Consider the following 72,089-nt stretch of genomic DNA (forward strand, 5'->3'; position numbering starts at 1 on the left):
AGTTATAGTAGAACACCACCTGTTCTATTCCTCAGTATCTGCTGACAGGGATGAATGTCATAACATCCAGTTTGACATTCAATGAATCCTGTATTAGCTAATCCTGCAGTACACTACTCAGAATGTCATGACATCAGCCAAGACATCAGAGTACAGCTAGGTATTCTAACATACAATGCAGTCAAACAAACATCTCCGCAACATGTTATGACATCAGTCAAGAAATTAGAATCCAGCTAGTGTTTTACCATACAATGCAGCCAATCAAACATCTACAAACTCCCCCTTTGGCAAATTTTTGGCTAAAACACTTTGGCTTCACAACAGAGTCCATAGCAGCGGAAAACACACATCTAGCAGGAAATTAACCTAGCTAATACACTCAGAGTAGCAGCACACTCACACAGATGGAAGTTAAATCAAAACTTCACATAACAGCATACTCACAGAAGTTAAATCAAAACTTCTAATTGCAGCACACATACACATACTCACACTCATAGAAGTGGAACCTCAGCTGCAGCACTACCTCTGGATTAGAGGATCTTCAATATCTGTTTAGCAAAACACTCTGTTGTCCTGGGGCATCACAGGTGTTACTCCCCCTTTTTGTCAAAAATGTTGCCAGAGCAACACAGACCAACATAAACAGAATTACCCACAAATGACAGATACACAATCTTGATTTTACTTCACAGTTTCAATCAAGAATACCCCCTCTTAATCTTGCTTTACAGCTTTGATCAAGACACTACCCACTTGATCTTGCTTCACAACTTTGATCAAGTAGTCACACACTGTCTTCACAGCAGGTATATCAGGTGTCATACCTTGTTATCTGAGAACACATAGACCACAAGCTTGATGATTACTTGCAGCACAAAGACAGAACTCCCCCTGTCATGAACAACCAACTCTCCTCTTGAAACTTGGAGATCACACATGAACATATCCAACACCCCAAAGTTGGACCTTCACATACTTCCTGATTCAAAGAGAACCCAGACCACTTGATGGATGGAAAACATAAGACTCATCTTCATGTCTTCAAGAGCACACCCTCTGTTCAACCCTCTTGGCTGAACACATCCACACTCTGTGTCAATCTCTCTTCTAACCAGAACAAACGACCACTTCACAAAATGTTCTAACATTCGTTAGGACATCCTTCACAACATAACAAGGAACACCATCTGATAATCTTCAGATATCACTGAGTCACCAGCTTGATCTGAAAGAACCCAGACATAAATTGGGACATATACATTTTCATCCCATTACAAGAGATAATCTTCCATAGATGGCTCAGAACTCCTACCACAAGCTCCAAGGGATGAATAGAAAACACCTCCTGTTGTCTTCAACTTACTACTTTTCTGCTCAAAAGTAATTTGTCTCAGACTTTCCTCAAGAATAATCAGCTGCCATATGTTGATTATCTTGATTCTTCGAACTCACTTCTGAGATAGACCAAATGTCACTGGTTGATTACCTCCTTCATGAATCCTCATATGAAAAAGTCAAATGCCACTTTTTGACCTTTCCACGTTTATCAGACTTCTCCCAAAGATATTCTGACCTTCCAAGTGAGACTTGAACTTCAAGCTACATGCCAACCAAAACTTAGATTCTCTAAGACATGACCATGTAACATCCTCTCCATCCAGCAACTCCAAAGAACTGCAATGGGAACGATCCTTTTGAAGTACCCAATCTACAACTCTGTAGACCCTTCTATCTTACGTTGATGTGCCACTTCACCAACTAAGATTCTGATGTTGAACCAAATGTCATAACATTGAGTTTTAACATCTAGCTGTTGAATTCAGCTCCTTCTTCTGCCACTTGAAAGAACTTCCTCCTTTCACAGAACAAGAGTTCAATGTTCTCATGGACTTGATTGTGGAACCAAGTTTGAGCAAAAACCTCCACCCTGCAGGTTTGCAGTTAAGTCATCCAAGCTCACACCTTGATGAATCCCTGCTTCTTCTCCAAAGACATCAGACACTCTGACGTATGAGTCTTCAGACGGACCAGTTAGAAACTAACCCTTCAGCCATACCATGGATTCCACTTCCTAAAGCAAGGCTGTTTCCATGATGTCAAGAATGCCGCCACTTATTCTTAACCCCACAGTGTGCATTAGCCAATGCACTTCCTTACCTAGATCAGAAATAAACTGATCCAAGTAACCACCATCAAGACTATGATGTCTTCTTCTTCTTATACACACCAAGGTTGAACATGTTTCTTGCCAGGAAACCTTTTCAAATATCATACGCTTTTGCTGCAACCAAAGAGATAGACCATAAATCAATGTACTATCCTTCCTGTGTTCTGCACAGGGTCTTGAAGAAGAGATATTCCAACATCTTTAAGAACATCAGTTATCTTGAGCTCCAAGGATAATCAATTAAATACTTGTACTTGGCACAAGTAGACATTGATCTTAAATCCTTTCCCAATTTTCCTTTCAGATACTTCCACCATAAGAATACTTTGAAAATACTCTTCTAGTGTCAACATCTTCTGCTTGCAAGCACCTCCACAGTCTTGAGACTCTTTCCAGATTAGATTCACCCTTAGGAATGAGAGAGATGAATCCTTCCTTACAAATGTGTCACACAACAACCAGACCCCATGTGACACAGGTCAACAGCCAACCAGACCCTAGGCTGACCAAACTTGAGGAGGTTAACCAAAACTCCCCCTCAAATTAACAATCATGGAAACTCCACATCAATATCCATGCATTATACACAAATGTCTCAACATGACATACACTATCCCTACCAGTGGCAACTAACTCCTCCAATCACACCAATCAGACTCCAGCTGACCATAAGTACTAGTGAGACACACAGCACCAGTCAATAGTAGATATGCATTGCCAGAGCATACTACCTCAACCAACCTCTGAATCTTCATATTCTCACTCCTTGAAAGAACTGCCACTTCTGAACGTGGTGTTTGAATAACAAGATTCATGGTTCCAATCCTCTTAAATGATATAGCAATCAGGTTACCCCAATATTGACTTCTAACATTCAGGGGACTTGTCTTCCAACACAACATAGTACTTCAGGGAACAACTATCCAACCCTGATCAATCTACAGGAATATGCCAAACAGCAGGAGATTGCACAATGTCACATCTCAACCAGCTCAACTTCTAGAGATCAGACTTCTAAAGGTGGCCTTCTTGAGCACACACACAGTTGACCCTACCCTTGTCAACTTAGCACACACAGATGTCTCCTCTTCCAGGTCAGGAGTAGGTTCCAAACAGAAGTATCCCTTTGTTTGATACCTAAAAACATCTGCTCTTCAACCAGTAGCTGCATACTTGTTGAGCAACATGTTCTAACATCACATAGAACATTAGTTCCACCTCCTTGGAACAAACCTTCCTTGAAAGTCTTCAAGGTCTTCATATACACTACTCAAGAGAGTAACCGAATCAATGATTAAGTGATTCTTACCACCCTGAAGTGAGAACGTCATGATGAGTGGACTTGAGGAGACTCAAGTATCTTTGACATCTTCAGTGGATTATGATGAGAGCTTGAATACAGCAGCCTTTCATCGACATGAGGGGAAACTACATCAGAGTTTGAGTTTTGCCAGGTATTATGCAGCGGAAATCATAATACAACTCAACCTATGAACACACACTTCACCAGATCAGCCTCCAAGACCATACCAAGTTTGAATGTGATTCAATACTGGCACAGCTGTCCCACACAAAGGCCAATTGCCAACCACTAGAGACCGGTACCCATAGTTCCTGTCATGAATAGTCCATCCATCTACTTCAAGGGACCATTCAGGGAACTCACAGAACCTTCCACGGGTTCCAACATCAGTACTAATATAACTCCTTGCAAGATACCAGAAAGTATCACCCATGGATCTCATCCAGAAACAGAACAGGATGCCTGCTCTGATACCATTTGAAATTCTGGTGTAGTCAGATTTCAGATGTTCTACTCCAAGTTATGACATCTGATCCAACATTGCTACAAATACAGCAAGATAGTTATACAATTCAAACCCAGTACTGATATACACATATTCACATATGTCACGACATCTGCTACTATATCACCATAGTATGGAAGAACACCCAGTTTTGTCCATCTGGTACAAAGACACAGCAAAGATCAACCATAGCACTTACTTCTGTTGAGCCTGCACAGTTATCAGCATGATGTCTCAACATTGATTTGAACATCACCTGTTACAGCATTACAGGTTTACCTTATTTTATAATAGACAAAATTATAACATGCAGAAGGTAAAAACACAAGTAATTGTTAACCTAGTTTGGTGCAACATCACCTACGTCTGGGGGCATACCAAGCCAGGAAGAAGATCCACTATCAGCAGTATTAATTCAGAGCTAAACTCCCCCGTTTACAACTCTTCACTTAATCCCTACCCAATGCAATCTATACCTAGGAACTCCTAGATAGAAACCTCCAGTTTCCATTCCTATCACTACAATTACAATGTAATGCTAAACACCTTGAACTTGCTTCACAGCTTCGTTCAAGACCATAATCACTCTTGCCTACAGGCTTTGAGTTACAAATACTCTCAGCTTTGAACACTGAGAAACACATGGTAACCTTCCCACAGATTGGGAGGTTTACCTCACACACACCCCTAAATTTTCATTCTAAGAGGCTTACAAAAACTAGGTTACAATATGCTATTTATAACCTAATCACCCAACTGGATTTAGGCCTTCAGAAATCGCAGCAAACTTCTCCTTTGCTGTTACAACATCAGCAGAAACTTTCTGCTACAAATAAGGTCTTCAATCTTTTAGTTCCTAAATTATCTCCATATTTAGTTCCTAAAATATCTCAAGACCTCCACAAATAATGCCACATAGGATTCTATCTAATTTCCACATATTAGTGTGCTAACAAATAGGCTATTTGTTAGGTTCCTTAATTGTAGCTTGGATGTTGGTTTCCTGGATTTTAGCCTGAGAAAAATGCTGAAACAGAAAAACTAAACAACCTACAATATAGCATATGCTGTCAGGAATGAATGTCACAACATTCAGTTTGACTTCCAAATCATTAACCATATGCTAAGTCTGTTTTTCCTGAAAACAGACTGTACAATTTGTTGTACTGTACAGAACCAATCTGTCCATACTTCAGTATCAGCGTACATTAATAAATGTCAAAACATCCAATTTGACATTCACACATAGAGCCTTACATCAGGTCTGTTATCCTCTTGATAAGCAGACTGAGTTGCATACTGAAATGTAGCAGAAAACCAATCTGCTTATTGTTCAGTATATGTTGTCAATGATGAATGTCATAACATCCAGTTTGACATTCAGACAGTAGGCCTTATGCCAGGTCTGTTATTTCCTTGATAAGCAGACTGATAATAAATACTGAGTTATAGTAGAACACCACCTGTTCTATTCCTCAGTATCTGCTGACAGGGATGAATGTCATAACATCCAGTTTGACATTCAATGAATCCTGTATTAGCTAATCCTGCAGTACACTACTCAGAATGTCATGACATCAGCCAAGACATCAGAGTACAGCTAGGTATTCTAACATACAATGTAGTCAAACAAACATCTCCGCAACATGTTATGACATCAGTCAAGACATTAGAATCCAGCTAGTATTTTACCATACAATGCAGCCAATCAAACATCTACAAACTCCCCCTTTGGCAAATTTTTGGCTAAAACACTTTGGCTTCACAACAGAGTCCATAACAGCGGAAAACACACATCTAGCAGGAAATTAACCTAGCTAATACACTCAGAGTAGCAGCACACTCACACAGATGGAAGTTAAATCAAAACTTCACATAACAGCACACTCACAGAAGTTAAATCAAAACTTCTAATTGCAGCACACATACACATACTCACACTCATAGAAGTGGAACCTCAGCTGCAGCACTACCTCTGGATTAGAGGATCTTCAATATCTGTTTAGCAAAACACTCTGTTGTCCTGGGGCATCACAGGTGTTACTCCCCCTTTTTGTCAAAAATGTTGCCAAAGCAACACAGACCAACATAAACAGAATTACCCACAAATGACAGATACACAATCTTGATTTTACTTCACAGTTTCAATCAAGAATACCCCCTCTTGATCTTGCTTTACAGCTTTGATCAAGACACTACCCACTTGATCTTGCTTCACAACTTTGATCAAGTAGTCACACACTGTCTTCACAACAGGTATATCAGGTGTTGTCGCATCCGCGAAAAACAACCGGCGGGGTGAAACAAAACAACACAGAGCCGCCACCGTGCGTTATTTATCCCAAAAGAGGGAAAGGAAACGCTCAGAGTAAACCTGGAAAAAGCATGGTCTCGCGACCAAAGAGAATGGGATCGGGAGTCGGTTATGCGTAGGAAAGGTATTAGCACCCCTACGCATCCGTCGTACTCGACGGGATCCACGCTCAAAAGATAGGTTAAGGTTGCTAAAACAAACATCACACACACACACTGAAGACTACACAGGTGGGAGAAGAGGGGAGAGGGCTCGCTAGGATATCGCATCCTATGCCTACGTATCTCGTTTGGAACGAGAATCAGAGCTGCCGTAGTTCGGCTCACGCACGCCAAACAAAACAAAACACAAAAAGGCAAACATGGAACCCGAACGCCAATCGCTGGACTTACATCAGCTTCCGAACCAAACAGACCCACACTGGAAACCAGATGCCACTTGATGGACTTATACCGGACTCCAAGCACACAACAATAGGATACGGAATGCCAATGGCTGGGCTTACATCCATCTCCTACACACATAAGAAGAAACAAGCAACAAATTACTAAGGAGTCGGGAACTCAAGCCTAGCAACTGTCAAGCAAACACACACAAAAAAAAGAAAAGGGTGCCCGGAGAGATCTCGTACGACCTCCTGCCTACGTACCTCATCTGGTATGAGAATCAGGGCGACGTAGTTCCCCTGAACGGGAAAGAAATTCTAACCAGATACAAAGGGAGACACACTACTAGGGAGCTGGACTCGAGCCTAGATGTTATCATGCATCATTGCCCTATGTTATGGTTTCTATCCTAACCTGCACAGGCAGCAAGCTAATCCTAACCAGGAAAAAGCAAAGCATGCAAGCATAAACAAAACAAAGAAAACATTCGCAATTAGCACACTCTATATCCAGACAAGGTGGGCTCAATCAAGGGTTAAGTTGCAAAAGCAACACAACTGTGTCAGGGTGGCGTTGGCTCTTAACCCTGACATTGAGAGTCAGGGTGAAACCAGATGAAATGGAAGTGAGGGGTGTGCCTCACAGCTTTTATCCCTGGCCAGGGAGAGCTTCAGACAAAGGAGTGTGGGTTCAGAAAGTGGGAACCCTTCTACACTCATGACTCTGACTCAACTGTACAACTGTACATGGATCTTGGGTTAATATCCCAACGCATCAACACAGTGGTGTGAGCAGAGGGACGACTCAACAAGAATAGCAGGGGATGGATTGCACATCCATTGGGTTCTGCCAATTGCCTTAATCAAGGTCTTTTCCTGCTTGGGGACAAAGTTAAACAATCACAAACATCGCCTCTTAAGGAGGACTTCAGACAGTTGCCTGGCTAAATAACAAGCCAGGTCTTCCATACTACATGGAGACAAGAGAGTCTACCTCAATTGGTTTATACAACCAAGCAGCAGCACAGCAAGTTCTCAAAGAACTATTAGCAACTAATGTACCTTAATTTGAGGACAGTTGCTAAATCGCGCGTTCTAGGCCTTGAAATATGAAAACAGAACTTCTATGATGCTTGTAGAAGTGAATGGAACAAGTCTTGTTGCTCAATTATGCACGATCTTGATGAAATCTTGAATTGCCATTGTTGCACCTCACTTTAACAGTCCAAAATTTGGCTTGGAAATGAAGAAATCTCGCTTCAATTAGCTTCAATAATGCATGTAGATGGTGAATCAATGAAGATCTAAGCAAGGTTTTTGGAGATTTTTGGAAAAAAAGTGAGAGAGAAAGTGAAGAGGTTTTGTGATTTCTAGATCTAGAATGTTGAATTCTGTTATGGTTAAGATGAAAACAGTTATGATTAGGCTTTTATATGTTATGTTAATGATGTTTCTAATCAAGATTAGTGCTAATGAAATGGATTAGTGAAAATGCACTTTTATGCTAAATGGACAATTGGTAATTTCACCTCACTTATGCCAAACCAATGTAACAGTGAAAATTCTTTGTTGCAGCAAGTTACAAATGGTGTATGTGAGCTAGTGCAAAAGGAATCATGTGAAAACAATGAATATTTTGCAAAATCACTTTTTCCCTCCACTTTTTTAAAATTAAGTCCACTTGAAAATTGGCCATTTTATGTGATGAGTTTTGATGAAATGTAATGATGGATCATGATAGTACATGTCAAATGGAGTTTGCTCAAAGAAACCTCACTCAATTTGGCCCTGTGAATCAAAAGTTATGCCACTTTAAAAATCAACTTTTTTGGACAATGATCAATTCATATCTTGCCAACCACACATGAGAAATTCATGTTCTTGGACTTTTTGGAAAGGTGAGACAAGATCTACAACTTTCATGTTGAACAAAATTTCATTTGAAACATTTTTGGACACGTAATTTTGAGGAGAAAAACTTTCCATTTTTGGCAATTTTCAATTATAAGTCACTTTCTATTTTTGGAAAGTTTCCATCTGACTTTATTTTCTTCATTCTTGATGTTTGAAATGTCAAATGAAACTTGTTTAGACATGAATGAAGTGTCTCTAACCCTCTCCCTCCTCCAAATCCATCAATTCAGGCACAGTTGACCACAATTGACTTTTCTGACTGATAGATGAATTTCAGCTTGACTGATCAAATTGAGCTTCAAACTCCTGATGAAATGGCTCAATGATGAAAGCCTAGCTTCCATAAGCTCAATATAACCATATGATGATCCCCATATCCACTGAAAACCCCATCTCCTTGCCAAGCCCTGATTGGCCCAATACAACTGATTGGGGTTGACCAGTGGTCAAAACCCTAATCTCAAGGAATCTGATCAAGCATAAGGAATCTCTTGGTGATGACAAAACCATGATGATGAAGATGTATCATTTTATCCAAGATAAAGCTCAACCCTCCTTGAGGAACCATGAAACCCTGATTTGAATCACCAACCCTCAGATGATTAGTGATCAGTTCAATGAAACCCTAGCTTGAATATCTCAACCTCTTCATCTTCTGACCAAGACTTATGAGGATGACTTGCACAATGTTTCCACATGATATGCAAATATGTAATGCCTAATGACCTAAGAAATGCAATGCAATATGTTAAGCTAGTCTCAAGAGAGGAGGGCAAATTTTGAGGTGTTACAACTGTCCCTATTCAATCCACCGTGAACCTGTCGATATGAATAGCCTCGGCTTTCAGATGATCAGGATGAAGAGTGATTGAATACCAAGAACAGACGAACAATTTGCACTCTGATGGGAAATAATTAACAACGCCTGTCAGAATCGGCAAAGAACAATCTCTGAAAGAAGAATACGTCTGGAACGGAGCAAGTCGGCCTGATCACCGAAACAGAAATGTCGACCTGTATACCAAAATAAATGGTAACACAGGGATAACCATGGCCTGAACACCACATCCGCTGGGGATTATTATCATCTCTCTCTCTTTTTTTTTCCTTGAACCCCGAAAATTTTCTCTTTTTTTTCATTTTCTTGAACCCCGAAATTTTTCTTTTTTTTCATTTTCTTGAACCCCAAAATTTTCTTTCGCGCAAATGATCCCGGATCATTGCATTTGAACCCCGACATCTTGTTTGCCAAAATAATGAACCCCATTCTCCATTTGAACCCCAGTCGCCTGACGATAACTTATGATCGCCATTGTGAACCCCATTCTCCAGAAAATGCCTTAATATTTCCCTTTCTCCATTTGAACCCTGCTCTCCAGAAAATGCCTCAACATTTCTCTTTCTCCATTTGAACCCCGTTCTCCGCTTTCTTGTGATAATTCCGCTGGCAATGTCGGAAATAACACCAAACACCACTCTGATGGCGATATATCAAAGGGTACACCTTCACAAAAGGAAGGTAACATGTGCATCTTTTCCTCAGAAGACACCCATAACGACCTCTATTGGCCTCAGCCAAAGTCTAAGGTGACACATGAACAGAAGATAATCCTGAGGACCTCATCCCGGATTTAATCTTCAACTCCAATCTCCATTTGGACCCCGATCTCCAGAAAATGTCTCAACATTTCCCTTTCTCCAATTGAACCCCGATTGTCGCGCTGATCGCGTAACGTCCTTTGATTTTATTTCCATCTCCGTCCGACGGAAAAGTCTCCTCCAGTATCGCACTACTGGGGAACACTGCTGATCTGACGTCATGATGCTAAACTCCTCAGAGTAGCACCTTCAACCAGACACTGACTGATGACTGGGAAGAAACTCGACGTTTACTGGACATCAAACAATGATGTTTACTTGACACCAAAGAAAACTCGACCTGACATTAACTGATGACTGGGAGGAAACTCGACGTTTACTAGACATCGAACAATGATGTTTACCTGACACCAAAGAAAACTTGACCAGACATTAACTGATGACTGGGAGGAAACTCGACGTTTACTGGACATCGAACAATGATGTTTACTTGACATCAAAGAAAACTCGACCAAACATATACTGATGACTGGGAGGAAACTCGATGTTTACTAGACATCGAACAATGATGTTTACTGACACCAAAGAAAGCTCGACCAGACACTTACTGATGACTGGGAGGAAACTCGACGTTTACTGGACATCGAACAATGATGTTTACTGACATCAAAGAAAGCTCGACCAGACACTTACTGATGACTGGGAGGAAACTCGACGTTTACTGGACATCGAACAATGATGTTTACTTGACACCAAAGAAAACTCGACCAGACACTTACTGATGACTGGGAGGAAACTCGACGTTTACTGGACATCGAACAATGATGTTTACTGACACCAAAGAAAGCTCGACCAGACACTTACTGATGACTGGGAGGAAACTCGACGTTTACTGGACATCGAACAATGATGTTTACTTGACACCAAAGAAAACTCGACCAGACACTTACTGATGACTGGGAGGAAACTCGACGTTTACTGGAAATCGAACAATGATGTTTACTTGACACCAAAGAAAGGATATTACAGGGATCGACATGACACTTACTGGTGTCGCAGGGATGACATCGACGTATGTCAAAACCAGGCAGACTCTTGCCGGGGACTAACTGGGAAATACTGTTGCCCCAAAATCACGATGCTGAACTCCTCAGAGTAACACATTCCAACTTCCGGCAAAACCAACTCTCAAGCGGTAACCACGGCTCGAGTAGCGCTGATCGCGATCTTCATTTCCATCTCTGTCCAACGGAAAAGTTTCCTCCAGTATCGCACTACCGGGGAACTTTGCTGACCTGACGTCATGAGGCTAAACTCCTCAGAGTAACACCTCCAAATTTCTATCTCGCACGACAGAAATCTCCTCCAGTATCGCACTACTGGGGAATACCGTTGACCTGACGTCACGATGCCAAACTCCTCAGAGTATCAACTTCACTGACCGGCAAAACCCATTCTCGGCTGGTAACCACGGCTCGAGTCGCGCTGATCGCGATCTTTATTTCCATCTTTGTCCGACGGAAAAGTTTCCTCCAGTATCGCACTACTGGGGAACATTGCTGACCTGACGTCATGATGCTAAACTCCTCAGAGTAACATCTTCACCATCTGGCAAAGCCCATTCTCGGTTGGTAACCACGGCTTGAGTAGCACCTTCACCCACTGGCGAAACCAAATCTCAAACGGTAACCTCGACTTGAGACTAGCTCATGCTTGCAATATGATGCATGATTGATTTTTCTGCGTAATACTCCATAATTATGGAAATGCTACGCGATTCATTATGCAATATGCTATGCTTATCTACATGATGAATGCATAAAAAGGTATCCCCCTCAAGGGACTCTTTTGGGGAGCTCGAGACACTCTGCTGAGGAACTCGTCAACAATCCGATTCCACCCTGCTGGGGAATAGTGCTGCTGCTGGGAAAAGGCAACCCTTGCTGGGGAAACTCCTCTTCACCCGATCCGCTTGGGGAACTCGCTGGGGAAGAAATCACCAACGCATTATGTGGGGATACAACAGTCTTTGACTTGCTGGGGATATAAATCCCGACTCTGCTCGAGGAACCACCGCACACAGATACTTCCGCTGGGGAAATTGCAACCTTCAGGCCTGGCGACTGGGGAAGCATTGATCTACAAACCTGCTGGGCATAACCATCCTGACCCTGCTAGGGAATCCACAGACCTTGAGTCTGCTGGGGATTTAGTCATTCCGACTCTGCTTGGGGAGGAGGACAGTCTGGCACTGAACACCCGACGACTCGTCGAACCACGGTATTCATATCCAACTCCCATGTCTGCTTTCCAATTTTGAGAACTCCCAGACTCGTCTGGACCTTTTCTGCTCCATCATCTTGTATTCCAAACCGCTCCGCGCTCGACGGAGAGCGAACTCCTGGGATTTATACAGACTTTTCAATCTTCAGACTTTGAAGAGTCTTCTTGATTAATATCCAGGATCGTCGTACGTCCTTCCGTCGTCCTTTCACCATTTCTTCCTCCATTTGTCCCTGACTGGACTCCGCGGGGATTGCTTTGTCAAAAGCTTCCACGCCACAACCTACCAGTGAGTGAAAATATCTAACAGCACCTGCAAAAGAGATCGTTAGATAAAAACGTGCCCCAGGCGCGTCAAGATTTCAACACTTGGGTCACTCAACCTCCCGAATAAGATTTCAAGCTTTCAATCTTATAAACATGCATTGGAAGGGACCTGTATGTCTTAAAGTGCAAAATTCTTTATCACAAATAATGGGATGTTCTTGCAATCAAAGCGGTAATGAAAAACAAAAACAAAATTATTTGACTGAATACGCATTTTATTGATTGAAAAAGTGTGGCTCAAATTGAGCGATACAAAGGAAGCAATTCCTGAAAAGAGGTAATTGCGCACAAAAGGAAAAATATATCCTAATGGCAATGTGAAACCCGTAATCTCATCGAGTCCCAACTCAGTTACACCCCATATGTCCTCAGACTCTCCGTGCTTTCTGCCTTCTGAACAAGACGTTTCCGACTGATCCCTACCGGGTATTATCCATGTGCTCTAACCAAAGCAAACGATCATGCTAGACGCAATTGTTCGTTTCAATCCCTTTTTTGCCTGGACCGCCCTTTCGGGTTTTCAATCCACCAGGATACCCTTTTTTGCCCAAGTCGCCTTTTCAGGTTTTCGACTTGCCGGGTGTACATTTTTTTCTTTTATCCCTAATTTTTTCCCGAACCTTTCTTTCTGTTTTTGGTTCCCCGGGATGCCCCTTTTTTGCCTGGACTATTTTATTCTTTTCGTCCAGCGGGTCTCTTTCCACGAAGTATTTTTTAACTGCGTCCGCATTCACAGGGGATGGAAAATCTTCGTCATCCATGGTCGTTAACAACAAGGCTCCGCCAGAGAAGACCCTCTTGACCACGAATGGACCTTCATAATTAGGCGTCCATTTTCCCCTTCGATCGTTTTGAGGAGGAAGGATCCTTTTCAGCACCATATCACCTACGTGATACACCCGAGGTCGCACCTTTCTGTCAAAAGCACGCTTCATCCGCTGCTGGTACAACTGCCCGTGACAGATGGCTGTCAGCCTCTTTTCCCCAATTAGGCTTAACTTTTCATACCGGGTCTTTACCCATTCCACCTCTTGCAATTGCACGTCCATCAGGACTCTCAAGGAAGGAATCTGAACCTCGACCGGTAGCACGGCTTCCATCCCATATTCCAACGAGAAAGACTTTGCCCCCAGTAGATGTATGCACCGACTTTCGGTACCCAGGATACCAGCTTCCTACTCAATCACCCTTGCTGGTGCATTCAAATGCTAGTCGGGTAGCAAAAAGGAACGTGGGATCCTTTTGGTGCAACCAAAACGGCACTAACTCCTTCACATTAACCCCATCAGACATCAGAATCCGTTCGGATTCGGGGTCAGGCCCCTCCTCCGGGATCGGTTACTCTCAATCTTTCGATTTGAGCACCTCGAGATGTCCTCATCAGGGAACTCAAACCTCATCGGTTGATAATCCTCAATGGGTTGATGGGCGAGGTAATCAGACAATACACTCCCCTTGATTGCTTTCTGAGCGGTGTACTGAATATCGCATTCAATCAAAATCATTTGCCCTCTTGCAACCCGTCCGGTCACTGCTGGCTTCTCAGATATGTACTTGATCAGATCCATCTTGAAATCCACAAAGTGGTATGAACCAGCATACACTGTCTCAGTCGACGAGCAGCCTATGCCAAAGTACATCAAGTTTTCTCGAACAGTGAATGTATTGTTTCACAGTCGGTAAACTTTTTGCTAAGGTAAATTGCATGCTCTTTTCGACAAGACTCGTCATGCTGACCCAATACACACCTCATAGACCTTTTGAGGGCTGTCAAGTACAGATTAACAGTCTCTTTCCATAGGGAGGCATCGGAATCGGAGGTTCCTGCAACTTATTCTTTTATTTTTTCAATGCCCCTTGGCAATCATTATTCCACCTGACCGTTTGATTTTTTTTTCAACAGCTTGAATGGGTTCACACGTGGCTGTTAGGTGAGATGTGAACCATGACATGTAGTTCAATCTACCTAATAGACCACGAACCTCTTTTTTGTTCTCGGTTCAGGCACTTCTTGTTTTTCTTTTCTTTTCTTTTTTTTTTCTTTTTTTTTTGGCAGGATCAACCTCGATTCCTCTTTTACAATGAACCCCAACAACTTACCGGCCCGCACTCTGATAGTGCACTTATCTGAATTCAACCTCAGTTTGAATTGTCTCAACTGGTCCACTCAGCTTGGCCAGATCCATCAGATGCCCCTCTTATGTTTGGGACTTTGCTATCATGTCATCAACATAGCATTTGATTCCATGATGAATCATATCATGAAACAAAGTCACCATGGCCCTCTGATAAGTAGCACCGGCGTTCTTGAGACCAAATGGCATCACCTTGTAACAAAAGGTGCCCCACGGTGTGATGAACGTTGTTTTCTCCATATCATCTGGCGACATTTTGATTTTATTATAGCCAGAAAAGCCATCCATGAAGGAAAACACCGAGAATTGAGCCGTATTATCTACCAATACATCAATGTGAGGTAGTGGGAAATCATCTTTCGGACTAGCTCTGTTCAGATCTCGGTAGTCCACACACATTCTCACTTTCCCATCTTTCTTCGGGACTGGCACGATGTTCGCGACCCAAGGCGGATAATTAGTGACAGCAAGGAAGCCAGCATCCCACTGCTTCTGCACTTCCTCTTTGATTTTCATCGCCATGTCGGGTCGAGTTCTGCGCAACTTCTGCTTCACTGGAGGACAATCTGCTCTCAACGGTAGCTTGTGCATAACAATATCGGTATCCAACCCTGGCATATCTTGATAAGACCAGGAAAAGATGTCGACATACTCTTTCAACAATGCCACCATTCTGCTCTTAACACTCGCCTCCAAAGCAACCCCGATTTTCACTTCTTTCTTGACTTCATCGGTACCCAAGTTCACAACCTCAATCTGCTCTTCATGCGGCTGAATCACCTTCTCCTCTTGTTTTAACAACCTGGCTAATTCCCCTGGCAGTTCACAATCTTCTTCGCCTTCTTCTTCGGCTTGATAGATCGGATTGTCGAAGTCATATGAGGGTGTAACCAAATTGTCGTCAATGAGATCAGGAGGACTATTGTTTCGAAGTCGGAACGAGACAAAACACAAGGAAAGAAAATGAAAACAAACATTGCCATTTTTATTTGTTTTCAAACTGTAAAAATAAATGAAAAACAGGGAGCACCGCTTTTAATGTGAAAAACATCCGTTTATTTATGATGCAAAATGTTGCAAAATGAAACACATGAGGTGGCCCTTACAATGAACCATTACGTGTCGGGCAACACGTATGGCTTTCATGCAAATAAAACTGAAAACAAGAAATATTACTCTTCCGAATGAGTGACGGTGCTGATCTGTTAGGCCTTCCAGCTTCCTGGTACGCACGATTTTATCCACAACTCCAGCTCGCGGTCACTGTCAATCTCTTCACCCACTGTATAGGCGTGACCTGGATCTAGCATTCCAGCACTGACAAATGTGAACGGTGGACGACGTCCTCTGTTCTGCTCAGACGAGTCTTGGCCTTCCTGATAGCCAACCCCAAACATATCCGCCTTTACCACGATGTCTATGATTTTTCCCTAGCCTGGGATCCCTCCATTTCTCACCACTTCCACAGTTTGTTTATAAGAAGAAATGGACGGCTTTTTCTTTTTCTCAACCCCAATGGCATTCTCCGTCTGGACAGCCTCAACTGCCAGACTGGGTGCTTTACATCTCACATCGCCCATTTCTACTTTCATCATTCCCTGGATTGTTTTCCCCATCACTACACACCCCTTTGTGGCGACAGCCGCACAACAATCATCAACACGAGGGGAAGCTCCATTTTTCGTCAGACATTTTGGGACCACAGACATTGGCATTTTTAACTGATCCTTCTCAGTCACCTCTATCCCTTTCTTGTCCTTCGACATCATTTTCACTTCCATAGGGCCATGCATCGGCACAGGGTTAGTATTAACATCCGACATCAGCGCAAAATTGATGGCTTTAGAATCCACCAAGTCCTGGACCACATGCTTAAAAGCTTTGCAATCCTCAATGTGATGTCCGGGTGCCCCAGCATGGAACTCACACCTGACATTCTCATCGTAACTGGCAACCCTCTAATCCAGTTTCCCTGGAACCAATGCCCTTGGCTGCACCAACCCGAGATCCATCAACCTTTTAAACAGAGAGGCATAAGTCACGGGCGGCTTATTAAAATGACGATCTGTCGTCCTTCTTCTCACTTGGTTCCCAGCTCTCTGTGCTCTCTGTTGAGGTGGTGGTTGCTGCTGTTGTGCAGATTGATTACTAGTAGGGATCATTGTCGTATCAGCATATGGGTGGTAACGATCCTTACCGCGTTCTCTTCTGGCCTGCACATCACCTGCTTCAACTTCCTTCTTAAGCTGACCATTGCCAAAGGGCTTCTTTACTACGAAGGACGGAGCCTTTCCCTGAACTTTCTCCGCTAGCAACCATTTCTCAATCTTCTCCACCTTTTCAGCAATTACTTTCTGCCCCAAGGCGATCCCTTGCACGACTTTGAACAACTCTCTCATCATCTCTTTCAGCTCGAGAGTGTCAGCGTTGAGTGGATCCATCGGCCTGGGTTTGTTGAGTCTAGCAGGGTATCTGAGCGGAAAAGTTGTGCGCACTGGTTAGATACTGACACCTACAAAACAGCAAACAGGTTAATATGCATGAATGCAATGTCTATCCATGCGAGGAAGCTTCTGTCTTTCGATCCTGGTTTCATCGAGACAGATAATATTTTGACAATAACATTCTGACATCAAGATGTCTCTCAACCAGAATCTCAATCGAGAATATGCCCTGAGTATGGATAGACATGAGTTAAATGCCGATGAATGCAAAATGTGGATGATGCTGATGCGTGAATGCAATGCACTGTGCCATCCTCCAAGTCATTTGATCATCTGTTGTACTGAGCCCCGATCTCTGGATCGATCACAACCATCTGCAGTACTGAGCAATCACAAATCCGACTTGGGAGTTCCGAAATAAACGGAACTGAAAGATACATCACCATCATCACCAGACAATCTCTGAGCAGATAGCCACAATCCTCTGAATTGGCCCGGGGAATCCTGAAATAAACGGATCCCCACTGATAAATAACGCGAACAACACTCCGGCGTCTCAGAAATAAATGGCCATAAATCCGACTTATAAATAGGACTCTGATCAACGGAACCATCAGTCACCAACAAAGTCATCAACAGAACAATGCATCTGTAAGAATCACCCTCCCCTCACAGGTAAATTCTAATCAGGTCATCCTAAGGCGGATAATGGTTTCGACAATCGGGAAAAGATACTCAATGGGTTTGCCCTTTCGGGTGTGCCATTGTAGCTCCCTTAATATCGCCTAAACCAAAGATCCGGGAAAGATTGGTCACCGAAGTCAATAGCTCAAAAGAGGTAACCCAACCAAAGTGGAAAACCCCACTGAGGAAGAGTACTCTCAGATGAACCTCGTCCGGCTTGTGGTATGTCACGTTGCAACAACATGCCCAACCAACATGTGAGGAACGTGAGACCATGCTAATCCTAGGTGTATACTCGGGCCTGGGTTTTAGCCCCACTCAGAACACCCACCCCAAAACAGAGGAACCACCTGCACAGAGGACGGCCACATGATAGTATGATGCATGCAAATATTTATGCAAATATATACACAATCAGAATAATAAATGCAATAAATAAAGCACAAGCAACTTAAACTATCCTAGAGCGCTAGGAGAGACTCGCTTAGGGAAGATGGACCAGCAATAGGTCAACTTCTATAATCCCCAGCAGAGTCGCCAGCTGTCGCATCCGCGAAAAACAACCTGCGGGCTGAAACAAAACAACACAGAGCCGCCACCGTGCGTTATTTATCCCAAAAGAGGGAAAGGAAACGCTCAGAGTAAACCTGGAAAAAGCATGGTCTCGCGACCAAAGAGAATGGGATCGGGAGTCGGTTATGCGTAGGGAAGGTATTAGCACCCCTACGCATCCGTCGTACTCGACGGGATCCACGCTCAAAAGATAGGTTAAGGTTGCTAAAACAAACATCACACACACACACTGAAGATAACACAGGTGGGAGAAGAGGGGAGAGGGCTCGCTAGGATATCGCATCCTATGCCTACGTATCTCGTCTGGAACGAGAATCAGAGCTGCCGTAGTTCGGCTCACGCACGCCAAACAAAACAAAACACAAAAAGGCAAACATGGAACCCGAACGCCAATCGCTGGACTTACATCAGCTTCCGAACCAAACAGACCCACACTGGAAACCAGATGCCACTTGATGGACTTATACCGGACTCCAAGCACACAACAATAGGATACGGAATGCCAATGGCTGGGCTTACATTCATCTCCTACACACACAAGAAGAAACAAGCAACAAGTTACTAAGGAGTCGGGAACTCGAGCCTAGCAACTGTCAAGCAAACACACACAAAAAAAGAAAAGGGTGCCCGGAGAGATCTCGTACGACCTCCTGCCTACGTACCTCATCTGGTATGAGGATCAGGGCGACGTAGTTCCCCTGAACGAGAAAGAAATTCTAACCAGATACAAAGGGAGACACACTACTAGGGAGCTGGACTCGAGCCTAGATGTTATCATGCATCATTGCCCTATGTTATGGTTTCTATCCTAACTTGCACAGGCAGCAAGCTAATCCTAACCAGGAAAAAGCAAAGCATGCAAGCATAAACAAAACAAAGCAAACATTCGCAATTAGCACACTCTATATCCAGACAAGGTGGGCTCAATCAAGGGTTAAGTTGCAAAAGCAACACAACTGTGTCAGGGTGGCGTTGGCCCTTAACCCTGACATTGAGAGTCAGGGTGAAGCCAGATGAAATGGAAGTGAGGGGTGTGCCTCACAGCTCTTATCCCTGGCCAGGGAGAGCTTCAGAGAAAGGAGTGTGGGTTCAGAAAGTGGGAACCCTTCTACACTCATGACTCTGACTCAACTGTACAACTGTACATGGATCTTGGGTTAATATCCCAACGCATCAACACAGTGGTGTGAGCAGAGGGACGACTCGACAAGAATAGCAGGGGATAGATTGCACATCCCTTGGGTTCTGCCAATTGCCTTAATCAAGGTCTTTTCCTGCTTGGGGACAAAGTTAAACAATCACAAACATCGCCTCTTAAGGAGGACTTCAGACATTTGCATGGCTAAATAACAAGCCAGGTCTTCCAGACTACATGGAGACAAGAGAGTCTACCTCAATTGGTTTATACAACCAAGCAGCAGCACAACAAGTTCTCAAAGAACTATTAGCAACTAATGTACCTTAATTTGAGGACAATTGCTAAATCGCGCGTTCTAGGCCTTGAAATGTGAAAACAGAACTTCTATGATGTTTGTAGAAGTGAATGGAACAAGTCTTGTTGCTCAATTACGCACGATCTTGATGAAATCTTGAATTGCCATTGTTGCACCTCACTTTAACAGTCCAAAATTTGGCTTGGAAATGAAGAAATCTCGCTTCAATTAGCTTCAATAATGCATGTAGATGATGAATCAATGAAGATCTAAGCAAGGTTTTTGGAGATTTTTGGAAAAAAAGTGAGAGAGAAAGTGAAGAGGTTTTTGTGATTTCTAGATCTAGAATGTTGAATTTTGTTATGGTTAAGATGAAAACAGTTATGATTAGGCTTTTATATGTTATGTTAATGATGTTTCTAATCAAGATTAGTGCTAATGAAATGGATTAGTGAAAATGCACTTTTATGCTAAATGGACAATTGGTAATTTCACCTCACTTATGCCAAACCAATGTAGCAGTGAAAATTCTTTGTTGCAGCAAGTTACAAATGGTGTATGTGAGCTAGTGCAAAAGGAATCATGTGAAAACAATGAATATTTTGCAAAATCATTTTTTCCCTCCACTTTTTTAAAATTAAGTCCACTTGAAAAATGGCCTTTTTATGTGATGAGTTTTGATGAAATGTAATGATGGATCATGATAGTACATGTCAAATGGAGTTTGCTCAAAGAAACCTCACTCAATTTGGCCCTGTGAATCAAAAGTTATGCCACTTTAAAAATCAACTTTTTTGGACAATGGTCAATCCATATCTTGCCAACCACACATGAGAAATTCATGTTCTTGGACTTTTTGGAAAGGTGAGACAAGATCTACAACTTTCATGTTGAACAAAATTTCATTTGAAACATTTTTGGACACGTAATTTTGAGGAGAAAAACTTTCCATTTTTGGCAATTTTCAATTATAAGTCACTTTCTATTTTTGGAAAGTTTCCATCTGACTTTATTTTCTTCATTCTTGATGTTTGAAATGTCAAATGAAACTTGTTTAGACATGAATGAAGTGTCTCTAACCCTCTCCCTCCTCCAAATCCATCAATTCAGGCACAGTTGACCACAGTTGACTTTTCTGACTGATAGATGAATTTCAGCTTGACTGATCAAATTGAGCTTCAAACTCCTGATGAAATGGCTCAATGATGAAAGCCTAGCTTCCATAAGCTCAATATAACCATATGATGATCCCCATATCCACTGAAAACCCCATCTCCTTGCCAAGCCCTGATTGGCCCAATACAACTGATTAGGGTTGACCAGTGGTCAAAACCCTAATCTCAAGGAATCTGATCAAGCATAAGGAATCTCTTGGTGATGACAAAACCATGATGATGATGATGTATAATTTTATCCAAGATAAAGCTCAACCCTCCTTGAGGAACCATGAAACCCTGATTTGAATCACCAACCCTCAGATGATTAGTGATCAGTTCAATGAAACCCTAGCTTGAATATCTCAACCTCTTCATCTTCTGACCAAGACTTATGAGGATGACTTGCACAATGTTTCCAAATGATATGCAAATATGTAATGCCTAATGACCTAAGAAATGCAATGCAATATGTTAAGCTAGTCCCAAGAGAGGAGGGCAAATTTTGAGGTGTTACAGGTGTCATACCTTGTTATCTGAGAACACATAGACCACAAGCTTGATGATTACTTGCAGCACAAAGACAGAACTCCCCCTGTCATGAACAACCAACTCTCCTCTTGAAACTTGGAGATCACACATGAACATATCCAACACCCCAAAGTTGGACCTTCACATACTTCCTGATTCAAAGAGAACCCAGTCCACTTGATGAATGGAAAACATAAGACTCATCTTCATGTCTTCAAGAGCACACCCTCTGTTCAACCTTCTTGGCTGAACACATCCACACTCTGTGTCAATCTCTCTTCTAACCGGAACAGACAACCACTTCACAAAATGTTCTAACATTCGTTAGGACATCCTTCACAACATAACAAGGAACACCATCTGATAATCTTCAGATATCACTGAGTCACCAGCTTGATCTGAAAGAACCCATACATAAATTGGGACATATACATTTTCATCCCATTACAAGAGATAATCTTCCATAGATGGCTCAGAACTCCTACCACAAGCTCCAAGGGATGAATAGAAAACACCTCCTGTTGTCTTCAACTTACTACTTTTCTGCTCAAAAGTAATTTGTCTCAGACTTTCCTCAAGAATAATCAGCTGCCATATGTTGATTATCTTGATTCTTCGAACTCACTTCTGAGATAGACCAAATGTCACTGGTTGATTACCTCCTTCATGAATCCTCATATGAAAAAGTCAAATGCCACTTTTTGACCTTTCCACATTTATCAGACTTCTCCCAAAGATATTCTGACCTTCCAAGTGAGACTTGAACTTCAAGCTACATGCCAACCAAAACTTAGATTCTCTAAGACATGACCATGTAACATCCTCTCCATCCAGCAACTCCAAAGAACTGCAATGGGAACGATCCTTTTGAAGTACCCAATCTACAACTCTGTAGACCCTTCTATCTTACGTTGATGTGCCACTTCACCAACTAAGATTCTGATGTTGAACCAAATGTCATAACATTGAGTTTTAACATCTAGCTGTTGAATTCAGCTCCTTCTTCTGCCACTTGAAAGAACTTCCTCCTTTCACAGAACAAGAGTTCAATGTTCTCATGGACTTGATTGTGGAACCAAGTTTGAGCAAACAACCTCCATCCTGCAGGTTTGCAGTTAAGTCATCCAAGCTCACACCTTGATGAATCCCTGCTTCTTCTCCAAAGACATCAGACACTCTGATGTATGAGTCTTCAGACGGACCAGTTAGAAACTAACCCTTCAGCCATACCATGGATTCCACTTCCTAAAGCAAGGCTGTTTCCATGATGTCAAGAATGCTGCCACTTATTCTTAACCCCACAGTGTGCATTAGCCAATGCACTTCCTTACCTAGATCAGAAATAAACTGATCCAAGTAACCACCATCAAGACTATGATGTCTTCTTCTTCTTGTACACACCAAGGTTGAACATGTTTCTTGCCAGGAAACCTTTTCAAATAACATACGTTTTTGCTGCCACCAAAGAGATAGGCCATAAATCAATGTACTATCCTTCCTGTGTTCTGCACAGGGTCTTGAAGAAGAGAGGTTCCAACATCTTTAAGAACATCAGTTATCTTGAGCTCCAAGGATAATCAATTAAATACTTGTACTTGGCACAATTAGACATTGATCTTAAATCCTTTCCCAATTTTCCTTTCAGATACTTCCACCATAAGAATACTTTGAAAATACTCTTCTAGTGTCAACATCTTCTGCTTGCAAGCACCTCAACAGTCTTGAGACTCTTTCCAGATTAGATTCACCCTTAGGAATGAGAGAGATGAATCCTTCCTTGCAAATGTGTCACACAACAACTAGACCCCATGTGACACAGGTCAACAGCCAACCAGACCCTAGGCTGACCAAACTTGAGGAGGTTAACCAAAACTCCCCCTCAAATTAACAATCATGGAAACTCCACATTAATATCCATGCATTGTACACAAATGTCTCAACATGACATACACTATCCCTACCTGTGGCAACTAACTCCTCCAATCACACCAATCAGACTCCAGCTGACCATAAGTACTAGTGAGACACACAACACCAGTCAATAATAGATATGCATTGCCAGAGCATACTACCTCAACCAACCTCTGAATCTTCATATTCTCACTCCTTGAAAGAACTGCCACTTCTGAACGTGGTGTTTGAATAACAAGATTCATGGTTCCAATCCTCTTAAATGATATAGCAATCAGGTTACCCCAATATTGACTTCTAACATTCAGGGGACTTGTCTTCCAACACAACATAGTACTTCAGGGAACAACTATCCAACCCTGATCAATCTACAGGAATATGCCAAACAGCAGGAGATTGCACAATGTCACATCTCAACCAGCTCAACTTCTAGAGATCAGACTTCTAAAGGTAACCTTCTTGAGCACACACACAGTTGACCCTACCCTTGTCAACTTAGCACACACAGATGTCTCCTCTTCCAGGTCAGGAGTAGGTTCCAAACAGAAGTATCCCTTTGTTTGATACCTAAAAACATCTGCTCTTCAACCAGTAGCTGCATACTTGTTGAGCAACATGTTCTAACATCACATAGAACATTAGTTCCACCTCCTTGGAACAAACCTTCCTTGAAAGTCTTCAAGGTCTTCATATACACTACTCAAGAGAGTAACCGAATCAGTGATTAAGTGATTCTTACCACCCTGAAGTGAGAACGTCATGATGAGTGGACTTGAGGAGACTCAAGTATCTTTGACATCTTCAGTGGATTATGATGAGAGCTTGAATACAGCAGCCTTTCATCGACATGAGGGGAAACTACATCAGAGTTTGAGTTTTGCCAGGTATTATGCAGCGGAAATCATAATACAACTCAACCTATGAACACACACTTCACCAGATCAGCCTCCAAGACCATACCAAGTTTGAATGTGATTCAATACTGGCACAGCTGTCCCACACAAAGGCCAATTGCCAACCACTAGAGACCGGTACCCATAGTTCCTGTCATGAATAGTCCATCCACCTACTTCAAGGGACCATTCAGGGAACTCACAGAACCTTCCACGGGTTCCAACATCAGTACTAATATAACTCCTTGCAAGATACCAGAAAGTATCACCTATGGATCTCATCCAGAAACAGAACAGGATGCCTGCTCTGATACCATTTGAAATTCTGGTGTAGTCAGATTTCAGATGTTCTACTCCAAGTTATGACATCTGATCCAACATTGCTACAAATACAGCAAGATAGTTATACAATTCAAACCCAGTACTGATATACACACATTCACAGATGTCACGACATCTGCTACTATATCACCATAGTATGGAAGAACACCCAGTTCTGTCCATCTGGTACAAAGACACAGCAAAGATCAACCATAGCACTTACTTCTGTTGAGCCTGCACAGTTATCAGCATGATGTCTCAACATTGATTTGAACATCACCTGTTACAGCATTACAGGTTTACCTTATTTTATAACAGACAAAATTATAACATGCAGAAGGTAAAAACACAAGTAATTGTTAACCCAGATCGGTGCAACATCACCTACGTCTGGGGGCATACCAAGCCAGGAAGAAGATCCACTATCAGCAGTATTAATTCAGAGCTAAACTCCCTCGTTTACAACTCTTCACTTAATCCCTACCCAATGCAATCTATACCTAGGAACTCCTAGATAGAAACCTCCAGTTTCCATTCCTATCACTACAATTACAATGTAATGCTAAAGACCTTGAACTTGCTTCACAGCTTCGTTCAAGACCATAATCACTCTTGCCTACAGGCTTTGAGTTACAAATACTCTCAGCTTTGAACACTGAGAAACACATGGTAACCTTCCCACAGATTGGGAGGTTTACCTCACACACACCCCTAAATTTTCATTCTAAGAGGCTTACAAAAACTAGGTTACAATATGCTATTTATAACCTAATCACCCAACTGGATTTGGGCCTTCAGAAATCGCAGCAAACTTCTCCTTTGCTGTTACAACATCAGCAGAAACTTTCTGCTACAAACAAGGTCTTCAATCTTTTAGTTCCTAAATTATCTCCATATTTAGTTCCTAAAATATCTCAAGACATCCACAAATAATGCCACATAGGATTCTAACTAATTTCCACATATTAGTGTGCTAACAAATAGGCTATTTGTTAGGTTCCTTAATTGTAGCTTGGTTGTTGGTTTCCTGGATTTTAGCCTGAGAAAAATGCTGAAACCCAAAAACTAAACAACCTACAATATAGCATATGCTGTCAGGAATGAATGTCACAACATTCAGTTTGACTTCCAAATCATTAACCATATGCTAAGTCTGTTTTTCCTGAAAACAGACTGTACAGTTTGATGTACTGTACAGAACCAATCTGTCCATACTTCAGTATCAGCGTACATTAATAAATGTCAAAACATCCAATTTGACATTCACACATAGAGCCTTACATCAGGTCTGTTATCCTCTTGATAAGCAGACTGAGTTGCATACTGAAATGTAGCAGAAAACCAATCTGCTTATTGTTCAGTATATGCTGTCAATGATGAATGTCATAACATCCAGTTTGACATTCAGACAGTAGGCCTTATGCCAGGTCTGTTATTTCCTTGATAAGCAGACTGATAATAAATACTGAGTTATAGTAGAACACCACCTGTTCTATTCCTCAGTATCTGCTGACAGGGATGAATGTCATAACATCCAGTTTGACATTCAATGAATCTTGTATTAGCTAATCCTGCAGTACACTACTCAGAATATCATGACATCAGCCAAGACATCAGAGTACAGCTAGGTATTCTAACATACAATGCAGTCAAACAAACATCTCCGCAGCATGTCATGACATCAGTCAAGACATTAGAATCCATCTAGTGTTTTACCATACAATGCAGCCAATCAAACATCTACAGAAAGTATTTCAAAATGAGTTGTAGAATTCTTAGATGCTTAAACAATAGTTGGCAATCAAAAGCCACTGTGATTTTTGAATCATGGGACCTGTCTTTCATGGACTTGGCTACTTTTTTTGGTAAATTGAAGGAACACAAGATAAAGGTGAAATGACCAGATGATAATGAAGAAGGTGACAAGAAGAAGAAAATTCTTGCTCTAAAAGTTACAAATGTAAAAGACATGGATCAGAAAATAAAGATTGTCAAAGTGAAAGTGATGAAGACATAAATCTCATGTTTCTCAAATTTAATAAATTTCTTAGGCACGAAAAACAAATTTCAAAATTTCAAAACAACAAGATGATTAAAACATGAACGAAGGAAGTCATCATCTGTTCCTACATGTTATCATTGTGGAAAGAAATGACACATAAAAAAAATCACCCTTAGAACTAGAACTAGAGAAAGTTCAAGAAACCTTAAAGAAAGGTCATGAAAACCTACATCGCTTAGGATACCATGACATGGAATCCTCAGATGATAAAAAAAATAACATTTGTCTCATGGAAGGTCATGAAAAAGATAAGGTAATTTAACATTTATCTTATCATGATTTATTTCACATATGTAAGAAATTAATTATCTTATCTCCATCTCTAAAATTAGTATATCTTCCCTTGAAATTAAAAATAAAAACATGTTGGAAGAAATATAAAATCCCAATAAGAGACAACATATTTTAATTCAAAATATTTTCTCTTCTCATGAAGTTTTAGTTGAACCTGCCAAGTGAAGTTGGATGTCTCTATTACATTCAGGGGAGATCCCTAATACGGTTTGTCGCTTGTCCTCTAAGCTTTCGTTTCGTTTATTTTGTTTATTGAGCCTCCTCATCAATTCCACATATCTGGATTGGGTTTTGAATCTATTCGTTTTTTAGCATGCATAATTCAAGTGTTATATTTGAGTATGATCATAATGTTTTAAGTCATTTGGTTGAGTTAATGGAACAAGAACCATATTTTATATTGGTTCAAGTTATGTGGAAAGTGAAATCTCAAAGTATTTTTAAAAACTTGAAAATTTGAGATTTATTGTGTGTGACTCGAGTCACTCACAATCCATGACTTAAATCAAATCAAACGGGGGAGAACATGAATTTTTTTGTTGTCTGTGACTCGAATCACAATTTACACATGATTCGAATCATGCAGTCTTGTGACTGAAATCATAAGTTGAACTTAATTAAAATCACACATCTCATGTTAGACACTGGCCCATTCGATTCGAATCACACATCCTATATGACTCGAATCACACATTCTATATGACTCGAATCACAAATGTTCTCACTTTTTCCTATTTGCTTTTGACTAATTTTATTCAAATCAAGCTTTGTACATGACTTGAATCATGAGCCTTCATTACTTGAATCAGGGTTACAATGTGACTCGAATAACGGGAAATGGATTGCTTCCCTTTATGAGATCTTGTTCCACTCTACTTACTCATTTGACTCAAATCATGAAAAATATTAATGACTCAAGTCTAACAACCCATTTTCAACTATTTTTTGTGCTTAATCTTAAGCGCATATAAATACATTTTGTCATCTCGTTTTCAAAAAAACAATCTCATAATCATTTTGTGATTATTTTATAGAATCAACAGCCTCTATTTTTGAAAACTCAAAATCTCTTGCAAATAGAATTTATTTTATCTTCAACCTCTTGTTTAGATTGAGATCTTGATTATGGAGATCTGTAATTGTTGAGGGAGACGTGTCTTGAAACTAACCATTCTTGAAGAGTTTGATAATATTTTCAGAAAGCTTGCAAGATTGTGGTTGTTGTAACTAGTAGAGACAAATTCTAGTGAAAAGAATGAGGTTTTTCTCTCCAGGATGACATTGGTAGTGTTGTGTGGAAGCCTATGCATAGGGTATGAGTTCTTCTCAATCTTTGGACAATTCATGGCTCATGAAATCGGTGGGATCAGGGGTGATTGCCATATATGAAGACTTAGAGCATATTGGTGAAGCTGAAAGATTCAAGAAATAAGAATTATGTAAAGATTTCGCAGAAAGTTCGGCATAAAGGTTGTTTACAAGTTAAGATCCAAATAGAGATTTATTTTTCTCAGCATTATTGTGGATTGGTGATTGTATGAACTCGTATAATATTTGTCAAAACATAGTGGAAGAAATACTTTCAATGGGAAACCATTGGAGTAGGCTTCTGCGAGGATGATAGAGTCGAACCACTATACATTCTGGTGTACTCTCTCTCTCTCTCTCTATCTCTCTCTCTCTCTCTCTCTCTCTCTCTCTCTCTCTCTCTCTCTCTCTCTCTCTCTATCTATCTATCTATCTATCTATCTATCTATCTATCTATCTCAGTCCCATCCTTGCATTTTAATTTCTTTAGGTTATTGAATTCTTAGGTTATCGTTTCTTTGTGTAGTTTATCGTTAATTTCTATTGATAGAGATTTATTACATAAGTTTAGGTTTTGTTAGATTTGGAACCTAATTGTGTTTTAGTGATTATTAAAATCTGCAGATTAGTGATGTTAGAATCCTACGTTAATTTAATTTTTGTAAAGGACACATCTCGTGTAAATTAAAAATGGTCAAAATTTGAACTCACTCATTCAAAAAGAGCTTGGCTTATTTCTGGGTTTTGATCAAGACTTTAATAGTCTTTCTAGCTTGCTGACAACAATCAAGACTACACTTGAAGATGCTGAGGAGAAACAGTTCACTGATAGAGCTATCAAGGACTGGCTTCTTAAGCTCAAAGATGTTGCTCATGTCCTCGATGACATCTTGGACGAGTGCGCCACTCAAGCACTGGAGTATGAAGGACTAAAGGAAAGACGTTCAAACAAGGTACAAAGCTCTTTCTTATCTTGTTTTCATCCCAAACATAATGTTTTCCGCTACCAAATTGCTAAGAGAATGAAGAGGATTAGAGAGAGGTTAGATGAAATCGCTCAAGAAAGGAGCAAGTTTCATTTGACGGAAATTGTTAGAGAGAAGAGAAGTGGAGTCCTTGACTGGCGCCAAACTACTTCAATCATTACTCAACCTCAAGTCTACGGAAGAGAACAAGATAAGGATAGAATTATTGAGTTTTTGGTAGGTGATGCTTCTAGTTTTGAGGATTTGTCTGTTTATCCAATAGTTGGTCTTGGTGGACTTGGAAAAACAACACTTGCCCAACTTATATTCAATCATGACAAGGTAGTCAGTCATTTTGAGCTGAGAATCTGGGTATGTGTTTCTGAAGATTTTAGTTTGAAGAGAATGACAAGAGCCATCATTGAATCAGCAACTGGCCATGCTTGTGCACAAATGGATCTAGAGCCTTTACAAAGAAAACTTCTAGATTTGTTGAAAGGAAAAAAGTATTTGCTTGTGTTGGATGATGTATGGGATGATGAACAAGAGAATTGGCGGATGTTGAAATCTGTATTGGCATGTGGGGGAAAAGGCGCATCAATTTTGGTCACCACTCGTCTTCTAAAGGTTGCAGCAATCATGGGAACAATATCCCCCCATGATTTATCAATCCTATCCGACACTGATTGTTGGGAGTTGTTAAAACAAAGAGCCTTTGGACCAAATGAGGAAGAGAGGGAAGAACTTGTGGTCATAGGAAAAGAGATAGTAAAGAAGTGTGAGGGAGTGCCTCTTGTGGCAATGGCATTAGGAAGTCTCTTGCGTTTCAAAAGAGAGAAAATAGAGTGGCTCAATGTCAAGGAAAACAAGCTATGGAGTTCACAAGGTGAAGGTAATGTCATGTCTGCCTTAAGATTAAGCTACTTGAATTTGCCAGTAAAATTGAGACCGTGTTTTGCGTTGTGTGCACTGTTTCCCAAAGATGAAATAATAAACAAGAAGTTTTTGATTGATCTTTGGATGACTAATGGTTTTATTTCATCTAATGGAATGCTGGAAGCAGAAGATATTGGCAATGAGGTGTGGAATAAGTTATATTGGAGATCATTTTTTCAAGATATTGAGAAAGATAATATTAGTGATTTTGAACAATTTAAAATGCACGACCTTGTTCATGATCTTGCTCAATCTATTGCTGAAGAGGTTAGTTATTACAGTACAAAACCAAGCCTATCTAAAAGAATCCTCCACCTGTCAACTTATGATGAGAAATCCTTTATGGTAGTCAGTTCAACACAGTTGCATGGAATCAAATCATTAAGGACCTTTTTAACGCGTGAATACAATGGTTCTCCACCTCAAGTACTAAAATGTTATTCTCTACGAGTACTTGATTTCGAAAGAAGGAAAGAGTTGTCATCTTCGATTTTTCGTTTGAAACATTAAAGATACTTGACTCTTTCCCGTGGAGAATTCAAAACTCTTCCAGAATCTTTATGCGAGTTATGGAATTTGCAGATTTTAAAGTTAGATTATTGTAAAAGTCTCCAAAGGTTGCCTGATAGGTTGGTACAGTTGAAAGCTCTACAATATCTATCTTTGACGCGTTGTACCTCGCTATCAAGTTTGCCTCCACATATAAGAAAAATGGCTTCTCTAAAAACTTTAACCACGCATGTTGTTGGCAAGGAGAAAGGGTTTCTTTTGGCGGAACTAGGACAGATGAATCTTAAAGGAAGCCTTGACATTAAACACTTGGAGAGAGTTGAAAGTGTGATGGATGCCAATGAAGCTAATATGTTGAGAAAGCAAGTGAACAATTTGGAATTGGAATGGGAGATAAACGAAGAGTCCCAATTACAAGAAAACGTTGTAAAGATTCTTGAAGTGCTTGAACCTCAAACCCAACAACTTCAAAGTCTGAGAGTGAGAGGATATACAGGTGCCTATTTCCCACAATGGATGTCTAGTTCCTCTCTAAATATTTTAACTTATCTAGAACTTGTGAATTGCCAAAGTTGTTTACACCTTCCAACTGGGATGCTAAGAGACCTCCCTTCTCTAAAGACTCTTTACATTGATGGTCTTTCCAAACTTGAGCAACTTCCAACTGATATCAATAACACTAATGTTATCCAAGAGATATATATTAGTGGTTGGGAGAACCTCAAGTCATTGGAAGATGAAGTATTACATGGATTGCACTCTCTTAAGAGATTGAATATTATGAGCTGCCAAAAGTTCAACCTATCAGAAAGTTTTCAATACCTCACTTGTCTTGAGAATTTGACAGTCCAAGGTTGCCCAGAAATAGAAGGTTTGCATGAGGCATTACAACATATGTGTGCTCTTCAATATTTGTCATTGGCTAATCTTCCGAACCTGGCATCCTTACCTGACTGGTTAGGAAACCTAGTCTTGCTTCAGACATTGGAGATTTTTCTTTGTCCAAAGCTGATATATCTTCCCACGAGCATTCAACGCCTTACTCGTCTGAAAAGATTGGAAATTTACGACTGCAGTGAGCTAGGGAAACGATGTAGAGAGAACACTGGTGAGGATTGGCATAAAATAGCTCACATTCAAGTAAACAACCGCTAACTGATTTTCGAAGGAGCTTATGAATCTTGTGGTTTTCAGTTCTAGCCAAAGTGAATAAGAAATTTAGGTTATTTTCATTTTGTTTCTTTTCAAAACTATTGTTTTTTATTTATTATATATAAAAAAAAATGTAATAGATGAAAAAGTAACCATAGGCAAACTATTGCAAATTTATGCTGAAAATGTGTTGTTTCATCAAGAATTACAATCTTATGAAACAACACATACATGGCCTATAAATACATTATTCGGAATTCGAAAATCATAACACAAAAGTCTATCATCTTCACACAAAATTCTAGATTTCATTTTCCTTACATTCGAGTTTTCACCGGTCTTGACCAAACTCAAGTATAAGTTAAATTATCCTAAGTATTCCTACGTTCCAACTCTAAGACATTTGAGAATGTTTGAAATACTTACAAAAAAAAAGTGATTCATTCACGATTCTAGCCTTAATCCATTTGATTTAAACTAATTTTTTAAAATAATGGTTACCAAGGTTTTAGTTGCAAGCATAAAAGAGAGGAACTCAAGATATAACACAAGAAAAATCAGTATTATGATCTATTAGAATTGCAGAAAACAAAATTTGAATATATTTCATTCATCAATAAAAAGAAGATATTTCTACGAGACAATGTGTGGTGTGTATATATATACACAAGGCAAGGAAAACATGAAAAAATAAAGACTAAGTCAAGGCAAAAATAAATAACAATAAAGGACTATTTATGATTTAATACTCCCTCACAAGCTGGACTATGCAAAGTCAAAAGGCCAAGCTTGAGAAGAAAAGTAGAAAATTAAGGATTGGCTAGAGGTTTGATGAGAACGTCAGCAATTTGAGCAGTAGAAGGAATAGGAAAGAGCTTGATGATTCCAGATCCCAGCTTTTCACGAATGAGATGGCAATCGATCTCTATATGTTTTGATCGTTCGTGAAAAGTTGGATTGTATGCAAGATACGCAGCTGATCAATTGTCACAGTAGAGGGAAGTGGGTTTGGGAAAAGTGATGCGGAGATCCTTAAACAAGTAATGCAGCCATTGCACTTCGCAGGTGAGGTTGCCTTGGGCGCGATACTCAGCCTCGAAACTGGAGCGAGAAATTGTTGTCTGTTTCTTGGACTTCCAGGAGATTAGTGATTTGCCTAAGAAGATGGAAAAGCCCGTGACAAATATGCGCGTCCTTGGGCAAGTAGCCTAGTCGCGATCTACAAAACCTGAAAGGGATAAGTCAGTAGCAGCAGGATAAAATAAGCCCAGAGCTGGACTGGTTTTTAACTATTGTAATATACGCAAAGCTGCCTGATGGTGAGTGATAGTCAGGTTTGAAACAAACTGGCTGACTTGTTAGACAGCAAAGGAAATGTCCGACCACGTGGTTGTTAAATAAATAAGTTGTCCTATAAGTCTACGATATTGCGTGACATCCAGATACGGTTGTGAAGTATCAGAGTGTAGTGGAAGAGATGAGTTGTAAAGGGTAGGAGAGAGTTTGGATACCTATTTTATTGCGCAAGTCTAGAGTATAGTCACGTTGGTTAATGAAAGTACCAGTTTGAGAGCGAGCTACTTCGAGACCAAGGAAGTATCGAAGGGGGCCCAAGTCTTTGATACGGATTTGGTGATGAAGTAAGCTTTGACATATTGGATTTCTGGGAGATAATTACCTGTTAAAACTATATCGTCGACATAAACAAGTAAAGCAGTAAAAGTATTATCATGGCATTTGGTAAATAGCGAATAATCAGCATGTGAATGATTATAACTTAGAGATATTAAGGATTCCGATAACTTGAAGTACCATTTGCGGCTGGCTTATTTAAGCCCATAGAGACTCTTATTAAGTTTGCAAACCTGTGAGGGGGAAGAGGAATGGAAGAGATCGTAACATTGAGGAAGCGCCATATAGACGTCCTCGTGTAAGAAGGCGTTATTAACATGTAGTTGTTCGAGATGCCAGCATTTGATGGAAGCCAAAGCGAGTAATCCACTCCTTCGAGTTGGGTGTAACCTTTGGCGGCTAAGCGCGTTTTGTACCTGTCAATAGAATCGTCAGCAAGATATTTAATGGAATATACCCATTTGCAACGAATAGGAGTTTTGTTAGGGGGAAGAGAACAAAGGGTACATGTGTTGGTATCCTCAAGAGCCTTTAATTCAGTCTGCATAGCCTGAAGCCAACAAGCATGCTTGGTTGCTTGGTTAAAGGTGGTGGGTTCAGGTATGGATGAAAGGGATAAGCAAAAAAATTTGTAGGCAGCGTTGCAGTTGTCATAAGAAAGAACGGAGGATATGGGGAAGGAAGCTTGAGGTGTAGGATAGGAAGATTGGTCAGATTTAAGGAGGTTACAATGATAGTTATGCAGGTAGGAGGGTTGTTTGGTTGGTTGAGTGGAGCGCCTAAGGGGAGTAGGTTGAGGAAGGGTGGGTGTAGGAGGGTGATCATGTGGAGGATCATCCTGAGGTTGAATGGGTGGGGATGCAGCGGAAGCAATAGGTTCAAGATCAGTGGGATCGTGATTAATGATGTATGGTGGGGGAAGAGGCAAATGGTCATTGGAAGTGGAGAAGTGGTAGCAAAGCTCATAAAAGCAAACATTCTTGGAAACAAGAAATTTGTTAGTACACAAATCATATAGTAAATAACCCTTAGTGCCTTCTTAATAACCTAAAAACACGCAGTTGTGTGCACATGGATCAAATTTAGTGTGGTTTTGATGGATAGTGGAGGCGCAGGCCAAACATACAAAGGTTTTAAAATAAGTATAATCAGGTATTTTGTTATATAAGAGATAAAAAGTTGTTTACACCTTCCAGACTTAGAGAAACTTCTTTTTGTAAAGAATCTAATAGTATCTAACCTAAGTCATGTAAAATACCTATATGAGGAGTCATGGAATGGTGGAGTTGCAGGAGGTTTCACAAAACTAGAAAAATTGGTACCAGAGCCGTTGTTGAACCTGTTAAAGTTATCAAGGGAGGATAGAGATAACATGTTTTTGTGCCTTTCAATATTTGAAATTACGGAATGTCCTATACTGTTATAATTTCCATCTCTCAGTGATTTGCTTGTACAAGCGAAATGTAGCCAACATTTACTAAGTTCAATTCATAAACTTGGTAGTCTTGAAAAACTTAGTTTCAAGAATTATAAAGAGCTAAGTTTATTTCCAGTTGGGATGCTAAGAGACCTCACTTGTCTAAAGAATCTTCAATCTTTATCATTGGGTAAACTTCTAAACCTGACATCCTTATGTAAGACCCCAATTTTGTCCCTAAGATCCCTCATGGCATCATATCATATCATATCATATCATTGCCTCAAGGATCATTGTGCACTTGGCCCCCTTCCCTGTGGTTGGGTTAGCTTTTGAGTGTGATTCTTGATCACCAAGCATGTTTGGCATATGTATATTATTTCTTTTCTCTTTATCATTAACCAAAAGTACAAAAATATGTCATCTAACCTTTGCCTTGCAGATGAAGCAATCTTAGGTCAAAGTAGTCAAAAGCAGTCAAAGGCATTCATTGAGCAATAGATGGTGGCCATTCTTGAGAATTTGGGCACCATAATCATTCATAAGAGTTCATATGAGCTATGATATCATTTTGAATCAAAATCCCAAGTGGTAGAGGCTTGAATTTCATCAGAGCATAGCCAGGTCAACTGAAGGCCTAGAAAAGTCAACTGCCAGGTCAACTGTGGATTTGGAAGTGGGAAGTGATTAGAAATACTTCATTCATGTTCAAACAAGTCTCATTTGACATTTCAAACATCAACATTGAAGAAAACAAAGTCAGGTCAAAACTTTCCAAAAATAGAAAGTGACCTATAATTCAAAATTGCCAAAAATGGAAAGGTTTTAACTTAACTTCAACTTCAAATTAAATCATCAAGAAAGCTTCAAATGAAATTTTGTTGAACATGAAAGTTGTATATCTTTCTCTCCCATTTCCAAAAAGTCCAAGATCATCCATTTCTCATGTGTGGTTAAGGAGATGTGATCAAATCATGGCAAAGTGTACTTGGAGATTCAAGTGTGCATAACTTCTCAACCAAAGCTCCAATTCAAGTGGTTCTTTTTGCTAAATTCTTCTATTGACTTCTACTATCCAAATCATGCATTGCATTTCATGAATTATGATCACATGAACATTTGATATTTCACTTGATTTTTGGAGGGAATTTTCAAAGTTTAAAATTGGCTAATTGTTTGAGCATTCTATCATTACCAATAGCTCCAAAACATAATTTTAAGTGAAAATCAAGTGAATCACGTGCACTGTTCATCCATGATGTTCATGCATAGGGTGAAATGGCCATTTTGCATTTGCACCTTGTTTTCACTAATCCAATTGCCATGAGCTTAAGTATGATTAAGAACTTGATTAGGAGGGGGTATATAAGACAAACCCTAACAGATTTTCACTAACAACACTTCATTTTTCAGATCTAGAATTTTTTTCACATTTTTTCTCTCAAAATTTTCTCTCCAATTCTTCAACAATTTGCATTTCCTTTGGTTGATTCATGCTTCTGGAGAGTTCTTGAGCAAGATTGAAGGAAGATCCATAGCAATTGGTGTTGTTTTGTGGAATACTCGAAGCTTTGAACATCAATGGTGAATCCAAATTCTTGCAACTTCGTATGCAATTGAGCTGTAATTCCTCTTCCAATCATCCATACAAGTGTTCTAGAGGAGATTTTGAGCATTGAAAAGGCGTAGATCCAGCTAAATCCAGTTCTGCTTCTTCAAGAGGTCATGACTCGATTTCTTCATTTCTCAAAATTATTGCCATGTTAATATAGATCTCTTTATGCTGATTGATTTGAGCTTTGAATCATCTAGATCCATGCTGTTTTGAGTGAGATATGGATGTTTGAATTTTTGATGATGATTCTTCTTTCATTCGATCCGTGCGCGTTTAGTTGTTTCTTGTTGATTTGTTTGTGGATTCATGTTGTATGATGCAAGACCTTTACAATGATATGCGCTATGATGATTTCTGTGCATTTTGGAAATTTCTGGAAAATCTGGATGAAGATCTTCATGATCTTCATCAGGTTCTTCATATGTTCTTCGTTTCCTGCGAATTTTCATGCAACCTTCATGTTTCCTGCGGATTTCCCAGCGCTTGCATGCATTAGTTTAGGGTTTGAATGTTATTGGTCCACGTTGCAGCTTGGCGCGCTTGGCTGTTTGAATTTGGCCTCACTTCGATTCCAACGTGTGACATATTTTCAAAAGCCATGCATATTATTTCTTTTCCCTCCATGTTATTCATACCATGCTTCATACATTTTTTTAATTTTTCTTTAATTTCTAAAATTCATATTAAATCAAATAATGATCCAAAAAATATGGGAATTTTTGCATTATCTTCCTTATTGTGTCTAGTTTTTTTTGGTTATTTTTCCATAAATTGTGCACGGCTGGAAAATCTTTTGCCCTAGGGTTTGTGAACATGTATGCCTTTTATACCTTGCCTTGCTTCTCCATTTGTGAAATGCTGAGATTTAATCCCATGCCTATGAAATTTGACATGTTGAAACTAGACCCTTGGCTGGACATTTTGGTGTTGAGTTTGCATTTTTACCATTTGTGGTTTCTGTTTTATGATCATGTGAATGTAGGTGTGTCAATTTGTGTCACACCTTTGCTTGTCCAACTTGATTAATTGATTTGCCATGCCAAATGAATTCCAATTGATGTGATTTTTTGTATGATACTTCTTGTGAATGTTGTGAATGTTCATGATTTTTCTTGGAATTTTTGGATTAATTTCTGATTTGATTGAGATTTTTCTTTCTGGATAGTCATTTGTGAGCTTTTGAATAGTCTTGGTTTTCATTTGATCATGAAATGCTTGTGGTTTATCCAATGGATGTGAAATTTTACACATTGTTTCTAGACATGTTGAAGATTGTTTTGGCTTTGATTTGAGGTTTTTACCATGTTTCATTTCTGTTTTAGGCTTGTGCTAAGTTGATGTGTCATTTGGTGTCATATTTGAGCTTATTTTGATTGCCTTGCCTTATACAATTTGATTACCATGCCTAATCTTGTCCAATACCTCTAATTTTTGGTATGTTGATCATGTTGTATGTTCTGTTCATCCATGAATTTTCTCAAGATTATTTGAATCATTTTTGAATTTATGTGCATTTGTTCATTCTGATGTCTCAATGTGCTCACAACTTGCATACCTTGCCATGTTTGGTTTGGGAAATACTTTTGGTATATGATCTTGATGTGAGACCTTTTGGATTGTTTTAAGATGTGTTTGAAGTTGGTTCATGTTAATTTTCAGCTTCTGTTTTAAATGTTTTCTCCATATTTGACCCTAGGCTTTGACCTAGTGATTTGCCTCTCATGTTTGAGCTTTGATTTCAGGTTGAACATCCAAGTTATATGGTTCATGATGCTCCATCATTTGAGCATTTGATGTTTTCCTTTGACTACTAACATTGTGTGTTTTGTAGGGTTGTTAACTCATTTGAGTTTGACTTGTGGCTTATGCCTTTGCTTATTGGGTTTGACTGTTGATATTGATGTTGTTTGATTGTCTGAATAGTATACTGATTTGTTTGATGTTTCCACAGGTACATTAGTTACTTAAGTTCATTTTGAACTTGCTTTTGCTTGGTTGCTTAACCACTTAGGTATAATTTCTCTTCTTCATGTAGTCTGGAAGACCTACTGTTACTTGGTAGGCACCTGTCTGAAGTCCTCCTTAAGAGGCAATGCTTGTGTTTGTTTATCTTTGTGCCAAGCAGGAAAAGTCCTTTGATAAGGCAATTGGTAGATAAAAGAGATGTGTAATCCATCTCCTACTATTCAGTGTGTCATCCCTTTGCTCACATTACATGTTGATGCATTGTGGATATTAACCCAAGATCTATAGAGTCATTCTCTTGTGGAGAGAGTTCCTACTTTCTGAACTCCCACACCTTCTATCATTCAAAGCTCTCCCAGGCCAGGGATAAGAACTATGAGGCACACCCCTCATCTCCACTTCATCTGCTTCACCCTAACTCTCAATGTTAGGGTTAAGAGCACAACATACCCCATTCCAGTTGGCTTTAAAGCCTAACCTTGTTTGAGCCTAATTGCTTGTGTATAGTGTGTGCTAATTGACTTGTTTGTCTGCTTGCTTGATTCATCTGTGCATATCTGCTTGAATGTGCCTTAGTGCATTTATCATCATCGTTTGTATATCATTTCATGAACTTTGCTTTATAGCATTTTTGCTTTGTCCATGGAGGAGACAAGCATAAGTCCATTACTTGGCAGTTGTTCCTATGATATGGTGGGAGACTAGTATAAGTCTATTGATTGGCATCTGGTATCATTTGTTTTGTTTTAGGAGATTGGTGTAAATCCATTGATTGGTATCTGGTATCCATGTTTGTTTGTGAGACTAGTATAAGTCCATTGATTGGCATCTGGTATCATTTGTTTTGTTTTAGGAGATTGGTGTAAGTCCATTGATTGACATCCGGTATCCATTTGTGTTTATTTGTTATTGCTCACTGCCTATTCCAAAAGAATCACTTGAATCATCTTCCATATGATTTCAAGAGGTGAACATCTAAGAAGTTTTACACTCCCTCACCATCACACCTTTTGTTTCTTTAAACCTCCATTTGCATGTTAATCCAAATATTGTGCAAACATTGTCATTTCTTTTCAAATTAGAAACCTAGGCTTTAGGCCTTTGATTTTTCATACTTCATTTCATAATACTTCTTTTGAATTGAATTCTAATCATACTTTGACCATCTTTTGTGAATAAATTCTAATTGGTTAATTTCACTCATTCAATTGTTTTATGGCTTTGTCCATTCTTGATAAGTTTTCATACATTAGCCATAGATTTGATTTATCCTAGTTGGTTGATGTTAATCTCACATTTTGTCCTTAGCGATTGAATTGTAAGACTTTCTTGCTTATTATAGGGTTAACCCTTCACTAGAAAGTTGAAGCTTTTCTCACATGGTGGACTTGTTGTTTGTCTAAGGTTGAGTTTTCTCCCGTGGATAACGAAAGACCTTAGGGCTTTTGTTTTAAAATGAACCCACTCATATTTTGGAAATCTTTTAGCCGAACTACGAGGTTTTGATCCTGTAAAGGTACGTAGGCAATGGTTATCCATCCAAACACAAAAATAATAACTTGTATATTCTTTTCTCATCTCTTCAATCCATGTTTGCACAATAAATATTTCATAAACAAATAACATTTCGTACAACAAGTGTGAAAAGGGCTCCCTAGGAGTACCTAGGACGTTTTGGGTGCCTAACACCTTCCCATTGCGTAATTAACCCCTTACCCAGATATCTGACCTTTTCATTAGTTTTCTGTGTAAAACTTCTTAGACTTTTGTTCGCTTTTTAACCATTCCTTTGGATAAATAAAAGTGCGGTGGCGACTCGATCCTTTGTATGCTTTGCTTTTGGTTTAATCAATAAATCATAAAGTGACGAATACACCGCTACACCTTACCTGACTGGTTAGGAAACCTAGGCTTGCTTCACAAACTGGAGATTTCTAATTGTCCAAAGCTGACATGTCTTCCCATAAGCATTCAACGCCTTACTAATCTGAAAACTTTGGAAATTTACAATTGCAGTGAGTTAGAGAATGTTATAGAAATATTTACCATATAGTTTTACATTTTACAGTTTGTAATTTCCTTTCAATTAAGTGGGTCATGCCTCTAGAAGCTTTGCTACCACAATTCCTTTAGAATATTCCCCTTTTTCGGGAAAAGTTGTAACCACCATTTCATATTGCCTTGCTGCAGTATGGAAAAAGTACAGCATTCAATCAATTAAAAATTATCTTTCTTCACTCTACTTATTTTTCTTTGGTTCATTCATAACGAGTGTTATGCCATTAACACTCCTGTGTTGAGCTAGGAGAGTTAACGGTTCGTCCCTAACAATCCAAGCGGTATCAATTAGTATCACGAGATCCGATATGGAGTTGGTAACACGCATAATTTTATTTGACAGTGAGCACGCATAATTTTTTGGATTTGGAAATGGCTAGGAAGCTTGGCTGCAAATTAGAGGCTATCACACCTTTATCTATTACAGGAGGTGGTGGTCACCAACCTGAGCCTCCCTAGATTTGCAGAAAATTTCAATGGTCCATTCAACAAACAGTTTTTGTCACTGATGTCATTGTTCTTCCACTGGTTTGTTGTGATTTAATTCTAGGCATACAATGGTTGAAATCCTTGGGTCCTATCCTTTGGGATTTAGATCGTTTGCACATGGAATTTTCTGTTAAAGGCAAGAAGATTAGTCTTAGAGGTGCTAAGTGTAACACCCCGATAATAATAAAATAATTATTTAAAATTGAGTTAATAATTTATTTATTAATTTAATTAAATAATTGGGAATTTTATTATTATTATTATTTGTTGGATTATTATTATTATTATTATTTGGAAAATATATAAGTTGGAAATAAGAGAAAAGAGCCTCATTTGGAACAGAAGGGTTTTCACGTGAAAAGTTGAGAAGCTGCAGAGAAGAGGAAAAAGGGCAAGAGAAAAACTGAAGAGCACGGTTGAAGAACGGAAAAGTTAAAGCTTAGAATCGCCGGATTAACTCAGGTAAGGGGGGTTTATCGTCGATTAATGGGTATTATGGGATAATATGTAGTGGGTAGTGATAAGCCGTTAAGTTAACCCTAATTGGGACTGTATATGCTGAATTTGATGTTGGATAAACGGTGTTAAAACCTGTAAATTGAATCGATAGTCGTGTGATTCGTAAATGTTAGACTAGGGCACGAATCCCAATTAAAAACTTGAATCGGCGCTACCAATTTACCGGACGAATTGTTCTGTTTAGAGATGGTTGTAGTTGAGGAAACGGCCGGAAAACCTGTGAAACGTAAGCTAACGGAACCCTGGAAAACTCAGAAAATCTGAGTCTGCGCGCGAGCGGTCGACCATAGGGTCGGCGTGCGCTGACCCGTGAGGCATGCGCTGACTGCATGCGTCGACGCATGGTAGTTTTGCGCCGACCAGTGAGCTAAGCGTCGACTGTATGCGTCGACGCATAGGGCTTTTGCGCTGACTCCTTCCAGTTGAGCAGAGTGGAAAAATGGATATTTTGAGGTGGTGTACATAATTGAGAGCTGACCTATGTTGGTGTATGACGTAATAGGGATTAATTCCCGCTGTTTTGAGCAGTATAGATATTAGTGGAGTGTGCTAATATTGTGGTTGTTGTTTGGCATGATATAATATGCTTTTGTGATAAATTGTGTTGATAATGTGGAATGGTATACATGATGTTGTGAATATATGCATTTGTGAATAGACTATTCTATGGCTTAGAGGGTGAGCGTGTGTCTATTCTTGATTATCGTTGATGTTGCATTGCTAGGTGATTAGCATGCGTATTGTGGCCTTCGGGTGGTAGCTAATTCCCATGGTGAGGAATTAGTGAGTAAACCATGTTGATTGTTGTTGTTGCTGTTGCATGCTAGGTGATTAGCGTGCATATCATGGCCCATTTGGGGTGGTAGCTAATTCCCATGGTGAGGAATTAGTGAGTGAGTCACTATGTCTCAAATGAGTGGGACTAGTGAGCTTGGTAGCCGTGCCTGGATTTGGACGGTGAGGTTGAACTATATGTTCACAACATAGTCGGTACCGCATGCATAAGAGTCTCATTGCATAATGAATGTATGGCATATGATATGAATGGATGTATTCCAGTATCATATGTGTGTTGTGTGTTGTGTTGTTAATGTTGAATATGATTGAGATTTTTACTGTTGAATATGATGGTTGGATGGATATTGCCGTTGCTGAATGCGTAGTCTGGTTAGGGTGAATTGATGTGTTATTTACTTAGCATTACATGTTGTTCTATAATGCTTATTATATTGCTTGAGGAACTCACCCTTACAACTATTTTTCAGGTAACGAGCAGTGAGTTGAGTAGAAGCTAGTGCTATGGAGTCTAGTGTCGTCCTTAGTGGGTTATGCTCTGATAGATGTAACATCGGGAGGGAACCTTTTTAATTGTATTGTTGGAAATTGTTGAACTAGTTTACATGTATTGTGTTACATGTCTTATGTTGATGTTGGATTCTATTCCGCTGCGTATTATGCAACTGTTTTAATTGATAAATAAATGAGCATGACAGGATGTTTTGATAAATATTGTGAAATGATTGTGTGACACCCTTCGGGGCATAATTACTCTGATTGATATGTTATTATTTAAATTGAATATTATGGGGTATTTAGAAGGGTGTTACATTAGTGGTATCAGAGCATAGTCGGTCGAGTCGAGTCGTAATTATTCTGTTTCCCCTGTACGGAATAGGTGTTGTGTAACCCTATCAGTACTTATTGTTTTAGCTTGTTGGGTTTTCAGAATAGAGATGGCTGGAAGAGGTAGAGATGATGCTGCAATTGCTGAGGCTCTGGGTATGCTAGCTGGAGTACTTGGAGGAAATCCGAATGTTATGGGAATGGGAGCTGCTCGTCAGTTGAGTGAGTTCCAGAAGAACAATCCTCCAATGTTTAAGGGAGCATACGATCCAGATGGCGCTCAGAAGTGGTTGAAGGAGATAGAGAGAATCTTCCGAGTAACTGAGTGTGCTGATAACCAGAAGGTCAGGTTCGGTACACATATGCTGTCAGAAGAAGCTGATGATTGGTGGGTTGCTACCCGCACTGAGTTGGAAACTGCTGGGAATGCTGAGATTACTTGGGCAGTGTTCAGAGAGAGATTTCTGAGAAAGTACTTTCCAGAGGATGTCAGAGGAAAGAAAGAGATAGAGTTCTTGGAATTGAAGCAGGGTAACAGGTCCGTTACTGAGTATGCTGCTAAGTTCACCGAGCTGTCGAAGTACTACACTCCCTATAGTGAGGCTGCTGGAGAATTTTCGAAGTGTGTGAAGTTTGAGAACGGGTTGCGTCCCGAGATCAAGCAGGCGATTGGATGTCAGAGGATTAGAGTGTTTTCTGATTTGGTTGACTATTGCAGGATTTTTGAACAGGATTCCAAAGCCAGAGCAGAGAGCTATCAGCAGAGGGTTGATAGGAAGGGTAAGAATCAGGTTGATCGTGGGAAACCGTATGCAGCTGGCAAAGGTTTTCAGAGGCAGAGTGGAATGAAAAGGCCTAGTGGAGGAGATTCTAGTGCTTCTGCTAAGTGTTACAGATGTGGTCAGGCTGGACATCGTATCCATGAGTGTACCAGTAATGAGAAGAAGTGTTTCAAATGTGGAAAAGGTGGTCATTTGGCTGCAGATTGCCGGTTGAAGACTGTGACTTGCTTCAACTGTGGAGAGGTGGGTCATATCAGTCCACAGTGTCCTAAGCCAAAGAAAGAGAATCAGTCGGGAGGCAAGGTTTTTGCTTTATCAGGTTCTGAGACTTTTGCAGATGAGCGTTTGATCCGAGGTACGTGTTATATTAATGGCTTTCCTCTTGTAGCTATTATTGACACCGGTGCTACTCATTCCTTTATATCTTTGGATTGTGCTGTGAAACTTAAGTTAGAAATATCAAAGATGTTTGGTAGTATGGTGATTGACACTCCTGCGAAGGGTTCAGTGACTACTACTTCAGTTTGTTTAAGTTGCCCTTTGAGTATTTTTGGTAGGAACTTTGGGATAGACCTTGTGTGTCTTCCATTAGTGCAGATTGATGTTATCTTGGGTATGAACTGGTTGGTGTTTAACCGAGTTTCTATCAATTGTTATGATAAGACTGTGATATTTCCTGAGGTTGAGGAAGGAAAGAATTTGTTTCTATCAGCGAGGCAGGTGAATGAGGAAGTAGCAGATGGGGCAGAGTTGTTTATGCTGTTAGCGACTTTAGAGGCTAAAGATAAACTGGTGATTGGTGATCTAGCTGTGGTGTGTGATTTTCCTGATGTGTTTCCGGAAGAAGTGAATGAATTACCGCCAGAGCGTGAAGTTGAGTTCTCGATTGATTTGGTACCTGGTACTAGACCGATATCGATGGCTCCGTATCGTATGTCTGCTGTTGAGTTAGCTGAATTGAAGAGTCAGCTGGAAGATCTGTTGGATAAGAAATTTATTCGTCCGAGTGTGTCACCGTGGGGTGCACCAGTGTTGTTGGTTAAGAAGAAAGAAGGTACTATGAGGTTGTGTGTGGATTACAGACAACTGAATAAAGTGACGATCAAGAATCGGTATCCTTTGCCGAGGATTGATGATTTGATGGATCAGTTGGTTGGTGCGAGTGTGTTCAGCAAGATAGATTTGAGATCTGGGTATCATCAGATACGTGTGAAAACTGAGGATATTCAGAAGACTGCTTTCAGAACAAGGTATGGACATTATGAGTATTCTGTAATGCCTTTTGGTGTGACTAATGCGCCTGGAGTATTTATGGAGTATATGAATAGGATTTTTCATCCGTATCTAGATCAGTTTGTTGTGGTGTTTATTGATGACATTTTGGTGTATTCGAAATCTGAAGAAGAACATGCTGAGCATTTGAGAGTGGTGTTGGGAGTTCTACGAGACAAGAAGTTATTTGCTAAACTCTCTAAGTGTGAATTTTGGTTAGAAGAAGTTAGTTTTCTTGGTCATGTGATTTCAAGAGGTGGTGTTGCTGTTGATCCTTCTAAGATAGAAGCGGTATCTAAGTGGGAAGCTCCTAAGTCTGTTGCTGAAATTCGAAGTTTTCTTGGTTTGGCTGGTTACTATAGGAAATTTATTGAGGGATTCTCTAAGTTGGCGTTACCGTTGACGATGTTGACTAGAAAGGGGCAAGCGTTTGTGTGGGACTCAAAATGTGAAGAAGGTTTCCAAGAGTTGAAGAGAAGGTTGACTAGTGCTCCTATTCTGATATTACCAAGTCCGTCAGAATCATTTGAGGTTTACTGTGATGCTTCATTGTTGGGTTTGGGTGGTGTGTTGATGCAGAATAAGCTGGTTATAGCTTATGCTTCGAGGCAGCTGAGGGTTCATGAGAGGAACTATCCGACACATGATTTAGAGTTGGCAGCTGTGGTATTTGTTCTGAAGTTATGGAGGCATTATTTGTACGGGTTAAGATTTGAGGTTTTCAGTGACCATAAGAGTTTAAAGTATTTGTTTGATCAGAAAGAGCTGAATATGAGACAGAGGAGATGGTTAGAATTTCTGAAGGATTATGACTTTGGGTTGAATTACCATCCGGGTAAAGCAAATGTAGTAGCTGATGCATTGAGTCGGAAATCATTACATATGTCTATGTTAATGGTTAAGGAATTGGATTTGATTGAGCAGTTTAGAGACTTGAGTTTGGTGTGTGAGAGTACTCACAATAGTGTTAAATTGGGAATGTTGAAATTAACAAGTGGTATTCTGGATGAGATCAGAGAGGGTCAGAAATCCGATATGCTTTTGGTTGATAAGTTGACTTTAGTGAATCAAGGTCAAGGTGGTGAATTCAGAGTTGATGAGAATGGTATTTTGAGATTTGGTAATCGGGTGTGCATTCCGGATGTTACCGAACTTAAGAAGAGTATTCTGGAGGAAGGACATCGTAGTGGCTTGAGTATTCATCCTGGAGCTACGAAGATGTATCATGATTTGAAAAAGTTATTTTGGTGGCCGGGAATGAAAAGAGAAATTGCGAGTTTTGTTTATTCCTGTTTGACTTGTCAGAAGTCAAAGATTGAGCATCAGAAGCCGTCTGGGCTAATGCAACCGTTGGCTATTCCAGAGTGGAAGTGGGATAGTATCAGTATGGATTTTGTTTCTGGTTTACCGAGGACGAGTAAGAATTTTGAAGCTATTTGGGTGATTGTTGACAGATTAACAAAGTCGGCTCATTTCATTCCGATCAGAATGGATTATCCGTTAGAGAGATTAGCCGAGTTGTATATTGAGAGAATTGTAAGTTTGCATGGTATTCCGTCGAGTATTGTTTCGGACAGAGATCCTAGATTTACATCGAAGTTCTGGGAAAGTTTGCAGAGGGCGTTGGGAACTAAGCTGAGATTGAGTTCTGCATATCATCCGCAGACTGATGGTCAGACTGAGAGGACGATTCAGTCACTAGAGGATCTTTTGAGAGCTTGTGTTTTGGAAAAAGGAGGTACTTGGGATTGTTATTTGCCTTTGATTGAGTTTACCTACAACAATAGTTTTCATTCGAGCATTGGTATGGCACCGTTTGAAGCTTTGTATGGTAGGCGATGTCGGACGCCTTTATGTTGGTATGAGTCCGGTGAGAGTGCTGTGGTTGGACCGGAGATTGTTCAACAGACTACAGAAAAGATTAAGATGATTCAGGAGAAGATGAGAATTGCTCAGAGTCGTCAGAAGAGTTATCATGACAAGAGGAGGAAGTCACTTGAGTTCCAAGAGGGAGATCATGTGTTTCTTCGTGTCACTCCGATAACTGGTGTTGGTCGAGCTTTGAAGTCGAAGAAGTTGACACCTCGATTTATTGGTCCTTATCAGATTTTGGAGAGGATAGGTGAGGTAGCCTATCGTGTCGCTTTACCGCTGTCGCTTGCGAATTTGCATGAGGTTTTTCATGTGTCTCAGTTGAGGAGGTATATTCATGATCCGTCGCATGTAATCCAAATAGATGATGTACAGGTGAGAGATAACCTGACTGTTGAAACATCACCTATGAGGATCGAGGATCGAGAGTTGAAGCAGTTGCGGGGTAAAGAGATTGCCTTGGTGAAGGTAGCTTGGGGAGGACCAGCAGGTGGCAACGTGACTTGGGAACTGGAGAGTAAGATGAAGGAATCTTACCCAGAGTTGTTCGCTTGAGGTATGTTTTCGAGGACGAAAACTCTTTTAGTGGGGGAGAGTTGTAACACCCCGATAATATTAAAATAATTATTTAAAATTGAGTTAATAATTTATTTATTAATTTAATTAAATAATTGGGAATTTTATTATTATTATTATTTGTTGGATTATTATTATTATTATTATTTGGAAAATATATAAGTTGGAAATAAGAGAAAAGAGCCTCATTTGGAACAGAAGGGTTTTCACGTGAAAAGTTGAGAAGCTGCAGAGAAGAGGAAAAAGGGCAAGAGAAAAACTGAAGAGCACGGTTGAAGAACGGAAAAGCTAAAGCTTAGAATCGCCGGATTAACTCAGGTAAGGGGGGTTTATCGTCGATTAATGGGTATTATGGGATAATATGTAGTGGGTAGTGATAAGCCGTTAAGTTAATCCTAATTGGGACTGTATATGCTGAATTTGATGTTGGATAAACGGTGTTAAAACCTGTAAATTGAATCGATAGTCGTGTGATTCGTAAATGTTAGACTAGGGCACGAATCCCAATTAAAAACTTGAATCGGCGCTACCAATTTACCGGACGAATTGTTCTGTTTAGAGATGGTTGTAGTTGAGGAAACGGCCGGAAAACCTGTGAAACGTAAGCTAACGGAACCCTGGAAAACTCAGAAAATCTGAGTCTGCGCGCGAGCGGTCGACCATAGGGTCGGCGTGCGCTGACCCGTGAGGCATGCGCTGACTGCATGCGTCGACGCATGGTAGTTTTGCGCCGACCAGTGAGCTAAGCGTCGACTGTATGCGTCGACGCATAGGGCTTTTGCGCTGACTCCTTCCAGTTGAGCAGAGTGGAAAAATGGATATTTTGAGGTGGTGTACATAATTGAGAGCTGACCTATGTTGGTGTATGACGTAATAGGGATTAATTCCCGCTGTTTTGAGCAGTATAGATATTAGTGGAGTGTGCTAATATTGTGGTTGTTGTTTGGCATGATATAATATGCTTTTGTGATAAATTGTGTTGATAATGTGGAATGGTATACATGATGTTGTGAATATATGCATTTGTGAATAGACTATTCTATGGCTTAGAGGGTGAGCGTGTGTCTATTCTTGATTATCGTTGATGTTGCATTGCTAGGTGATTAGCATGCGTATTGTGGCCTTCGGGTGGTAGCTAATTCCCATGGTGAGGAATTAGTGAGTAAACCATGTTGATTGTTGTTGTTGCTGTTGCATGCTAGGTGATTAGCGTGCATATCATGGCCCATTTGGGGTGGTAGCTAATTCCCATGGTGAGGAATTAGTGAGTGAGTCACTATGTCTCAAATGAGTGGGACTAGTGAGCTTGGTAGCCGTGCCTGGATTTGGACGGTGAGGTTGAACTATATGTTCACAACATAGTCGGTACCGCATGCATAAGAGTCTCATTGCATAATGAATGTATGGCATATGATATGAATGGATGTATTCCAGTATCATATGTGTGTTGTGTGTTGTGTTGTTAATGTTGAATATGATTGAGATTTTTACTGTTGAATATGATGGTTGGATGGATATTGCCGTTGCTGAATGCGTAGTCTGGTTAGGGTGAATTGATGTGTTATTTACTTAGCATTACATGTTGTTCTATAATGCTTATTATATTGCTTGAGGAACTCACCCTTACAACTATTTTTCAGGTAACGAGCAGTGAGTTGAGTAGAAGCTAGTGCTATGGAGTCTAGTGTCGTCCTTAGTGGGTTATGCTCTGATAGATGTAACATCGGGAGGGAACCTTTTTAATTGTATTGTTGGAAATTGTTGAACTAGTTTACATGTATTGTGTTACATGTCTTATGTTGATGTTGGATTCTATTCCGCTGCGTATTATGCAACTGTTTTAATTGATAAATAAATGAGCATGACAGGATGTTTTGATAAATATTGTGAAATGATTGTGTGACACCCTTCGGGGCATAATTACTCTGATTGATATGTTATTATTTAAATTGAATATTATGGGGTATTTAGAAGGGTGTTACAACTCCTGGAGTTCAACTTATCTCCAACGACGCCTTATCTATGAATTGTGTTTTTTTGGCTATGGATGTGCCACACCCTCAACTGATCACTCCTTCCAACTTGCCATTTATTGAATACTGCTGCAGTTAATTCTGTTATGCTTGTGGAAATTCAACAACTTCTTGAAATGTTTCCAAACATTTTTAAGGAGCCACAACAACTTCCTCCTAAGCGTGATGGCTTTGATCATAAGATTCCTTTGTAAGAAGGTATTATACCTTTTAATTTACATCCTTATCGGTATTCTGTAATCCAAAAAAATATTGTCGACCAACTAGTTAAGGATATGTTGGCCCAAGGCATAATCCAATATAGTAATAGTCCTTTTGCTTCTCCAACTGTTTTGGTTAGGAAAAAGGATGGGTCTTGGCGTCTATGTGTCGACTATAGGCGGTTGAATCAAAACACAGTGAAAGATCGTTTTCCTATTCCATTAATTAAAGATTTAATGGATGAGTTAGGGAGAGGTACCATTTTTTCTAAATTGGACTTACAATCCGGTTACCGCAAGTAAGGATGTCTGCAGGTGATGAATATAAAACAACCTTCAAAACTCATGGGGTTCATTTTGAGTATTTGGTGATGCCGTTTGGACTCACAGATGCCCCTGCTACTTTCCACTCCTTAATGAACCATGTTTTCCAAGACTTTTTGAGAAAAAAATTCATTATGTTTTTTGATCATATTTTGGTTTATAGCAAAACCCTCATTGAACATGTAGATGACATTGTTCTAGCCAGTCATGATCTCAAGCTTGTTCAAAAAACTCAAAAAAATAGGCTCCAAAGTCAGTTCAAGTTAAAGTTATTAGGAGATCTCAAATACTTTTTTGGATTGGAAATTGCACACTCAAACAAAGGTGTTGTAAATATTAGATTATAAATAGTAATTATTTCTATTAGTAATGAGGCCCATTAGTCAAAGCCCATTAAGTTTTCTATTCTCTCTTATTTAAAACATGTAGATGTAACATGTAAGAATCACTTTTTTAATATATCAGTAAAACATTTTACAACATGGTATCAAGAGCTCCCGATTTTGGGGGATTCGCTTCCGCCTAAACCCTAGCCGCCTTGTAACGGAGTCTTTTTTTTTACTGCAGTTTGCAGTTTGTTGTTGTTTTTGGATGTTTGGGTCATTGTTGTTTTGTGTTGTAGCACATCGTGCTTCTTGTTTTTGTTCACTCATCTTTGAAACCCTAACCCATCCTGTTTCTTGGTTTGTTTTCTCTCGATTGTCCTTTCAATGGCTGAGATTATTAACGATCAACCACCTCCACCTCCACCTCCCACAAATCCACCAACCCCATTTAATGCTAAGGATTTTGTCGTTCAAAAAGTTTATTGGCTTACCGGCAAAAATTATTTTCAATGGTCTCAGTTCATCAGACACACTCTAAAATGTTGCGACATGCTTGATCATATTGAAGGAAATCCTCCTCTGGTTACTGCTCCTAACTTCACTTCCTGGGATAAAGATGATTCTGCTATTATTACTTGGCTTTGGAACTCCATATCTCCAGAAATTAGTAGAAATTGCATGTATCTCTCAAGTGCAAAGGCAGTTTGGGAGTATCTTCATCGTAGTTATTCCATGAAACAAGATATGTCTGCTTGTTATGATTTAAAGAGGAAAATCTTCAACACTAAGCAGGGAAATCTTTCGATCACTGAGTATTTTGGAGTTCTCAATGGTTTTTGGATTGAGTTGGATCAGTATCAGAATTTGAAGATGGGGTGTAGCAAGGATACTGCCACCTTGAATACTGTTGTTGAGCGGGATATGATCTTTGATTTCCTAGCAGGACTTAATGCTGAATTTGACCCTATTCGGGTGCAGATTTTGGGTAGGGAAAAATTTCCTGATCTTAATGAAGTTTTTTACACTGTCCGTAGTGAGGAAACCCGTCGTCAAGCTATGCTTCATGAACAGCCCCCGGATGTGTCAGCATTAGTAGCTAGCAAAACAACAAGACAAGGACCACCACCATCATCATCCAAGAATGTTCGTGACAAATTCTATTGTGAGCACTGCAACCGATCAGGGCATACAAAGGATATGTGTTTCAAACTTCATGGGAGGGAGCAGGTTCTTAGCCGAGGTGGCGGTTCTCGCAACATGCACCAGTATCAAGCACATGTTGCTACACATGTCCAGGATACTGAAAGCTTTGAAAAGAGGGGAACTGATCTTTCCTCCTTCAGTCAGAATGATGTGGAAGAGTTGAAGTCTATGCTTGACTCCATGAGTAAGCCTTCTGGTTCTGGGTCTCTAGCAGTTACTGGTAAGAGTTTGTGTTCCCGATCTCTTACTGTTTGTGGTAATATTCCTAAGAATGCGTGGATTCTTGACTCTGGTGCTACTAATCATATGACATTTGATTCCACATTATTATGCTCTTATACCACACCTTCGAGTATTCCTTATATCACTGTTGTTGATGGCTCTCGTGCTTGTGTTGTTGGCACTGGAAATATTGACTTGCAACCTCCATTCCAGTTGCAATCTGTGCTTCATGTTCCCACACTTTCCCACAATTTAATTTCCATCCATAAGCTTACCCGTGATCTGAATTGTAAAGTAATTTTTTCTATGTCCCATTGTGTTTTTCAGGACCTTACCACTGGGCAGACGATTGGAATTGCTAAGGAAAAGGAAGGGTTATACTACTTCTCTGATGACCATCCAAAGGTGTTGTCCTCCTGTTTCCAGTCTCAGTCTTCCTCTTCAGCCTCACAAATTTGGCTTCAGCACAAGCGTCTCGGTCATCCTCCATTTTATATAATTAAGTCTATGTTTCCGTCGTTGTTCTTACACCATTCTGTTGAGTCTTTTAAGTGTGATGTTTGTCAGTTGGCAAAACACAATCGTGTATCTTTTCCTTCCAGTTTTAATAAAAGTGATGAACCTTTTGATTTGATTCATTCTGATGTTTGGGGACCTGCCCCTACCTCTAATATTTTTGGTGCAAAATGGTTTGTCTCATTTATTGATGATTGTACTCTGGTAACTTGGATTTTCTTGATGAATACTAAATCCGAAGTACCACAAATATTTATCCAATTTTATAATATGGTCCAAACGCAATTTGGGAAAGGCATAAAAAGAATTCGTTCTGACAATGGTAAAGAATATGTCAATCATACCTTTTCCAACTTCACTAGTAAACATGGCATTCTCCATGAATTCACATGTGTTGACACCCCACAACAAAACGGTGTCGCAAAAAGAAAAAATCGTCATTTACTTGAAGTTGCTAGATCTCTCCTTTTTCAAATGTTTGTTCCTACCTCTTATTGGGGTGAGGCAATTCTTACTGCTGCCTATCTGATTAACCGGGTCCCATCTCGAGTGTTAGGTAATAAAAGTCCTGCCCAATTTATGCTTTCACGTTTTCCATCTGTTCCTATCTTACACACTCTTGAGTCTCGCATTTTTGGTTGTGTTGCTTTTGTTCATGTTCACAAACAATATCGCAACAAATTGGATCCCCGTGTTGTCAGATGTATCTTTCTGGGTTATGCACCCAACAAAAGAGGGTACAAATGTTATCATCCTCCGAGTCGAAAATTCTTTGTCTCCAAAGATGTCACCTTTCATGAAAATGTGTCATATTTCACTCGTTCTCAGTCTCAGGGGGAGAACATAAGTGACTTAGAGTCTGAGTCTGAGTCTGAGTCCGAGTTTCTGATCCTTGGTCCTAGCCTCCCTAGAACACCTATCAGTGTTCCCTCTCTTGAACCCGAGTTGTCACCTAGTTTGAGTTTGAGTCCTAGTTCAACACCTGAATCTGAGCCAGTAAGTGTTCCTGGTCCTTCAAGGCCTTCTGTTTTACAGGAATCAGCACCTCCAACACCAACTCTAGTGTATCAGAGAAGAAGTAAACCTGACCTTCTCCAGAAACAAATTCAATCGCCTGAACCGGAGGTAAGTACTGAAAATGATTCCTCTAGTGATGATTGTGCCATTTCTGATACTTGTGACACTAATCCAGTTGATTTACCCATTGCTTTGAGGAAGGATAAAAGATCTTGTCCCTCCCTATATCGACACCCTATCTCTCAATATGTCTCCACTAAACATCTTTCCACACAATATCAAAGTTTTATTCCAACTGTTGATTCTGTGAAAATCCCATCATCTGTTGAAGAAGCATTGCAAAATAGAAATTGGGTCCAAGCTATGGATGAGGAAATGAGAGCACTTGAAAAAAATGGTACTTGGGAGATTATTGAAAGGAAAAGAGACAAAAGTCCAGTTGGATGCAGATGGATCTATACTGTAAAGTACAAATCTGATGGTACATTTGATCGGTACAAAGCAAGACTAGTGGAAAAAGGTTATACTCAGACATATGGTATTGATTATGAGGAGACATTTGCCCCAGTGGCAAAGATGAATACTGTTCGAATTTTACTATCTCTTGTTGCTTCATGTGGATGGGAATTGCAACAGTTTGATGTTAAAAATGCGTTCTTGCATGGAGACTTAGAGGAAGAAGTGTATATGGAGATTCCACCGGGTGTTGGCATAACAAATGGAGCTAACAAGGTGTGTAAATTGAAGAAAGCCTTATATGGACTAAAGCAGTCCCCTCGGGCATGGTTTGGAAGATTCACAAAGGCAATGATGTGTTTGGGCTATAAGCAAAGTCAAGGAGACCACACTTTATTTTTTAAACATTCACAAGGAGGAAAACTGACTGTACTTCTTGTTTATGTTGATGATATTATTGTTACAGGAGATGATTTGATTGAGAGACATTTCCTCAAAGAGAAATTATCAGCAGAGTTTGAGATGAAAGACCTTGGGCAACTCAAGTATTGCTTGGGAATTGAGGTAGCCTACTCAAAGCAAGGCATCTTTATTTCTCAAAGGAAGTATGTGCTTGATCTTTTGCAGGAAACTGACAAACTTGGATGCAAACCTGCAAGTGTTCCCATTGAACAAAATCACAGGATAAGCTTTGAGGAGGAAAGTGACAAAGTTGACAAGGGTCAATATCAGAGATTAGTGGGAAAATTGATTTACTTGGCACACACTAGACCAGATTTGGCATATGCAGTCAGTGTGGTGAGCCAATTCATGCATGATCCGAGGGTGAGACATTTGCAGGCTGTAGACCGTGTTCTACAATATCTTAAAGCAACTCCAGGGAGAGGACTTTTGTTTAAAAGAGGTGGAAATCTAACTATGGAGACTTACACTGATGCGGATTATGCCGGATCAGTGAGTGACAGAAGATCTACGTCAGGCTATTGTACTTTTCTGTGTGGTAACCTTGTAGCTTGGAAGAGTAAGAAGCAAAGTGTAGTTGCTCGATCAAGCGCCGAGACAGAATTTAGAGCTATGGCACTAGGAATTTGTGAGCTATTGTGGATGAAACAAATTCTAGAAGACTTGAAGATACAATGTGAAAGTCCTATGAAATTGTTTTGTGACAATAAATCGGCTATTAGTATTGCTCATAATCCTGTTCAGCATGACAGGACTAAACACATTGAGATTGACCGACATTTTATCAAAGAGAAGTTGGATAGTGGACTGATAACTACATCTTATGTTCCTTCCGGGCATCAGCTGGCAGATGTGTTAACAAAAGGTTTACCAACAGAAAGATTCAGGCAACTTACTTGTAAGCTGGGAATGATAGATATCCATTCACCAGCTTGAGGGGGAGTGTTGTAAATATTAGATTGTAAATAGTAATTATTTCTATTAGTAATGAGGCCCATTAGTCAAAGTCCATTAGGTTTTCTATTCTCTCTTATTTAAAACATGTAGATGTAACATGTAAGAATCACTTTTTTACTATATCAGTAAAATATTTTACAACTAAAGGGATTCACCTATGTCAAAATAAGTACATCTTGCAGTTGCTCATGGACACAGGTTTCATAGATGCAAAACCACTATCACTTCCTATGGATCCTGGTGCATCTTTCAATGATGATGAAGGGCCATTACTTGAAGATGTCTCTCAGTATAGAAGAATTATTGGTAGATTACTCTACCTTACTATTTTCAGGCCTGACATTTCATATGTTGTGCATAAACTCAGTCACTACATGTCAAAACCAAAAAAGCCACACCTAAATGGGATCAATCACGTCCTGCAGTACCTGAAAGGCACACCAGGACAAGGAATACTGTTTTCCTCAAATCCTTCCCTGCATATTTCTGCTTATTCTGATGCAGATTGGGGAAGTTGTATCACAACAAGAAAATCCACCACAGGCTTTTGCATCTTCACATCCGAGTTGCTATGGCTGAAACAGTTCCTAAGAACATTTGGCATCAATGTTCCATCATCTAAAGTATTATGTGATAACACATCATAATTCAAATGGAAAGCAATCCAATGAGTCATGAAAGAGCCAAACACATTGATATAGATTGTCACTTCATTAGAAAACATGTGGATACATATTTCATCAAGTTGATACACATTCCATCCAAGTATCAAATGGATGATCCACTCACTAAAGCTTTACCCAGAAACATTGGTATACACACTGACATTGTCGACGTATATGTATTTATCATCATCATATATAATCATCAGAAAAAGCGTTTTAATTTTAATTTGGGTTGGCTTTTGAGTTCTATCTGATTCTATTAAATCTATCAAAATTTCCTCAACATTTTCTTGTAACTGTTAATCTCCATTTCTCTCCCAAGACAATAACAATTGGCTCAAGTGCTTTCTCGACATAATGGTTTTCTTGGCATACATTACACTTTTTACTCTCTCTAAGTATTTGATGTAAAGATCTACTTTAAGGTTCAATTATTCTAGTTCATCCAAAAGTAACCTTATTTTTTCCAACAAAATACATGCTTAAAGTTCTCAAGGAAGTCATCTTTCCTATATGGAGGGGTAAACATAAGAGTGACTGATAACCCCTCAATGATAAACGTATAAGGGCTTTCAAGCATACTAAATTACTTGGCAGCTTTTGGAGATACTGACAGTAGTCTAAGTTAATTATCTGCAAATTCCACAACTTACACAAGGATTCTGGAAGACTATGGAAGTCACCCTTAGAAAGATTCATTTACCTTAGATATTTTAAATGACCAATTGAATATGACAACATTTTTCTTCTCTCAAAGAAGTCAATCGCTCGTAAAGAATAACATTTGAATATATAAGGTGAAAGTTTATCATCATCAACACTCACTTGAATTATACAAGTCTTCAAAGATTTGAAGTTGGGCAACCCAAGTGATGGTTTCTTTGATTTGGAGTCGTGGATCCTTGGAAGCACATTGAATATTTGTTGTGGGGTCTTGGCTCCTTGAACATGTTATGTTATGGAATGCATGCTTACACAAAAACGAACTTGCACTGAATCGACATCCTGAAATGACTTCAACCTATAATTTGAAAGATGGCAAATTCTTTCGGACATGTTAGGCATGTGATTGTCATTTTTAATGCAGCAAACCTCTTCTATAATAGATTGAGCTAGATCGTGAAGATAAGTTCTCACCTTGTAAACTCCATTGTTTGTTTTCTAAGACATAGAGCCACTCTTTTTCTTCTCTTTTAAAACGCAAAAGACTTCGTAATGCTATTGCGGCAAGAGGAACTCCCCTACACTTTTTTACTATTTCTTTCCCGTTCATCGTCATTTGTTCCAAAGGCTCGTTGTTTAAACAATTCCCAGCAATCAGTCTCACATAGCATTGATACATTATGAGATGGCATCATTCCCATGAAGTTAGGTAACTTCCTTAACTTCATGTAGTCTGGAAGACCTGTCATGTTACTTTGGCAGGCACCTGTCTGAAGCCCTCCTTAAGAGGCAATGTTTGTGCTTGTTTATCTTTGTGCCTTGTACATATAAAGACCTCCTAAGTGAAGAGGCATTGGCAGATAAAAGGGATGTGCAATCCATCCCCTGCTATTCAGTTGAGTCTTTTATCTTGCTCACACCATGTGTTGATGCACTTTGAATGAAAACCCAAAATCTTGTTGTGTCAGTCATGTGGAATAGAGTCCCACATTCTGGACTCCCACACCTTCATTGATTCAAGCTCTCCCAGGCCAGGGATAAGAGCTATGAGGTCTTACCCTCATCACCTTTTCATTTGCTTCACCCTGACTCTCAATGTTAGGGTTAAGAGCAAACAACACCCCTTTCAAGTTGGCTTGTTTGTCGAGGTTGATTTGACCCCTTGACTAAAGCCCAGCCTTGTATGAGCCACTTGTTTGCATATAGTGTGTGTGCTTGCTCTTGTGATTGCTTATTCACTGTTTATTTGCTGTTTCAACTTGCTGCCTGTGCGAGTTAGGATCTGCTTAGATACCTCAACCTAGGACCATTGTGGAGTGCATGACAACTATTAGGCTCGAGTCAGTCTCCCTTTTAGTTTGTTATTCCCAGGTCTCTGGTTAGGAGAAAGTTTCTCCCCTGTTAAGGGGAACTACGTTGCCCTGATCCTCATACCAGATGAGGTACGTAGGCAGGAGATCGTGCGAGATCTCTCTGGGCACCCTTTTCCTTTTTGTGTGTGTTTGCTTGACAGTTATAGGCTCGAGTTCCAGACTCCCTTTTAGTGTGTCTGTTTGTTAACCTCTTGTGTGTGAGTGTGGAGTCTGACGTAAGTCCAGCGATTGGCAGTCGGTTTCCTGTGTGTTTTTGTTGTTTGTTTGGAGTCTGATGTAAGTCCAACGATTGGCATTCGGTTTCCTTGTTTGTGTTTGTCGTTTGAAGTCGGACGTAAGACCAACCATTGACAGTCTGTTTCCATTTGTGTGTTTGCTTTGACGTCTCAGCATCTGTGCGTGTGTTTTGTTTCGGCGTGCGTTAGCCGAACTACGGTAGCTCTGATTCTCATTCCAGATGAGATACGTAGGCATAGGATGCGATATCCTAGCGAGCCCGTTCCCCGTTTCCCGAACTACGTCGACTCTGATGTTTGTGTCTGACAAACTACGTAGGCCCAGGATGCGATATCCTGTTGAGTCCTCTTCCTCCATCCTCCTCCGCCTGTTTATTCCAGTGTGTGTGCATTCTTTGAGCAGTTTCTTTCAGCAACCTTATTCTATTCCTTTTTTGAGCGTGGATCCCGTCGAGTACGACGGACGTGAGGGGTGTTAATATCTTCCCCTCGCGTAACCGACTCCTGATCCTTGTAATATCCGGCCGTAAGACCATTTCCTTTCCAGGTTTACTTCGAGCGTTTCCTTTCCCTCCTTTGGGATAAATAACGCACGGTGGCGGCTCTGTTTGTTTTGTTTTCCCGCCGGTTGTTTTTCGCGGATGCGACCACTTCCCTGCATATTTCTGCTTATTCTAATGCAGATTGGGGAAGTTGTATCACAACAAGAAAATCCACCACAGGCTTTTGCATCTTCATTGGAGAATCACTAGTGGCTTGGAGATCCAGCTGAAGCAGCCAACTGTCTTAAGATCATCAGCTGAGGCAGAATACAAGAAAATCCAACTGAAGCAGAGATCCAGCTGAAGCAGCCAACTGTATCACAACAAGAAAATCCCCCACAGACTTTTGCATCTTCACATCCGAGTTGCTATGGCTGAAACAGTTCCTAAGAACATTTGGCATCAATGTTCCATCATCTAAACTATTATGTGATAACACATCACAATTCAAATGGCAAGCAATCCAATGAGTCATGAAAGAGCCAAACACATTGATATAGATTGTCAACTTCATTAGAAAAAATGTGGATGCAGATTTCATCAAATTGATACACATTCCATCCAAGTATCAAATGACTGGTCCACTCACTAAAGCTTTACCCAGAAACATTGGTATACACACTGACATTGTCGACGTATATGTATTTATCATCATCATATATAATCATCAGAAAAAGCGTTTTAATTTTAATTTGGATTAGCTTTTGAGTTCTATCTGATTCTATTAAATCTATCAAAATTTCCTCAACATTTTCTTGTAACCGTTAATCTCCATTTCTCTCCCAAGACAATAACAATTGGCTTAAGTGCTTTCTCGACATATTGGTTTTCTTGGCATACATTACACTTTTTACTCTCTCTAAGTGTTTGATGTAAAGATCTACTTTAAGGTTCAATTATTCTAGTTCATCCAAAAGTAACCTTATTTTTTCCAACAAAATACATGCTTAAAGTTCTCAAGGAAGTCATCTTTCCTATATGGAGGGGTAAACATAAGAGTGACTGATAACCCCTCAATGATAAACGTATAAGGGCTTTCAAGCATACTAAATTACTTGGCAGCTTTTGGAGATACTGACAGTAGTCTAAGTTAATTATCTGCAAATTCCACAACTTACACAAGGATTCTGGAAGACTATGGAAGTCACCCTTAGAAAGATTAATTTACCTTAGATATTTTAAATGACCAATTGAATATGGCAACATTTTTCTTCTCTCAAAGAAGTCAATTGCTCGTAAAGAATAACATTTGAATATATAAGGTGAAAGTTTATCATCATCAGCACTCACTTGAATTATACAAGTCTTCAAAGATTTGAAGTTGGGCAACCCAAGTGATGGTTTCTTTGATTTGGAGTCGTGGATCCTTGGAAGCACATTGAATATTTGTTGTGGGGTCTTGGCTCCTTGAACATGTTATGTTATGGAATGCATGCTTACACAAAAACAAACTTGCACTGAATCGACATCCTGAAATGATTTCAACCTATAATTTGAAAGATGGCAAATTCTTTCGGACATGTTAGGCATGTGATTGTCATTTTTAATGCAGCAAACCTCTTCTATAATAGATTGAGCTAGATCGTGAAGATAAGTTCTCACCTTGTAAACTCCATTATTTGTTTTCTAAGACATAGAGCCACTCTTTTTCTTCTCTTTTAAAACGCAAAAGACTTCGTAATGCTATTGCGGCAAGAGGAACTCCCCTACACTTTTTTACTATTTCTTTCCCTATGACCATAAGCTCTGCCCGTTCATCGTCATTTGTTCCAAAGGCTCGTTGTTTAAACAATTCCCAGCAATCAGTCTCACATAGCATTGATACATTATGAGATGGCATCATTCCCATGATTGCTGCAACCTTTGGATGTTGAGTGGTGACCAAAGTTGAAGTCCCTTTTCCCCCACATGTCAATACAGATTTCAACCTCTGCCAATTTCCTTGTTCATCATCCCACACATCATCCAAAACAAGAAAATATCTTTTCCTTTGCAGTAAATCGAGAAGTCTTCTTTGTAGTGGCTCTGAATCCATATCAGCAGTTGCATGTCCAGATGTTGATTCTATAATGGCATTTATTATTCTCTTGAAACTAAAGTCTTCAGAAGCACATACCCAAACTCTTAGTTCAAAGTGATCGACTATCCTCTCATGATTGAAGATAAGTTGGGCCAGTGTTGTTTTTCCAAGTCCGCCTAGACCAACGGTTGGATAGACAGATAAATCCTCAAAAGCGGAAGCATCACCAACCAAAAGGCTATAACTTTATCATCATCTTCATCTCTTCCATAAACCTGAGGTTGAGTACTGATTGAAGTGGTTTGGCGCCAGTCAAGGACGTCACTCATACCCTCTTCATTTTCTTAGAAATTTTGTAACGGAAAGCAACATGTTTGGGATGAAAAGAGGATAAGAGGTTTCTACCTTATTGGAAAGGCTTCCCTTGACTCCTTCATACTTCAAAGCTTGAGTGGCACACTCGTTCAAGATGTCATCAAGGACGTGAGCAGCATCTTCGAGCTTATGCAGCCAGTAATTGATAGCACAGTGAGTGAATTGTTTCTCTTCAACGTCTTCAAGTGTAGCTTTAATTGTAGTGAGCAAACTTGAAAGACTATTAAATTATTGATCGAAATCCAATAATAGGTCAAGCTCTTTGTTAACAAGTGAGCTCAAATTGTGAAACACAAGTTCAAGCACAGCCTCAGCCATGTTGTAACTTTTGAAGATCCAAACAGTAGTTTCATCCAAGTCTACATGGTTATAATTACTCATAAAAACTGTCATGTAATGACCGATTTAGAGACTCAATAAAATCTAAGGCTTTAAATTGGTCCCTGGAGAGGAGAGACTGAAACAATTTGATCATTAAATTGGTCTCTAAACAGCAAATTTTTGTTTTAGATCTTATGAATGTGTTTTCAAAGGACTGTTGACTGGAAAGAATTATTGAACATTCAAGTAAAACATGGTAAATATCACTTTGTTTAATTTAACTTTCCTAGACTTTAGGCTCGCAAGACTTCGAGGGAATACAAATATATCATGAAAAAATTCAAGTAAAACATGGTAAATATCTGGAACACTTGGAAAACTGAATAGGATCAGCATATTTTAACACTCATTTTTCATTTTGATCCAATCTCACTATGTTTTAAAGTGTAGTCATAATGTTAAACTTAATACATTTTAAACAAAGCCCGGAAACAAAAACAGCATTCATCCTATTGATCTATTTTTGTGTACACGATCTTTTGAAGATGAGGCCAGAATTGTAATCTGGTATCCTTCCTACATATATATTTACAAAGCATTGGATTTCAGAGCCCACCAAAATCAAGCTAGACACCACTTCCCAGTATCGCAAGACGACGCTGTATCTCATACTTCTAGAAGACTAACCAAACTGTTCCGGTATTTAGAGATTTCTTTCATGTGGTTCAAGCCAAGGAAAACCCAGGAAATCAAACACCTCCCTTTCGGTATATAATTTCATATTTGCAGTACCTTTTGTGCCCTGCAAAATCAAGTGAATCAGAATATAATCGTTTTAATCTTTTTCGTAATTAGAAAAGGCCATACCCGTTTGCCACCAGAGCCTTGAATAGCTGGAAACAACCCTGTATCATCAAGCCTAAATCCTTTAGATTCTGCTTGCAGCCTCAACCTGCACCCGAACACCCAAAAGGAGGAAAAGCAACATAACTCGCCAACTATTGATCTTAAAGAAATCAATGAAATAGATAAACACCCGATATTCCATCAAATTTCTAACAGAAAGTACGAAAAGGAAGCATCCATTTTTTAAATAAGGAATATGAAAATGCAATATTGGTAGCTTTTTTTGGAAAGATATCTATTTCTTTCAGCCACAATGACAATGGAAAGTTCAGTTCAAAAGGAAGCAAGCATACCTCCTATTTAATACATCATTTCCGGTCCAAGCTACAAGTCCGAAAGCATATATGTCTCTTGGGTATACCTGCCAATACATTAATCCATCACATGCACTTCTGAAATGTCCATAAATAATAAGTCTGGACTAAGCAACAAACTACAACGAAAAATATGAACAATAGAGTATCACATTTACATTTTACCACGGTATTCGATGATTAATTGGTAAGTATTTTGACAAAACGAGAGAAATTGAAAAACATTACAAAAGTATGAACTGAAGTATCATATAAAAAAGCATGCAACTACAACTCTACAACAATATTTACAATGCTATATATGTCAGAAGGAAAACGAAATAAGAAACTTTTTTGACTACCAGCAGCCTTCATCAGTCATTCTATGAAGAGACCATATGTCACCTTTAAATCAATACGATGCCGCAACTCCCGTCCAGGATAAGTGCAAAAACCAAAGTATGTGTCAACACCAGAATCAGTGCCCTGTGTGCATGCATATATGGGAAGGTTACTGCAGAAACATCTACCAAAGTGACTTACACACAAAAATATCAGTATTGATTGGATTTGAATAATGCATGTTTTTTAGCAATAATTAATCATATTAAAATCAAAGGAAGATAAAGCTATAGGATGATGGTTTATATTAGATTCATGGTGTATATTACAATTTTAATATTAGCAATTTTAATATTAAAATCAAATAATTACATGCTCCTGATTTTAATATTAGCAATTTTTAATATTTTACAACACTTATGCATGTTTCAAATCCATGTACATGCCTATTTAGGATAATACCAATTAATGACTCACAATGCTATCTATGTTTAACAGGAACGCGTAGTCAGCCAAATAACTGTTAGGGACCAATTAGCACTACTTTTTATATCATTTTATTGGTCCCTTTTACCAAGTTTTGATGTAATTACACACTTTTATTCTCACTATTTTGTATAAATGCAATTAGGTTTAATTTATTTTGTTTTGAATAGTTATTTCACATATTTGTTAGTTTTTTAGAATTTTTGGTTAAGAAGGCTTTGGATTGCAACACCACACTTTGGACGAAGCTTGCCAAACAAGGAAGCTGGAGAAGCAACAGTTCGCGCCGCGAACTACCTTCGCGCCGCGAAGGCTGCGAATCCAGCAAGCTGACTGAGGGTCAAAAGTGTTGTCTTGCAGGAAAAAGTTTAATTGCCATTTTGATGTCTGCCTGGGAATTGCTTTCCTGCTTTAGATGATAATGACCAATTAGGGAAATGTCAACCTTTTTGTTAGAAAAATACATTATCCTAGGGCATTCATTGATTACTATACACACATTGATATTGAGAGCTTTTTTGTAAGAGGGAAAAACAGAGTTTTTCTTCTTTAACTTTCTGCTTTGAACAATGATGATGAGGAGCTAAACTCCCTTTTGTCAAGATTGGAGGTAGTAGCTATTCTCATATGTTTATGTACTCCATTTGATATATATATATATATATATGATAAAGATTGTTGATGTATTGAATGCTGTTTTTGCCCTAAGTTGAAAACCAGATTTGAGTAGTTGTCGAGAGAGATTATTTGAGTCTTGACATAAAACAGATTTTCAAGTAGTGAATAAGTTGTAAAGATAGATTTATTCATTACTCTTCTTTGGTATTAAGCATTAAAGATTGCTATATTGATAGTTAGGTGGAGAGATCGTCTAAGGATCAATATAGTGATAATCACAATATCATTTAGACATAAATGACTTTGAGAGGATACTTGAACATCATCAATAATCTTGAATCTATTTATTTATCATAAGGAATCATAAGCATTTGAAATAGTGAACTCCAATCTTGCCAAGTTTTTATATTAGACTAAAACCATTTTACTGTTTTTAGTGACATTTACTCACAAGATAACATTCCAACCAAAACAACCTTGTTACCTTCTAAACTTATAACATTTGAATTATAGAACGGCGGTAATATTAACCAATCTCTGTGGATACGATATAAAAATATTTGCCGAAGATATACTTTTCAACAAATTGGCGCCGTTGCCGGGGATTGGTGTCGATATTACAAGCATTGCAATAATTCTTTGTTTTAAGTTGTGTTACATTTATTATTATCTCTCTTTTGTTTCACTTGGTTTGTTAGTTTTGTAGATTCTAGTGCATGCGGGGAAGAGCAACCGAGGAGCAACTTCAATTCGATCCTGAAATTGAAAGAACACTTCGGAAGCTCAATAGCAAAATACGAAGAAGAAGGAAACTAGCCGAAGAGAGGAACCGGAGAGAAGAAGCATCTACTTCCGCACTTATTCCAATCGAAGAAGTGGTTGTAGAGGCTTGTGACGGAAACATGGCGGATGACAATCGTACCGAAATGTCCGCTAATAGTCCACGAAGAAATGCTCAATTTTCCCGTGGAGGAAGAAATACGGAGATGAAGACCGGAATCCTCCAACTTCTCTATGCAAATCCATTCACCGGAATGGATCATGAAGATCCATATACCCATCTCATCAAATTTTATGAGATTGCGGGTTCTACGGGAATAGATGAAACGGGTGAAGAGGCACTATTCAAGAGGATGTTCCCACACTCCTTAGTGGGAAAGGCAAAAGAGTGGTACCTTGATCAAGCACCGAGAGTGATGACGGATTGGAATTTGTTAGAAGAAAAGTTCTTGGAAAGATACTTCCCTCAATCCCGATTCATGGAAGCCAAAACGGCTATTGCGGTATTCACTCAAGGAGGCAACGAGTCTCTAAATGAAGCTTGGGAAAGATTCAAATCAATGTTGAGAAAATGCAAGGGACATGGTTTTGATGAGCTGACTCAAATCCATATTTTTCTAAATGGACTCCAATCAACTCACAAGACACTTCTGGACGCCACCGCGGGTGGCTCGTTTATGTCAAAAACTGCGGAAGAAGCTAAAGTCATTATTGAACGGATGACCCTCAATGATCATCAAGGTCAACATGATCGTAGCCCTTCACAACGTAAGCCGGGAGTTCTTGAGTTAAATACCAATGATGTCATCCTTGCTCAAAACAAGCTACTCTCTCAACAAGTGGAGCTTCTCACTCAACAAATGGCCAAGCTTCCACAGCAAATAAAAGAGATTCAAGGGTTTCAAGTTCAGCATCAAGTAGCATGTTGCGAATTATGTCAAGGGGATCACCCTACTGGTTTTTGTCCTCCACCCCAAGAAGAAGTTAGTTATGTGAACAATCAAAATCAGGGCTATCAAAGACAACAGCCTAACAATCAAGGCTACCAACCAAGAAACAATCAAGGCTATCAACCGTCAAGGTTCAACAATCAAAATTTTCAGCAGCAAAGTCCTTACCAACATCCAAACTCTCAAGGACAACAGTCGCAAGGAGGAAATTCCAAGCTAGAAGACACTCTTCAACAATTCATGCAAGCTTCCATGGCAAATCAGAAGAGTAACGAAGCGGCAATTAAAAATCTGGAAAATCAAGTAGGCCAACTTGCGAAGCAACTGTCGGAACAGAACGCAGGGCCTTCTTTCTCTGCTAACACTCAACCGAATCCAAAGGAGCATTGCAAAGCAATTGTCACAAGGAGTGGTAAAGAGTTGGTAAGTGAAAAAGGTGAAGAGATTGTAGAAGAGAACATCACTGATGGGATGCTGGAAGAAAAAGACATAGTTGATGAAAGGAAAAATGCTACTGAAAATGCTCAGTTCGCGCCGCGAACCACCTTCGCGCCGCGAAAAAAGCAGGTTTTGCCAACTGAGCAGCAGATTGATTTGGAAGGAACAAAGGATGTTGAATCAAAGAAGAAGAAGAAATCTGAGAAAGGGGTGAGCGTCATTCCGACTCAACATCTACCCTATCCACATGCTCCATCAAGGAAAGACAATGCTAGGCATTATGCACGGTTCATGGACATCTTCAAGCAACTCCAAATCAACATTCCATTTGCTGATGCATTAGAACAAATGCCGCGGTATGCTAAATTCATGAAGGACATTCTTACCAAGAAAAGGCGACACGTGGAAGATGAGACCATATTGCTTGATGCACGGTGTAGCGCCATCATCCAAAAGACTCTCCCAAGGAAGGAGTCTGATCCGGGCCGGGTTGTTCTACCGGTAACAATTGGAAGTACATACGTTGGAAATGGTTTGATTGACTTGGACTCTAGTATAAATTTAATCCCCCTCTCCATTGTCAAAAGATTGGGGAATGTTGAGATTAAATCGACGAGAATGACTCTACAACTAGCCGACAAGTCTACCACCTCACCATACGGAATCGCTGACATGCTTGTGAAAGTGGACAAATTTTTGTTTCCGGTGGATTTTGTAATAGTAGAGATGGATGAGGACCGTGATGTACCCCTAATTCTTGGAAGACCTTTTATGAAAACTGCTCGGATGATGATTGACATAGATGATGGGCTCATGAAGGTGAGAGTGCAAGATGAAAAGGTGACCTTTAATCTTTTTGAAGCTATGAAGCATCCAATCGACAAGCATGATTCTTTCCGAATCGATGCAATTGAAGAGGAAGTAGTGGAGGTCGCGAACCAAATTCATATCTCTAATCCTCTAGAAAGATCTCTTATCGGAGCATACAACGTGTTAACCGACAATGAGGAACGAGAGATCGAAGCAATGTTGCACGAGTTAGAATCTTGTGGTGAGCTGGCCTATCAAGAAGAATTAACGGAAGACTTGGATGCAAAGAAGAATACGGAAGAGCAAAAGTTAGAGTTGAAAATGCTTCCGTCACACTTGAAGTATGTGTTTCTTGGAGACGAGTGTACTAAACCAGTGATTATAAGCAACACGTTGTCCACACAAGAGGAAGACAAGTTGATTCAAGTATTGAAAAAGAACAAAGGTGCAATAGGGTGGGTGTTATCCGACTTGAAGGGTATTAGTCCGGCCTATTGCATGCATAAGATCATGATGGAGGAAAATTTCAAACCAGTTGCGCAACCTCAGAGGCGTCTGAATCCATCAATGAAAGAGGTGGTCCGGAAAGAAGTTGTCAAACTATTGGAAGCCGGAATGATTTATCCTATATCCGATAGTGCATGGGTGAGTCCGGTACAAGTGGTCCCCAAGAAAGGCGGAATGACGGTGATCAAAAATGATAAAAATGAGTTGATTCCGACAAGAACAGTGACAGGGTGGAGGATGTGTATCGACTATAGAAGGTTGAACCAAGCCACAAGGAAAGATCATTTCCCACTACCCTTCATGGATCAAATGTTGGAGAGGTTAGCCGGCAAAAATTTCTACTGTTTCTTGGACGGATATTCGGGGTATAATCAAATTTCAATAAATCCGGCAGATCATGAGAAGACAGCTTTTACGTGTCCTTTTGGCATCTTTGCTTACCGAAGAATGCCTTTTGGGTTATGTAATGCACCAGCCACTTTTCAACGGTGTATGCAAGCTATCTTCGCAGACTTAATAGAAGAATGCATTGAGGTGTTCATGGATGATTTTTCTGTTTATGGATCATCTTTCGAATTGTGTTTAAAACACCTTGATGTAGTTTTGGGGAGATGCGCGGAGACCAACCTAGTGCTCAACGGGGAAAAATGCAATTTTATGGTCACCGAGGGTATAATACTTGGTCACAAGATTTCTTCTGAAGGTCTAGAGGTGGACAAAGCCAAGGTGGAGGTTATTGAGAATCTGCCACCTCCAACTAACATTAAAGGGATAAGAAGCTTTCTAGGACATGCCGGTTTCTACCGGAGATTCATACAAGATTTTTCAAAGATCGCAAAGTCATTGAGCAATTTGCTCAACAAAGGTACGCCTTTTCTTTTTGATGAATCATGTCTTAAAGCTTTCCTAGATTTGAAAGAAAAGTTGGTCACCGCACCAATAATCGTAGCACCAAACTGGAACATTGATTTCGAACTCATATGTGATGCTAGCGATTATGCAGTTGGTGCGGTGTTAGGACAAAGAAGCGATAAATGTTTCCATGCCATACACTATGCTAGTAAGGTGCTTAATGAAGCACAAGTTAATTACGCAACAACTGAAAAGGAATTACTAGCCATAGTATATGCATTGGAAAAGTTTAGAGCTTATTTGATTGGTTCAAAAGTTGTAATCTACACTGACCACTCGGCGATAAAATATCTGCTTACCAAGCCGGATTCAAAACAAAAACAGAAACAGTACAAAGAAACTCAGAAATACAACAACTCTCAATTCTCCAAATTCTCAATCCTCCTCCTCTTCGTCACCACCTACATTTCCAAGAACATCCTCCATCTCCACATTTGGGTCTGCACTACCTCCTGCACCCCCCATAAAATTTGGCCTGCCCTCAGGTCAATTAGCATAAGCTGCATAGTCCGCTTGCGAAGGAAAAGTGCGGGCCTCTGGCGCCAGAAACGTGTTCTGGAACTGCTGCTGCATGGCATCGAAAAGAAACGATTGAGACCTCCTGGAGGCCTCAAAGCTCTCGCAACAGTAGTTGGCAAACGCCATCTGATCAAAGCCTGAGGTAGTGTGAGGTTGAGCTTGAGGTTTGGGACTGGCTCGGGCTCTGGATGAAGAAGTTCCAGGTGCATCAGTCTTATCATTTTGGTTTTGCAGAAACCTGTTCAGATATGAGTCATTGATCACACTGGTGATCGAGAAGTGTACTTCCTCAGGGATGGGAACATTTGCCTTATGGCAAAGTCCCATGATAAGTCCCGGATATGCGAGTACACCAGCTTTCCCACCGAAATTGGTTCCGCTCAAAACCATTTTTCTCAGTTCGCCTGCAATGAGGGCTGCGACATCCACAGACTTCCCGACCATGATGCAGTACAATAGACACCCTACATCCATAGGAATTGTGGTGGTGTGGCTTCTTGGTCGGATATTAGTCAACAGTAGCACCAGAAAAGCCCTAGCTTCCAAATTAAAATTTTCTCTTTTCCACAATTTCGGATGTCCTTGATCATTTAGTTCGTAGGATTTTCCGCTTAGACATAGGGTAGCATTGACCGCTTCCAGATTCCACCTGTTAGCTGCCTCCATGGTACTGTACTCACAACACTCACCCTCTCCGAGAGTGAGGGGATTACCCAGATAAGAATTAATGTCATCCCTTCCGAAGGAAACGATTTTGCCCCTTACCCTGGATTTGTAGATGAAAGCCGTACCCTCCTCGCGATGCATAGCATTCGCATAAAATTCTCGAACAATATCGTAGTTGATTGCTGCTTCTGGTTCGCATAACTTCATCCACTTCCGTCGTTCAAAAGCCGCAACCACGCTATGATACACCCCGGTTGGAGCTAGCCGGATAAACCTCTCAGGCAAAATGGTTCTCTTAATGAGGCTCTCGAATAGTGCCTCGTGTTTATCACTAATGAACTTTCTAAATGAACGGGCTTGAGGAGGTGCCGTGGTTTTAGTTCTTTTGGACATCTGCAATCAACACCAGAACAACCACAGAACAAACTTGAACAGGATTAGCAAACAATCAACACAAAATCATGGTGCTGGAATTCACAGTTCGCGGCGCGAAGGCCAGTTCGCGGCGCGAACTCTGCGAATCCAGGAAATTTCCCAGAGCTTCCTTGTGAGAACTTTGATTGATTGGGGGTAGATTGCTCCCAAGCTCTGGGAAATTTCCTGGATTCGCAGAGTTCGCGCCGCGAACTGTGAATTCCAGCACCATGATTTTGTGTTGATTGTTTGCTAATCCTGTTCACGTTTGTTCTGTGGTTGTTCTGGTGTTGATTGCAGATGTCCAAAAGAACTAAAACCACGGCACCTCCTCAAGCCCGTTCATTTAGAAAGTTCATTAGTGATGAACACGAGGCACGATTCGAGAGCCTCATTAAGAGAACCATTTTGCCTGAGAGGTTTATCCGGCTAGCTCCAACCGGGGTGTATCATAGCGTGGTTGCGGCTTTTGAACGACGGAAGTGGATGAAGTTATGCGAACCAGAAGCAGCAATCAACTACGATATTGTTCGAGAATTTTATGCGAATGCTATGCATCGCGAGGAGGGTACGGCTTTCATCTACAGATCCAGGGTAAGGGGCAAAATCGTTTCCTTCGGAAGGGATGACATTAATTCTTATCTGGGTAATCCCCTCACTCTCGGAGAGGGTGAGTGTTGTGAGTACAGTACCATGGAGGCAGCTAACAGGTGGAATCTGGAAGCGGTCAATGCTACCCTATGTCTAAGCGGAAAATCCTACGAACTAAATGATCAAGGACATCCGAAATTGTGGAAAAGAGAAACTTTTAATTTGGAAGCTAGGGCTTTTCTGGTGCTACTGTTGACTAATATCCGACCAAGAAGCCACACCACCACAATTCCTATGGATGTAGGGTGTCTATTGTACTGCATCATGGTCGGGAAGTCTGTGGATGTCGCAGCCCTCATTGCAGGCGAACTGAGAAAAATGGTTTTGAGCGGAACCAATTTCGGTGGGAAAGCTGGTGTACTCGCATATCCGGGACTTATCATGGGACTGTGTCGTAAGGCAAATGTTCTCATCCCTGAGGAAGTACACTTCTCGATCACCAGTGTGATCAATGACTCATATCTGAACAGGTTTCTGCAAAACCAAAATGATAAGACTGATGCACCTGGAAATTCTTCATCCAGAGCCCGAGCCAGACCCAAACCTCAAGCTCAACCTCACACTATCCCAGGCTTTGATCAGATGGCGTTTGCCAACTACTGTTGCGAGAGCTTTGAGGCCTCCAGGAGGTCTCAATCGTTTCTTTTCGATGCCATGCATCAGCAGTTCCAGAACACGTTTCTGGCGCCAGAGGCCCGCACTTTTCCTTCGCAAGTGGACTATGCAGCTTATGCTAATTGGCCTGAGGGCAGGCCAAATTTTATGGGGGGTGCAGGAGGTAGTGCAGACTCAAATGTGGAGATGGAGGATGTTCTTGGAAATGTAGGTGATGACGAAGAGGAGGAGGATTGAGAATTTGGAGAATTGAGAGTTGTTGTATTTCTGAGTTTCTTTGTACTGTTTCTGTTTTTGTTTTTGGGAATTTGTGATGTACTTTGGGTGGCTCTAGTTCACCAT

General features: G+C 40.0%; 3 protein-coding genes and 1 pseudogene across 4 annotated transcripts in view; 1 reads left to right on the forward strand and 3 right to left on the reverse strand.

The window, feature by feature from the left end:
* Window positions 1-27,134: 27,134 nt before the first annotated feature.
* Window positions 27,135-32,112, forward strand: LOC127123131 (disease resistance protein RGA2). The gene is made up of 4 exons (XM_051053384.1): window positions 27,135-27,197; window positions 29,053-29,117; window positions 29,319-30,873; window positions 31,030-32,112. The coding sequence occupies exons 1-4, from the start codon at window positions 27,135-27,137 to the stop codon at window positions 32,110-32,112; spliced, it is 2,766 nt and encodes a 921-aa protein (XP_050909341.1).
* A 1,920-nt stretch (window positions 32,113-34,032) lies between these two features.
* LOC127123132 (uncharacterized) lies at window positions 34,033-35,015 on the reverse strand. The gene is made up of 3 exons (XM_051053385.1): window positions 35,000-35,015; window positions 34,249-34,776; window positions 34,033-34,157 (listed from the first exon to the last, which is right to left on the reverse strand). The coding sequence occupies exons 1-3, from the start codon at window positions 35,013-35,015 to the stop codon at window positions 34,141-34,143; spliced, it is 561 nt and encodes a 186-aa protein (XP_050909342.1). The 3' UTR covers window positions 34,033-34,140.
* A 25,652-nt stretch (window positions 35,016-60,667) lies between these two features.
* On the reverse strand, window positions 60,668-61,837 carry LOC127123133 (putative disease resistance protein RGA3; annotated as a pseudogene).
* A 327-nt stretch (window positions 61,838-62,164) lies between these two features.
* Window positions 62,165-72,089, reverse strand: part of LOC127119404 (DNA polymerase lambda) — a 16,680-nt gene continuing 6,755 nt past the window's right edge. For both annotated transcript variants that reach the window (XM_051049638.1, XM_051049637.1), the window contains exons 11-14: window positions 63,445-63,525; window positions 63,040-63,107; window positions 62,708-62,792; window positions 62,165-62,642 (exon numbers count right to left, since the gene is read on the reverse strand). In XM_051049638.1, coding sequence (XP_050905595.1) covers window positions 62,544-62,642; window positions 62,708-62,792; window positions 63,040-63,107; window positions 63,445-63,525 — 333 coding nt within the window. In that variant the 3' untranslated portion in view covers window positions 62,165-62,543. The remainder of the gene's footprint in view (window positions 62,643-62,707; window positions 62,793-63,039; window positions 63,108-63,444; window positions 63,526-72,089) is intronic.

Source organism: Lathyrus oleraceus, chromosome 2 (assembly GCF_024323335.1).
Source record: "Lathyrus oleraceus cultivar Zhongwan6 chromosome 2, CAAS_Psat_ZW6_1.0, whole genome shotgun sequence".
Taxonomy (NCBI): Eukaryota; Viridiplantae; Streptophyta; class Magnoliopsida; order Fabales; family Fabaceae; genus Lathyrus; species Lathyrus oleraceus.

Bases quoted from the DNA above. Each gene is read 5' to 3' on its own strand.
- LOC127123131 (XM_051053384.1), top strand. From the start codon at position 27,135: ATGGAATCCTCAGATGATAAAAAAAATAACATTTGTCTCATGGAAGGT. The intron at 27,198-29,052 runs GTAATTTAACAT...TTGAATTCTTAG, and splicing joins AAGGTCATGAAAAAGATAAG to GTTATCGTTTCTTTGTGTAG. The intron at 30,874-31,029 runs GTACTAAAATGT...TGGAATTTGCAG, and splicing joins ACAATGGTTCTCCACCTCAA to ATTTTAAAGTTAGATTATTG.